Source organism: Stylophora pistillata, chromosome 2 (assembly GCF_964205215.1).
Source record: "Stylophora pistillata chromosome 2, jaStyPist1.2, whole genome shotgun sequence".
NCBI lineage: Eukaryota > Metazoa > Cnidaria > Anthozoa > Scleractinia > Pocilloporidae > Stylophora > Stylophora pistillata.
The window spans coordinates 30,108,054-30,180,142 of NC_142520.1; the positions used below are offsets into that span (position 1 = coordinate 30,108,054).

At 41.5% G+C, this 72,089-nt stretch overlaps 3 protein-coding genes and 2 pseudogenes across 3 annotated transcripts in view; 3 read left to right on the forward strand and 2 right to left on the reverse strand.

The window, feature by feature from the left end:
- Positions 1 to 17,621: 17,621 nt before the first annotated feature.
- LOC148738279 (uncharacterized) lies at positions 17,622 to 21,298 on the forward strand (annotated as a pseudogene).
- A 13,094-nt stretch (positions 21,299 to 34,392) lies between these two features.
- Positions 34,393 to 35,858, forward strand: LOC148738280 (uncharacterized; annotated as a pseudogene).
- Positions 35,859 to 61,602: 25,744 nt separating this feature from the next.
- LOC148738281 (uncharacterized) lies at positions 61,603 to 62,552 on the reverse strand. Its single transcript, XM_088749405.1, has 2 exons — positions 62,276 to 62,552; positions 61,603 to 62,177 (listed from the first exon to the last, which is right to left on the reverse strand). The coding sequence occupies exons 1-2, from the start codon at positions 62,550 to 62,552 to the stop codon at positions 61,603 to 61,605; spliced, it is 852 nt and encodes a 283-aa protein (XP_088605531.1).
- Positions 62,553 to 62,559: 7 nt separating this feature from the next.
- Positions 62,560 to 64,827, reverse strand: LOC111325153 (uncharacterized). Its single transcript, XM_022928896.2, has 2 exons — positions 64,465 to 64,827; positions 62,560 to 64,104 (listed from the first exon to the last, which is right to left on the reverse strand). The coding sequence occupies exons 1-2, from the start codon at positions 64,825 to 64,827 to the stop codon at positions 62,560 to 62,562; spliced, it is 1,908 nt and encodes a 635-aa protein (XP_022784631.2).
- A 6,228-nt stretch (positions 64,828 to 71,055) lies between these two features.
- LOC111325134 (uncharacterized) overlaps positions 71,056 to 72,089 on the forward strand; it is a 4,151-nt gene continuing 3,117 nt past the window's right edge. The window contains exons 1-2 of the mRNA XM_088751320.1: positions 71,056 to 71,540; positions 71,769 to 72,089. The exon at positions 71,769 to 72,089 is cut by the window's right edge and continues 3,117 nt beyond it. The gene's annotated coding sequence lies outside the window, so the exon portion shown is untranslated. The remainder of the gene's footprint in view (positions 71,541 to 71,768) is intronic.

A 72,089-nucleotide genomic window follows, 5' to 3' on the forward strand; every position in this document is an offset into this window, starting at 1 on the left:
AAGAGGTTTGCAAGTATTGGAGCAAGTGGGGACCCCATGGCAACCATATCTATTTGATCATAAAACACACCCTTAAACAAGAAACCAGTCTCAGCTGTTGCGAAGGTAAAAAGAGTTTTTAGGTCAGCGGCGTTTATCTTAAGACCAGGGTTACCTTAATAAATGTATCTGATCGCCAGATCAGTGCATTCATCAAGAGAAAAATAAATAAATAAAATAATAATAATAATAAATTAAAAGACCAAGGAACAACATAATTAAAATGAAAGAGACAATTCTAGATGTTTCAATTGCTGATTAAGGAAGCTGTTTTTCCCACTTAATATGCAATGCCTCTTTGATCTTAATTTGGTATTTTGAAGCGGCAGAATCTAAGATCGTGAAACATTCAGTATTATTAGTATTATTATTATTTATTACAGATTTTGGAGTTCGTGGCAGTCATGTTAGCATCCTGCGTTCAGTTTTCAAGGAAAAAAAATGTTACTGTTTAGTGCTCGCCCTCCAATCAAATGGACTATTAATTTGCAACGTAAGTTTTTTGGCTGTTTAAAGGTACATTTTCTTTTTTATCACTACGCTCACAGTAACCGTATCCACTCTGTGGTCAAATTAACTGTTACAGGTGTTAAAATTTGTGTTCGCTTACGGTTCTCCAACTCATATATTTATAGGGCTCATAGACCTACGAGTGTGTAAAGCCCATATCTCTCCATGCACATCATTCACCTCAAAAGCGAAACTATTTTCTTTACTTCTCAAGAATAACTTTTTTTCCTAAAATATCTCCGTGATTCAAAGAGGCCTTTTAATAATAACTTGAAACAAGCGTGTTTACATGCTGCTTGTGTATTTAATTTGATATGATTCGGTGAGAGATGAACATCCTTTAAGCATAACATCGTTCTCGTTCTGCTGGGTATAAGGACACTTCGCATCTGTTCGGCCGAACCAGTCTGAAGAATACGTTTTACGAATATTCGTGAAGTTGAACTGACTTGATTACAGTGGCGGGAACAGAACAACTGACATGTGAAAGTCGAAGTTACTGTACTCCGAGTAAGATAAGAAAGCATCACGACAGCCGTAGCATACCGTTGCTGGTTGTAGCAAACGAACTGCATTGATGCTGAAGGAAAAGACCCAAATATTGGGACGAAAACTCCCAAGCTGAGCACTGATATACTGGGGGTACTATTCCCGCTATTCCAGTTTTCCCATCTATCCACATGAGCTCAGGTTTGGCAGGAAGACTAAAACCGACGTCTGTCGTGAATGGAACACGCACGTTTCGATAATTCCAGAAATTCCATCCAACAGGGCACACTCACAACGTATCCCTAAATTTTCGAAAACTTATCCCGAAACTTTTCCCGTTCCATTCGAATTCAGACCATAAATCTCGAAAATTTTGGTCAAATGGAAAGCACCCGTCATGGCTACACCGTCATGGCTTAAAGTGCTACTGAGACAGAAATTGATGTTCTTCAAAACAAATTTCTTTATGCCGACAATCTAAAGTGCACCTAAACCCAAAAATTTTGGCCAATCCTCCGATCCTTTTCCCGTTCCATTCGAATTCAGACCGTAAATCTCGAAAATTTTGGTCAAATGGAAAGCACCCGTCATGGCTACACTGTCATGGCTTAAAGTGCTACTGAGACGGAAATTGATGTTCGACAATCTAAAGTGCACCTAAACCCAAAAATTTTTTTCGCTTAACGAAATAAGCGTATTTTATGGAGTATTTCTGTGCAAAAATTTTTTTATTTGCACAAATCTTCAATTTTCTGTGCCCGGTCAAAATACGGAAAATCGGCCGCCATCTTGCCCCCACGACCGAGTTTAAAGAGGAATGGCTCTAGCGAGTACGTGACGTCAAATCGAGAACACGAAAGTCTGCATTTCACACATTTTCACTTGTTTGGGAAGGTTGTAGTCGATATTGTCCGAAAATATGCCGACTAAGTGTGTTGTAGGAGGATGTAACAACGTGCGAAATTTGCAATAGGGTATCGCGCTTCATACATTCGTCATACAACACACCTAGTCGGCATATTTCGGACAATATCGGCGACAACCTTCCCAAACAAGTGAAAATGTGTGAAATGCAGACTTTCGTGTTCTCGATTTGATGTCACATTACCCGCTACAGCCATTCCTCTTTAAACTCGGCCGTGGGGCAAGATGGCGGCCGATTTTCCGTATTTTGACTGGGCACAGAAAATTAAAGATTTGAGCAAATTAAAAAATTTTTGCACAGAAATACTCCAAAAAATAAGCTTATTTCGTTAAGCGAAAAAAATTTTTGGGTTTAGGTGCTCTTTAAGTTCAGATTCTAAACGAAACGAAAAAATACAATTCAGACCTTTCGCGGCAAGAAAAGTCCAAAAAAATTTTGATTAAAACTAGCTAAACCTCGTCCGCCATTGCTCAAACTACAACTACTGAGCAAACGATAATTTTCAGCGTCTTTCCCCATTGTGACGTCATATTATTCCTTTCATCGAAGCTCTGTCGAAGTAAAGAGTAATTTCAGTGCTCGAAAATCGACGGTGTTCTTCATTTTCAACGATAGAAATGGTTCTGTTTCTTCTACATTTAAACGTGGCTTGTGAAGAAGTGAGTGAGCTAGAGCTTCAAAAGCGGCTTACTGGTAAAGCAGAAGTTCATAATACAAAGTTTAGCACAATGTTCTAAGTTAAGCTTTTGTAGCAGGATGAAAATATCTCTTGAAAGGCAAAATTTATTATGTTTTAAGGTGTCTTTCTTCCATCCAGTTTACCCTTGTTCTTATTTCGCTGGAAGTTCAAATATTTTTCCTTTGTCATGCAGTGCCTTTAGGCCGTTGTGCAACGCTTTTCCTTGCGAAACTTTGGTGGTAACCCCACAATGCAGTATATAAACAAGTGTTCAAATAAATAAACAAATCAAATAACTGAGGAGAATGTGCTACCTTTCTATAATATGAAGAAATGAATAGACATTCTAGTCTTCTCGGATAAGGACGAATAAACCGTAGGTCCCGTCTCCTGCATCTATTAATTAGATAATTTGATTAGGCAGGGGACGTTAAATGAGAACCCACATCACGAGATTACTGTGATGTGGTCTGGCCTGTTTACTAGGAATTGCGGGGAGGGCACAAATTTCGCCTTTGTTGATTGTAAACTGCCACTGGCAGTCTGATAAAGTCCCCCGCACAGTGTTGTAAAGCGCCTTGAACCTAGGATAAGAGCGCTAGAGAAATAAAAGTTATTGTTATTGTTGTTGTTGTTAAGGTTTATTTCCTCTGATCTAATTTTTGGGAAGCACATTCAAATACAAATAATTTGTAGAAAGTAGACCACCTGGCCAATCTGGGGGTAGAGAAGGTGGTGAACTACAGATTTGCGGCAGGCTATGCAACCATGCAAACTATATTACCATTCGCTCTGACGAAGGGCTAACGCTCGGAAAATCAGCTTTTTTATTCGTTACGGTGGCCAATTTACAGTTTCAACTTAGTTGATATAAGCAAATTACCTTGTTACCCCCACCGACGCAGCACCACAGTTTCTTTAGAAACTCTCAGCCTATATTTTACCATGCACAGTGCTTAATTACTTATTGCTGTGAAACTCAAGAAAACCACAAACTTTGATTTGATTCTTACAGGACAGTTGTGTACTGTTCAACACAAAATTCAGGAGTGAGCAAACTCCCTACTGCTACTTTTTGGTTGTCTTAAATTGTACGGACACTACATAAGTACATGTATTTCTGGAGTTCACAGCTTCTGTGTGTCACAGTAACAGTTAACAGTGTGGACAAAACACTTTTGTTCCCCGAGAATAACAAAAAGTAGTACTTTGTAAATGTTTATCAGCATTCTGATTTTTTTACGAAGATGAAAAGCTGCTCAAACACAAGTCCAAAGTAATGTGTAATAAGTGAAACACAATTTATAGAAATAAACAGGCTATTGATCCTCTTCGAAACTATGGTATAGTAGTGGATGAATGTAGTAAGAAAAACTTCAGGAGGAATACTGTCAAGGACACCACTATAAGACACCATTATAAACAAATCATTTCAAAATTTCAACCAATCTGTAACCCCACCATAGACTCCACAGCCTCCTCCCCCAAAGGAAGAGTTGTAGATACGCGCTAAGGCGCAAAAGTGATTTCACTCTCCCCATATGCAAAACCGAGCGCTTGAAGAACAGTTTTATTTTTAGCCATATTTATAAGATGTAGATAATTTTCCTTCTTTCTCAACGACGAAGTTGTAATATTTTTTATACGTCCTTTTTATCATCTGTATTTGTACATATTCCATAATTCAGCCTATGGCTGCAAGGTGTTTATAATAAAGTATCTATCTATCTATCCAAATCACAGTTTTCCTTTGCTTCTCGTTTCACAACAGAGCCCTTTGAATCCAGGCTGACAAGCACAAACATAACTGTTCGCTCGGTCAGTACAAGTACCACCGTTTACACAGGGATTGTTGGAACACTCATTGATATGATTATTGTTTTTGTATGGCTTGCTCTTCAAGCATCAAGTGTAAAGCACCTGGCATTCCATTTTTTAGCTCATTGGCCACGTTTTTAAATATCCTCTCTTGATATGGTTACGAATCACAGAGTGCATCAAGATGATGAATTGAGGAAACAAAAAAAGGAGTGTGATCACACATGTTGCACGTTTGTTTTTGCAGGGATGCATTTATATAAGTTGGTATGCCTCTGCTTTATCTATGCACTATGCAAAACTTCATCATAATTTAATGCTACCCTGGCCTGTCATGGCATTTCCTTTACATCCTTGTACTTTGGGTAGGTTACCCAAAGACATGGCTGGCCTTGATTTTCCACCTTTGTTTCTGTTCAAAGGTTATAGTCATAATGAAGTGCTGTCAGTGGTAGGATTGATAGCCCATATTTAGCACAACAATTGAAGATAAGTAATTGATACACATGATGCACGATCCTCGCAGTAGATAGCGCTATTTAAGCAATAGCAAAAATCAGACCTGAAAAAAATCAGGCCTGTACGGGATTCGAACCACTGACCTCTGCGATACTAGTGCAGCGCTCTACCAATTGAGCTAACAAGCCAACTGGGAGCAGGCCGTTAAGTTGATTCGTAGTAAACCAGTGAAAGTGATAAATGAGATACAGTGAAATATATGAAGTTCATATATTTTGTACTGTGGTATTAGATACATATGATGCACGATCCTCGCAGTAGATAGCGCTATTTAAGCATACAGGCCTGATTTTCGCTATTGCTTAAATACAATTTGCTGTAACTGAAACTTTGCCAATCTCGTGAAGTTATTTCGTCGCACGGGCCACGCAGGTATGTCGAGCAACTGGCGCTCATGCTTACGTAGCTTTCTTTGCGCGACAAAATCTAACCTTAGCTTTGTCAGCTGTAAAGTCTTTCACAATATGGCCAAGGTTGCAGAGAACGTTAAGTTCGTGGACGACCTCTAGCAAGCGCTTAGAGAAAGCTTAGCTGTGTTTTCGGTTAGCTAATTAAAATCTGAACAAAAATAATAATCGAGAACATCGTGGGAAGGAGAGATGTTTTCGAACAGTTACCGAAGGGGTTTGGAAAGAGTTTAATCTTTCAACTGCTGCCTAGAGTGTTCAAATTCTTGAGCTCGAAAGGCCACGGATTCTCTTCTAGTCCCTTGGTCATTGTCATTTCACCTCTTGTCGATTGTTGAAGACCAAGTTAAATACCTTTGATCATTGGGAATAGATGCTGCCTCCCGGTTAGCTCAATTGGTTAGAGCGCCGGATTGTGTTGTGCGGGAGGTCGAGGGTTCGAGCCCCGGCCGGACCGATACTCATGGTCTTAAAATAAGTGAGGAGAATTTGCTACCTTTCTATAATAAAGAAATGGATAGATATTCTAGTCTTCTCGGATAAGGACGAATAAACCGTAGGCCCCGTCTCCTGCAGGGTTAGGGGTAGGAGACGTTAATTTCCCACGCACGAGAATACTGTGTTGTGGATGTCCTCCCTTGGGGTGGGATGGGTTGGAATTGGCCCTGAAAGGCCCCCATGGGGAGTGGTCAACTAACGTATGTAATGTAATATGTAATGTAATGCTGCTTTCATTGGGGAAAACAAAACCAAAGACAAGGAAATATGGGATGGAAAGGGCGGGTTTGCTTTATTGTAAATGTCAGCTTAGTATAGGGTTATCTACCGACATCTAATAAACAAAAGTTTCCACCCTTAGCTTTTCTTTTATGTCAGGCGAGGATTAGATTAGATTTTGGCGCGTACAGAAAGCTGCATAAGCGCCAGTTGCTCAACATACCTGCGTGGCCCGTGCGACAAAATAGCTTCACGGGATTGGAAAAGTTTCAGTTACAGTAAATTAGACAAAAAATCTAGAGACATTTAAGCTTACATCTTATATAACGTTTAAACCGACATATCAATGCCTGCAACCATTATGTTTTATACGAACCTCGCAACTTTTAAACATGTTCTCTTGTGATACCTGCGAAAGTATTCTGTATAATTACCGGTAAGATTTTGGCGGACAATCTGATCGATTTCTCTTGCATTGTGTGCTGAGACTGAAACTTTTCACCTCGGACAAAGCTTCGTCGCACGGCCCAAACAAACATATAGCGAGCAACAGAGCTTCTTGTTATATGTCCATATTAAAACACACGAAAGGACTCCAAAGCACACTTCACTCTGATTGGGCAGAAAAACACAAAGATTTCTGGCACCAATCAGATGCCAGAACGACTGCGACCGTTTGGAACTAGTCTTGTAAGACAATGTCCCCAGGGGCTCTTCTGCCCTTAACTTGAAATCGACTCACAGCCCCTGGGTCTCCGAGGATGGGTAAACCGTTACTATACGTAAATAAATGTACGTTTCAACTTTTCTTCTTTGAAATTATCAGACTGTGAGTGTAGCCATTCTAGGCATATCATAGAGGAACTAATTTGACCTGCCCACCAAAATAAATATAAATACTTCTGATAATTTTTCAGTCAAGTCAAGTCATCTTTATTTAGGCAGGGTAGCCTCATCAGCCATAAGCTGGTATCAAAAGGGGCCCTGCATAAAATTAAGACTACATGATAAAAATTTAATAATTACCTTCAAATTATGTACAAGGAGTTTAAAAAAAATTGAATAAAAATGAAGTACAATTTTTCTAGATCAATACAATAAAAAAGAGCAATTAAAGTATGTTCAAGTATTATATTAATAGAAAACCAACGACTAAAATGAAAATTAAGAGAGTTCTTAAAATTGGAAAGGGATGTGGCTTCTTTTACTGGTGTGGGTAAAGTATTCTGTTTTTAACAAAATAGTACCTGGTACTTTGCTGTTCTTATACAGTGAAATTAACTACCAGTACTATGCTTTATATGAAATTTCATAATCCTGCAGAGTATATATATATATATGGGCTGGTCTACATCTTTGGGGCAAATTGATTAACCACAGAATGGTGGCCCGCTAGAAAGTTTATCTTCTCAACTGTAGAGGCCTTTTCCATGGCTTTTGCCTGGCCTGGTTAAGTAAGGAATGTAGATAACTTTTCATACTCCCACAGTAATATATAGGCATTGATATTCATGAATTGAAGTTAATATGGCTACATTAATGCAATTTTTAAAAGGAGAGGTAAGACTTTATTCTAGCAAAACAAATTTGTTTGTGTATAAATCTTACATGGCGGATTATGAGTCTTAGAGAATAAATAAATAGATAACAAAGAAAATAAAATCAAATTTAACTCATGGAAAGTTCAATCGTTGCATGTTGTTGAGGTCTAGAAAACGTGAGATGAGAACGAACAGAACGATCACGATGTAGGAACACTTGCCCTTCTTGGAGACATGGCCAGCTGAAAAGTGTTTTCCATGTTTGGGAATGGTACCCAGGGTAATCCTTTTTCATGCTTAGTCTACGTGGATACTCATTAGGCCGAGAAATCAAATATGAAATGGCATTGGAACATGCGCAGTGTGAAAGATTTGCGGACTTAAAAAATGTTGCCCTACAAAGCTTTATGTGAGAAATGTCGCGATATGTTTGAAGAAAAAGGGTTTTCGGTCAAGTCACCCAAAAGTCGTCTTGTCCAAAATCAGGGTCATGTCGCCAGAAATTTATAGTCATGTCGCCCGATATTTTGAGTCATGTCACCCGAAATTTCATATTGCTCAAAAAGATTCTAAAAGTGCAAATGCGTTAAAAAGCTAGTCAGAGTGAAATGCGAAACTGTGAAACTCAGGTTGTTTGTTTCGCTGTCGTTTGATATCACGAAGATAGTAATCCTAAAATAAAACACAAAAATTAAAAAAAATAGTAACAGTATGGTTCTCACTGTTGTTGTTTTATATGTGGAAGCATTCTGTTTGGAAAGAAGGTCCACATCACTACAATTGGAACATTGGAAAACGCCGCCATCTTCAATACAACGCGTGCTCAAGAATCATCACTGTAAAGTCAGACATGCCCCTTCACAGCAGCGAGAATCTTGGTGGCAGCAACGGCACCAGTAGTGGGGGGAGGGGGTGGTGGTTGTGGGACTGTTTTCCCGTCACAATTCGTCCATTCTTTTCTTTCACAGTAGCCCTGCAGTAATTCCCTTTCAGGCGCTCCATACATTGCCAAAAGGTGGTCTCTTTCCCGCGCTCCTTAACATTATAGGTGAAGCCCCTTGCGTCAATCAACTTCTTTTTTCGATGGATGGTCCCATCATCTATTATTCAGTAGGTTAACTGCTCTGGGACCGCTTTGTTCGCTTGGTTAACAATAAACAACAAAAACCGCTGTAAAAGTTTCAGGTTGTTTTTTATACAATAAATCAAACTAAGACAACTTGATGTATTCTCCTGATATGTGTGAAAAATTCTGATAACTGAAAGTGTTCCGCTTTTAATTACTAGAATCTGTACTGTAGAATGAGCAGTTTAGTTCATAGCCACGAACAGCACTGAAATGAACAGCGATATTTGAGTCTTTGTTTAACTCCATATTTGCATAGGTTAGCGGACGAAACCATTTTACTAGTCAACATTTTACGAGTTTATTCCTTGCGATTTACTTTTCTTCAAGTTTAAACACTCGATAAAATTTTAGTCGACACGACTTAGGATTTCGGGCGATATGACTACGAATTTCGGGCAACAGGACTCTGGTTCCGGGCGACAAGACTTCGGGCGAGATGACTTTCGGGCGACTTGACCGGTTACCAGATAAAGTGGATAGTCAAAATGTCCACGTCTAAATCATTAAAAATCAACGTAAGCAACACTCACAAGAATTCCTACGATCCCCCGATGTACCTAAGTTCGGCCCCGGACGGTAATTTTTTTTTACCTCTAATGGCCTCTCTGTTGTTTAAATCCGCCTGTGTTTACCGTTATCCATGTCTCACCAGGCCGATGTAGTAAGGTAGTGTTTCCAAATTGTCCACGTCAGAACGTTGTCTACGATGATCGATTGTCCATTTGAGACATATTTCAAGGCATAGAGAGCCGTTTATGTTCGGCCGAAATAGCCGACAAAATCACATATTTAATTTTTCTCCTGGTATTGACCTCTTTTGCGAAACGAGCGCTTCTGTAAGCAAAAAAATAAGTCAAATTTGGTGAAATCTTGAAACTCACAAGAAGCGGCTAAATTCAGGAATGGCTCCGACCACAGGTGACCCAGGACCGCTGTGGTTAAATCGTTTAATAGAGAGAACATATGGGCCGAAGTTTAGGTCTGGAAATTTGCTTGAAAATGGAAATAAAAATCAATGAAACTTACCCATGTGGCGATTTTTTGTTGTCCTTAAGAGCAAATGTGCCCAAAAATCGAACATTTTGAAAATATGGTGGCAACAGCCAAAAAATCGATTCGGCTCATATTTCCTCAAGTTAGGTTGGCCTAAGAGTAAAACAAACCGCTGTGGCTTTTGAAGCTCAAAATTTCAGACGCATCTCGGAGCGTCGCGTCACAACATGAAAAATCCTGGATTGATAAAAAGTACCAAACCTTGAAAAACAACATCAAAACATGTTGATTGCAATTTGAGCAATTCTTGACCATTAATTTACACAATCTAATTAAATTTGTCTGACCTACTTCCAACTAGGTTAAAAATAGGTCTAAAGTAGCCCGTGATTTAACTATGTGCTATACGAAATAACAAACCGGAAATCTGGGTTTCGGAAGGCGGAAGGTAGTTCTTTTGGATCTCCAAAGGATTTTTTGGGGAAATGATTCTGGGCGATTTAATCAAATTATAAAGTTGGATAAAATCGCCGATTCGACGGTGTGGTCAATTAGTCGAAAATGTATACATACTCATGCAAACTCAATTTTTCGCATTTTACGTCCAATCTACTGCTTATTTAACATAATATGCTCTTTCCTTCCATGCTTCTGAGGATTGCAGTCCTGAAATTTTTTGCATCTCCCTCACAATAGCGATATTACTTGGAAGCATGTCTCCGGGTTTTTGATTTGAGGTTTCTCTATTCCCAATTCGTTGAAAAAGAGACTGTAATTACTTCACGTAAGAGATCTTCGCTTAAATGTTAGTCTTGAACCGAACCATGAACCAAATGTAAGCGGAATTTTGCTGGTTCAGGAACGTGTTTCCCGTGGGCGGAACAACGCTAATTAATTAAAAATGAGATCTACTGAAATCGACAACTTCGCAAAAACAGAACATTGTACTGTGAAACACATGGCTTCAGGAAATTAGGTCTTATAATCAACGGGGCGGTGCCTCTATTAGAAAAGTAAATAAGATGTTAAGAAGAGGTCCTTCTGTCACCGATAAGATGACATATGTAGCTAGTATGCTTTTATCGGGCCCCCGCCCTCGGGTTTGGAAAATTAGGAACGTTATTTGATAAACAAGCGTTTAAAGGAATTGTGGATAATGTGAGGCATTATAAGAAACGTGGTCTGCGCTACGCGCATTATTGCCTGAGGAATTACCTCTGCAGTAAAATCGAAGACGTGGTGTTTGCAAAAGAAGATAAAACTCTCTTCCAGTGGGTACCTCCAGAGTGCGAAGTAGATTTGTACAAATTAATCATGAAGCCAGCTGTCTATGCATTGCCCGATCGTATATTTTTTCTCATGCTTTTTATGAGATGGTACAGGAGAAAATATACATATATATCTTATCATCAATTGTATACACAGTACCTTTCCAAGTATTAGATCACATACTACTGTGTGCGACTCTGGTGTTCTTCAATCGTTCTTAAATCGCGCCAAAAGATAACATGTCAAAGAAGAGACTCACAGACTACCGTCGTAATATGGGAAGTTTAGGTGGAGTCAACCCGTATCCCAAAGCCAACAAAATTCCGATATCTCAAGCCAAATCAGTGTTAGAGAAAAATTTAGCCTCCACCTTGCATAAACCTCGCCGCCGCCGAGGAGAATTTGCACCCGTATTGGTCTTTGACATAGACGAACAATGGGTAGCCGATCTGATCGAAGTGCAAACCATTGCTAAAGAGAATAAAGGAAATCGATACATTTTGGTGGTGGTGGATGCCTTTTCAAAATACGCGTGGGCTGAACCCATTAAAAAGAAAACGGGAAAAGAGGTTACCGAAGCGTTTGCTAAAGTCTTAAAGCAGGGGAGAATTCCACAGAAATTACAGACAGATGCGGGAAAAGAATTATACAATTAAACATTTCAATAGTGTTAAAATCATATGGAATTCATGATTTTTCAACGCACGGGGATGAGGGTCCCCAATAGGGTTCTTTAATCCCGCTATCCCGACCGGAATTTTCCCTCAATCCCGAGATCCCGACGGTTTCTACCGGCTAATCCCGATCCCGGTCATATTTTCTTAATTCCTTACCTCAGCAAAAATGATCCTTGAGGTTCCGTTTCAGATTCGCTCACAGCAAACGCAAGCACTGACTACTACGTTGAATTAGCTGTATCTCTCTGTACTAAAACGATGATCTAGTTAATTTGTTTTTTTGGGTTTTTTTTTTCTTTTTTTCTGTTTTGCCTCTTTTGTTCGATAACACCTGCCCCCCGGATCACTTCGATCCCTGAAAAAAGTGTCTCTCGGAGATGATAGCGATCAATGAAGAGCATAAAGGGTACATGTGATCACGACATACCACGGCAAATTCACTGTTCACTAAACACATGGCAAGTCACCGTCAATCGCAACTCAGAAGACAGTTTGCTAATTCACAATTTTCAGCCATGGCAACGATCATCTGGAGATTCCATAAAATCGAGTACAATTGCGCTCAACAGATACTGAAACATATATTCTTTTCGACCCCAGTTTAACCAGTGCTACATGTTTCGGCTCAAAATGCCGTAATCACCGGTAACCAAAGCGTTCTATAAGAGGTTGAAATAAGAGCCTGTATGGATTACAATTTCGAACGAAAACTATTTCTGTTTTCCTTTGATAAGCTACGATAAAGTTCGAACCTCTCTAAGTGGTGTCCTTTTTATGTCGCCGAAATGCTTCTGTAAGCCATTTGAGCGATTTTGACGCGTATAAAGAGTACGCGTCACTGTATTGTAGCTTTCAAAGGAAAAACAGAGCTTGTTTAAATTTTAAATCCATACAAACTCTTATAGTACGCTTTGGTCACCTGCGGCTAAATTGATGCGAAATGTTTACTTGATGATTGCTATCATCTAGGAGCTTCTTTAGCAATTCGCTGCAATTAAACTATAATTCTGCTATTGAAGCGAACAGTTCTTCCGAAACTAGAAACCGTTCCAAGCAAAAAAGTGGCCTCGCGATCCAGCGACAGAATTCCACCAACATCATCGTCGGCCTCTTCGTTACTAGTAGACTCGTCATCCAAATCTTACTGCTCGAATCGTACTCCAGTATGCCGTCTTCCTCGTCTGCTTCTTCGGCTTCGTTTCTCCGTTGTTCCCCGAAGCGTTCAAGGGAGACTGACTCACCCGGTCGCACCTCTCTCTGGTAGGGGTAGGAAGGCAGGGTTTCGGCGCGTTCGGACACAGGATACCAAGACTTTGGATTTGTAAAATAGATCGCCGCCCAATGGGTCGTTCTCTTGATACCTTCTGTGGCTGCATTTCCAAAGTTTCTTGCATAATCCAACACTATTTCTAGCCTGCAAAAAGGGCCGCCTCTCGTCGGTTTCGGCTACTGGGGACGTTAACAAATCAAAACGTATAACTTAGAACCTTTCAATAGCGAATGCCGGAAGGATTATAAGAAGCGGCTGTATTTAGAAGAAAACAACAATCAACCAAGGAAAAACCCTCAAAATTAAACAGAAGCAAACAAGCATGGTCTGCTGTGAAGTATCTGGTTACTGAGGTCATTGGTTTGTCTGGAAACGTGATGGAAACATGATGCTACGCGAAATTGCCCTTTACTCATTACTGATATTAATAGACCGTAAAAAAGCGTCAATTTTCACTGTCAAAGTTCTCGCAATTCATTGTCTTCATTCGCAATGTAATAGTTCCAAAAGTCTAAATTAGTAAAAGCAAGAAACAGTACTTGCCTAACTGTTTCCCTGACGGACTTTAATGTCTTCTCCTTCCGTGGAAGTTGTGCCCGAAATTTCTCCTTACGAAGAAACGAATTTCCGCTCTTCCCCTTCTCATAAAACAAAGCCACGCAGCTCATAACATCGACAACATCATTGTCGATGTTAACCGACATCGCTAGGGCGCGTTAAACTACGCAAACGATAACTAGCTAGTCTCCCTCGCGCCGAATATCCCACGCGCACCGATCAGGATCTGTATAAACTTGACACTAGAAATATCACGGTCAACAAATAACAAAGGTCACAAAGACATTGTCAAATTGGATTCTCCTTTCGGCCAAGGTGTCCAAGGTTCACGAAAATAGACCACAGATCACCATAGGGATCACAGAGAAGGGTGATAGGGTCGTGGAAAACGTGGATGCCAACTAGGTCATTGTTCGGCTATTTCCGACCATTTCCAACGTTAATAAGATGTGCTAGCTAAGATGACTGCATGATTTTCTTTGCATATTTCAGACTCTGAAATTCCCGAATCTCGGTTTCTTTAAAGCGACATTTCCCGATTCCCGCCTGTTAAAAGCGCCAAATCTCGTGTCCGGGTCATAAATACAATCCCGAATCTCGTCCTATTTTTCCTTCAAAATCTCGAATCCCGGCCTTCAAATAAGCCAAATCCCGGATCCCGAGAAACCTATTGGGGACCCTCGGGGATGCCAGAGCGAGTATCGCAGAACGTTTCATTCGTACGTTAAAAACGAAATTATATCGTTATTAGACTGCAGCCAACACCCTGAAATATGTGGATGCGCTCCCAAAGTTGGTAAATCAATACATTTCATCGCACATTTCATCGCAGCATAAAAACAACACCTTCCAAAGTAAGCGAAACCAATAAAAGTCAAGTGCGGGAATCGCTATACGGAATCACGAAAAACGAAAAAAACCCGTGTTTGTGTCAGGAATCTTCCGATTGCTTCTAACACAGAGATTTTGCCGATAATATTCACGTTAAAATGACCCACAGAGTCGACTCACTTAACTATTTTTAGTGTCCCAAAACCAAAACTCGCTCAATCACACGTCGCCTCGCATGCGCACATGGTTATTTTTCCTTAAATCCTAATCTTACATCACGTGATTACAGCTAATCACGAGAACAAAAGGAACAAAGCTCACTTCCTCAGTTTGACAGTCACGCAGTCCATTTCTCAACATATTTAAAGTAGGAGATAAAGTGCGGCTTAATAAAAAGTTTTGTGCGTTTAAAAAAGCTGTTTACCAGGGTGGACAGAAGAAGTCTTTGAAATTCGTAAAGTAGTGCCTGGACAAGTGACAACCTATAAAGTGAGAGAATTATACGAGACACCTTTAAAAGGAAGCTGTTATGCGTGGGATTTACAAAAAGTACAGGTAGACGCGTCGAGGTATTTTCGAGTGGAAAGGGTATTAAAGAAAACAAAAGATAAATTGTTTGTCAAGTGGAAAGGATATCCCAGCAAATACAACTGCTGGATTCTAAAAAAAGATTTAAAAGTAATCGTGTCACCATGAGAGGCGGAGCGTTACGAAGATTTAAAGTCTATGTGCCCGAACAACAAAAAGGGGGTTCGTTAATGCGATGGAATCCTTTGGCCCCGCCTCCACCCTTTTTGAGAAGTTGGGGAAAGAATGAAGCGGGAGCAGGTGAAAAATATGATCAAAGATATGGCCAGAGAAACAAAGAGAAGGGTTAAAAGGATGCGAAAAACGATGCGAAAAACGATGCGAAAAGAAGATTGAATAGAACACTAGACGATATTTTTGGCGAATAAACAAAATGATACGCGTGAGTGAAGTTAGACAGGGGAGTTCTCACATAGGTATTGAATCCGCACCTCCCACAGATGCCGTGTCCACGATCTTAAAAAGATATAAAAGAAAAAGGAGAGGGGGCCAACGAGGGGACTTTTTACCTAGGCGTATAAAGCAAATAAAACGTCGGCAGCGTCCTCAGAGACGCAGAAGATGTTGAATCATCAACATGTCCATCAAAGACGCAGAGAATAATCCAAGTTTAAGAATATCTCGCGTACCTCCCGTAGATCTTTCTACGGGAAAGTATAGCTACATGAAAGTATCATTTCAGATATCCAGCATCACGCCGATGGAAATCTACGTTCCTAAACAGGCCGAGTTTATAGACGTGGGAAGAAGTTTTGTCGAAATAGATTTGTTATTTAAAACCACCGGTAATGCAAATCTCACAACTAGGACGACTAATGCAGCAAATCTCACATGCCTGGGCAACAATATCGCACATACTCTGTTCAAACAAATCAATTGTAAGCTGAATGGAACACTCATCATTGAACGAGTAGACATGTATCACCTCAAAGCCTACATTCAGACACTCTTGAATTATGACCGAGCGGACGGAGAGCAGTTGCTAGCCACAGCGGGATGGAGAAACTCCATTGATTCCCCCGAGACCTACACAGAAAATAACGTGACCGGTAATCACTGTTAAGGACATTAGCCAGAAGGCTCATATTTTGATTGATTATTGATTAGTTCACTAATTTCAGAATGATCTTAGATAGCCACATAGTTACAATGCTTATCTGTTTTTCTGTATTTCTATTGGTTTTGTAATCGGACCTTTCAGCGTCACCACGCGCATGTAAAAGGCAAATTTAGCGTCCCTTTAATCAGTTCTTCGTAAGTTTTGAATAGCCTTGGTAAACTTTCGCCCTTTCGTTTTCTCAACCTCTGGCACAAGCGGGACCGATATGTGAGTACCTTTGTAACTTTGTTTTTTCCTTTCCATGCTTTTCAGTGTTGGGCGACAATATACAAACAAATATTGCAATGATCTGTATAGATTTAAGATTTAAAGGCCAAAATTCGTGCCAATTTGCGAGTCAGTGAACGCCCATCATTTAGATAGAACAATGGGCTGTTTATCAGTCATCAAAACTCTTTTAATTTGTTTCCAAACTTTTGTTCCGTTTTACTTATATTGTTAATCTCGTTATAGACTTTAGAGCCCAGTATTTGACACGCGATTCTTTGATCATGTATTCCGCGGCTTTTCGTTAGATCGATAGAACTTCTTTGTATTGTTGTTTCAGTTTATGATCGATCCTTCGATAGATTGATTGACTGTCAGAATAATCGTTATTTTCGTCATTGATTGTGGTTCGTGGTCGATTGCCTTTCAAGAATAAAGATTCGCGCAAACAGTCAACTTTGGGTTGTCATTTCGGTCAGTAAAATAGTCCCAAACACCTCCTTAACCGCGTTTTGGAGCGACACGCCCTTGAACTTGAGAATTTAGATTTTAGTCGCCGTAAACGCTACAGTAGAATATCGTCGCATCATTCCGCCATTGGTTATGAATTCTAGCTGAACTTCGCTTTTATCGTTGAAAACTCGTCTTTCCTGGCAAAACAATGAGCATAGGTAGCGCATCTACATTCCACGGTTCACCAGATACGGATATTGATGTGCCGCCACAAGCCAGGAGACCACCCAAAAGCGTGACAGGCGTACAGCCATCCGATTTCGAAACCTCGAAAGGAACTGGTCGTATAAGAAAAATGACGGAAAGGGGATTGGCTTTTCTTTTGAAAATTAAGCTCCCGAATCGACATAATGCTTATAAGAAACTTAAGGAACAGATGCAAAAGATCCTTGCGTTACGCGACTCACCAGAGACCGAAATGGAACAATTAGAGGGAGAGAGATTTTATCTCGATCATTTGAAGGACAAATTCAATGACGCTCACAAGGAGTACGATGACTTGTTAACATCAAAGGAGGAAAGGGAAGCTTCGTATCAGTGGTTCGATATCCGAGATCAAGAATTTTTTGAGTGTCGGAGTAGACTTTGCGAACGCAAAGTGTCTGTCGGTAGCGGTAGTGGGTGATGCGTCTCGGATGTCGCGTACAACAGTCGTTGGGGTTGCCATGATCATAGTTCTCTCAAGTCTTACCCGTTGAACGTGGTTGTCACTGATAAGAAGAACAACCTTATGTTTCCACTGCCGCAGTTTATCAAGCTTAGTTCGAGTTTGTGGTACAAAGTCTTGTGAAGCAAGATGGCGACTTACACGTGTTGGTATGCGCTGCTTCTTTTCGCTCTTTTCACTCTTGGAGGATTCGGTTCTGGTCTCGCATACTTATCTCCCACCAAATATATATGTGCTGGACCTAAGGACATGGGTAATGTCTCTACCCAGCTTCAGTTCTTTGGTTCTTTGAGCTCATGTCTGCATCGTCAAAATTACATGCGAAGAAGCAAGAAGGCATACCTCGGACGGCGTGCTTTGTACTATTGAACAGTACTGCTACGACTCAGCTATTACTGTTGAAGTTATCTGGAAACGTGGAGTCTAATCCCGGCCCTCAGGGGCCTCAAGGAAGTTTTAATAATTCTTCTAAAACACTTTGTAGTAATTGTGCTAAAACCATGAGAAGGAACCAAAATGGCTTCCGCTGCTCGTCTTGCCCGGCAGTATTCCACATCAAATGTACGAAAATGAGCAAGAACGAGCTGTCCTGCTATCGGAGAGAAGGGATCTGGTATTGCTTTTCTTGTACGATGCCTCAATTTTCTGACAGCTTCTTTGATGATCTCTCACCTTCGGCGGCATGCGATTCAAGCTCCACTGGCGAGGTTTTTGAGATTGCGGAGGAACATTCAGGAGACTCTGTTGACTGGTTTTTCAGGAACGTCAATGGTTATTACAAATCCAATCTGAAAATAGGTCATTTGAACATCAACTCTTTACAAAATAAGCTTGACGAGGTCAAGAATATTCTTAACAAGTGCCTATTTGACATTTTCTTTATTTCGGAGACAAAACTCGATGGTACAACCTCAGATAGTTTTCTCCAACAACGGGATATCGCACTATTCGACGTGATCGCAAGAAAGGAGCTGGTGGCTTGATAGCTTTTGTACGGGAAGATATTCCTGTCTGTCGACGACGTAATCTGGAGCCCGAATCAGTCGAATCATTATGTCTTGATGTCATGGATTCTAAATAGGCTCGCTTTATAGTGTGTGCGTGCTACAGATCACCTAAATTCTGTAAAATTACTGATTTCTTGTCGTCGCTTACATCAGCTATTGAACTTGTGTATACAAGCCGTCAGGAAATATTATTGATTGGTGATTTTAATATCGACTTGCTTGTTGGGGAGCATGGTGTTGATGCTGAGGATAACTCACTCATGGATCTTTGTGATAGGTTCTGTTCGCAAAACCAAATTAGTGAACCGAGAAGGGTGACTGAAAAAACAAAGTCTTTACTCGATGTCATTCTCGCTAGCCATCCGGAACGATATGCAATTTGTGGTAATTTGCATATGGGTCTCAGTGATCACGATCTTATCTATGCAGTGCGAAAGAATAAATTACCAAGGGCTAAGGCACGTGAAATTGAATACAGAAGTATGCGACAATTTGATTTAGAAAAATTTTTAAATGACCTAAAAGCTGTTCCCTGGAGTTCTGCTTACATTTATGACGACGTTGATGATCTATGGCACCATTGGGCTCAATTGTACACTGAAGTGTTGGACAAACACGCACCAATAAAGAAAAAACGGGTCAGAGGTGATCAGTTGCCATGGATAACTCCATTAATTCAACGCGAAATCTCGCGTCGTAATCGACTGTTTAAGAAACATGCAAAGAGCCCAACAACAACCTCTTGGGAGGAATTCAAGAAACAGAGAAACAAGGTCACATCCCTGAAACGAAAAGGGTTGAAGGCGTTCTGCATGGAGGCATCGTCAAACACTAAACATCATGGTGAGTTTTGGAATAAGTTGAGACCTTTGTTGCCAAGCAAAGAAAAGAAGCAATCAAAGATAATTCTGATTGAGAATGAGCGTGTAATTACCGATTCATTAATGGTGGCTGAAATGTTCAACAACTACTTTTGCGAGGTGTCCAGGAGTGATGGTGACAGTAAGGAAATGGTTGAGTTTGTTGATCATCCTAGTGTTAAAGTCATTGCTGAGAAAACTTGTGATGATGTTTTTGACCTCGTCCCAGTTGATGTTGGCTACATAAGGAAAATTTTGGATACTCTTGACCCTCGCAAGGCTGTTGGCTGCGATAAGATATCTCAGAGGCTACTTCGTTTATCCTCACCCGTTATTGCCGAGCCGGTTACCCGTTTAATCAATTATTTTATTACCAATCGTCAATGGCCAATAGTTTGGAAAAGCGGTGACGTTGTTCCTGTTTTCAAGAAGGAAAGTATGACGGATAAGACCTGCTATCGTCCAGTTTCTGTTCTGACTTCCTTATCGAAATTATATGAGAAGGTATTGTTCGATCAAATCTATGAAGCCTTTTATTGGCGACTCTCACCGAACCTGTCTGGCTTTCTCAAGGGTCACTCGTGTTGCACGGCCTTATTGAAATTGACTGAAGATTGGAGAGCCTCTCTTGACAGAAGAGAAGCTGTTGCAGCGGTGGCTATCGACTTAAGTAAAGCTTTTGACTCTGTTTGTCACCCGCTTCTCCTAGCTAAATTAAAGGGATATGGTTTTACGCATGATGCGCTGGAAACTATGACCGCTTACCTTACTGGACGGAGACAGAGAGTCAAACTTGATGGTGTATATTCTTCGTGGAGAACCGTTAAAACTGGTGTACCACAGGGGTCCCTGTTGGGTCCACTCTTATTTAATTTGTATGTTAATGATCTTAATTATTTTATTACTAATACGTCCTTGAGGCTATACGTTGACGACACTACTCATTACGCCTCTGATGTCTCACCAACAGAATTGCAGTATATAATTAACTCTGATCTGAGCGTTCTATCGAGATGGTTCTCAATGAATTTTTTACAGATTAATGCCGCCAAAACGCAAGCTATCGCTATTGGCCCGTCTTCATATCAGTATGATTTCCATCTTAATGATTCTAATGTCCATACAAAGGACACACTCAAAATGCTTGGGGTGGTCCTAGATAGCAAATTAACATTTAAAGCGCACATAAAGCAACAGCTGAATAAGGGATGCGCAAAGGCTTCGGCTTTGCGGAGAATACGTAAGTTTATTTAAAAGGACGTGTTAGTTCGTTTATATTTCGTTTATATTTCTCCCTCATCTCGAGTACTGCAGTCCCCTTTTACTGGGAGTAGGTAACGCGGAGACTACAAAAATAGAGACAACTAATTACTTTATATTAAGAACTATATTAGGCTTCTCGAAGTCTGTGTCATACGACTTCCTCCTCAAGTTGGCCGACATTAAGTCTTTGGAGAATCGTAGGCAATTCCAATCGTTAGTTATGTTATATCATGAGTGCTTGTATGATAAGGGGGCTCCTTATATAAGTGATTTTTTTCATTTTAGAAATGTACCGTATAGTTTGCGCGGGCTCAGTACACGGCTAGATTTACCTCCTTTTAATCTTGAGTTTTTACATCGGTATTTTTCATTTTTAGCTAGTAAACTTCGGAATGCGCTACCCCCTAGACTCAGAGAATCTCAAGATATTGTTTCATTCAAGCGTTCTCTTAAAGCCCACATGGCTTAGTGGTAGTGATTGTAAATATCGTTATTGTTAATATTGTTAATATTGTAACTTTTTATTGATAGCTCTTGTCTACGATCTTCGATCCTGTTTTTAGTTATTTAATAGATCTACTTATTATTTGTATTCTTACAGAAATTATGTTTTATTTCTAATTGTACATACACGTACACGTTTTAACGAGAACTTCTGTACTCCTAGGTGTCACGTGTTTAAATAAAGGACTGATTGATTGATCCATGCGTATGAAAGAAATTCGGCCAGTTGGGCCCCATCTGTTAAATCGGGTCACAGCAGGAAGTCAAAGGCGTCTGGCGAGTCGACAGTAAGTTCCTCGTCCACAAAGCTTCTCTCTCGCGCGCTAGTCGATGCGGCAGCTAAGGCCGCGAAATTGCAGGCTGAAATGGAATTTCTAGAAATGGAAAAGGAACTAAGACGGTTGCAAATAGAAAAGGAACTAGCCATTGCAAGCGCTGAAGAAAGTGCAATCAAACGAGTTCTCGAACAGGAAAGATTATCGGGCGATAAAGACTTGACAAGTGGTGAAGGCGTCAAGCAGGAGTTGAAGCCGGAGGTAGGGGTCCAAAATATTAAGCAAGAGAGGAGCTGTGTCAACCCGCTCGCCCCTCCGTTCATCCCTAGAAGCGAACCTACACCAGCCTCCAAGCCCTTGATACCGAAGCCCGCAATTACTTCGCATCTCCAGGATAGTGGTGTCGACACAACTCTTCAGCAGATAGTCAGCTTACAAGCGAAGCAAACAGAGTTAAGTTCGTTACTTATCAATCAGCAACAAATAAACAACCTTCCGGTAAAGGAGCCGCCAGTTTTCACCGGAGACTACCTCGAATATCCAGCCTTCGTGACTGCCTTCGATGCTATAATCTCCAAGAGTGTGCCTTCGAACAGAGATCGACTCTTTTTCTTGAATAAGTACACTAAAGGCAAGGCGAACGACGTTGTAAAGGGTTACCTGGCCATGAACTCTGACACCGCTTACGAAAAGGCTCGAAATATGTTTGACCACCGTTTTGGAAAGAGGGTCTTAATGGGGTTAACCGATAGGCGTAAAATGGCCAAAAATTTAGTCGATAGCCGTAAAAATTGAAAAATTTTAACCGTTAGCCGTAAATGTGGTCAAAAGAGGTAACCGTAAAAAAAATTGTTCCCTAAATTTCTTAATTTTAAGGAAGGTGCTAAACTTACTTATGACCTGTTTCATTTCTTATTTTGCTGACTTTGACTCGGTACATGTTGTACATGTGGTTCATACGTTTATAGGCCAAGCTCGTTTCAAGGACCCCCGGTAGTCTCCCTTGACCTCACTTGGCCTGTGTTTTGTTGGACAAGTTGACAGCTTTTTGTTTTAAGATCTCCAATTTCTTCACCCAGTGTGCATGTGAGTTGAACGATGTCGGTATTGAAAGCTGTTGTTAGTTTTTATCGAACGGGTGAGGAAAGGCCAAGCGAAAGATACAAGGCAAGACTCAAAGTCCAAGAAGAGCATCGGACACTTTCAGCGTTCAAGAAAAACGTTATTGACTTTCAAACAACAACAAACATATGAAACATATGAAACATATGAAACATATGAAACATATGAAAAGTTCTTGGTCTTAACGAGCAAGCCAGGAAGTTCGGTCTTGGGAAATTTGACCTTAAACTTTACCGCCTCGCCAAAATCAGCGGCAAGATAGAAAATTACTCTTTATCGACCCAGCAGCAGCTAGATCTGGAACTACCCCTGTTGCTTGACTCAGATAGTGAAAGCGAGTTGAACTCTTAAAGTTATGAATTTTGTACGTGACTAGTAGGATGCCGCGTGGCAAGAAATTTTTGCGGGTCTTTTATCTTGCAGATTGCAGAAACTAAATTAGCTCCCCACATGTTTGGGGAGCTAATTGTTTCGATAGCGAAAGACTGGTTTTCTTACTGAGGATTAATATTTGTTATTTTCAGGAGATCGCGAGCTTGAAATACCTGAGTAAAGCAACTAGCAGAGATTTCACTCTTTGCAAAACGCTTACTGTTGATCACTAAGGCATGGGTCGCACTTGGCAAAGTTTGGTGTGAATGTGGTCACTTTGGTGTAAAAATCTGTCATCGGAGCACATTGCCTAATGCGACCCTAACTTTTCCAGTTCGCAAAAACTTTGAAAACCGGCCAAAACATCAAAGACGCCGTAGTGCTTGGGTGGGGCAGGTAGATTTCGGAAAACTCCGGCTAAACAATAGCTATCACAGCGGTAACTATCATCGCTTGTCAGTAAACAGCAAACGACTCGACTGGTCGCGGAACTGACCAGGCATATGGCGCTCGAAGTAATCTTCGCCGAGGTCGATTTCTCGGTCTCATCATAGTGGCAGTCAAAACAGTTACACAGGCGTTAACCCATCTTTCATAGATCATACGAAAGACAAAAAAGGGCTCGTGATTTAACTGAATAAGAAGAATAAGTATCACCGTGATCGTAATTAACAATGCTTCAACGGGACGCATTTTTTTAACGTTTGTTTTCCTTTTTCAGCTCACTGCTCTCTCCCCATAGCACGTCGATAAATGTGTGTATGATTTATCAAAGTGTCATCACTGACATTTTTTTCACCTCGCGCGACCCTGATAGTTGAAACCAAAAGTTTGCTTTCCGGTTGCGGTTTCAAATTTTCTGTGGTTTTTTTGCCGGCAAAGTTGAAAACTTTGCCCAAGTGCGACCCATACCTTAAGTATTGAAAAGCCCCTTGGGGAATACTAATAAAGTAAAGTTGCCGGTAAACATTGTCAATTTGTAAGCTGCTGCAGACAGTCGTTCTCAGCAGTCCTTCGCTATCGTAAAAAACACTGGACCCTGAAATTTGTTTTTTTTAATAACTGAATGCCTATTTGCAGATCCATTATTGATTCATGTTAACAACAGATACCCGAAGCTGCAAAAAACGCCTCTGACATTCACAGGAAGTTGATTTATTTTCATAATGAACTGCTATGAGGAATGATCATTTTCATCCCTCACAAAAGAAATGTTAGTTCCCTGGCAATAGCTTAAACTTTTTTTTTTCGGTTTAAAACAAAGAGCACATGTCATTTTAAGAGAATGAGATCGAAAAATCTCATATTCAAAGATCTTCAAGGCCGTGCTTCTTAGCTTGGCTCCGACACTTTGAAATGTGAGTCTAAGAGTCACGGAAATGTGACAAACAGGTCACCACTCCTACAAGTAAATGTAAGAATGCATGACGTAAGTTAAGTTGTGTATGACCTTGTATTGAATCCTTTTTCGTAGTTCACAATTCTATGCGTAAAATAATATTAGAAGTGGTATGACTTATCAAATATTAAATTTTTTCAAAAGAATAACTCATTTAAGCCTGAGATGACCATAACACCTTTATTTTGCTTTAAAGATTAAAAGAACACAGGTTTATTAATATTTAACCTTTTGGAACCAAAGAAATTAATTTTTAACTTTTTCGTTAACCGTAACTGTAAAAAATTAACCGATAGCCGTAAAAGAGCCAAAATTTTAGCCGATAACCGTAAAAGCCAGCACCCCGTTGAGACCCTCTTAGACTTACCTAATCATTTTAAGCAACATATGGCAATCTGCGGTCTTTCCTTACACTTAGGTAGCACGGAAAGCCCTAAAACTCTTGAACAAAAGCTCATCTTTCAAACTGGCAGTCTAAATCCCACAGGGATCAACGAACGCTTTTCATTCCACTAATTTATTCGTGTTTTTCTCGTTGCCATGTTCCCACCAATAACGTAGCTCCATTTTCTGCCTTTAAAAGCACACACAACCCCCAATTTCTCTATTCGCTCCGACGAAGGGCTAACGCTCGAAACGTCGGCTTTTGTAATCGTTACGGTGGCCAATTTACCATTTCAACTTTGTTGATATATCCAAATTACAAGTCGAATAAATCAAGACACGGACCGTCCAAAGAGGACAGAAAATTTCTTGAGATAGCCGAACGAGGGATTCACCGGTGTGATAACGGCCATTACGAACTTCCGCTACCTCTGAAAGACGAAAAAATCGAGCTCCTTAACAACAGATCCACTGCGCTCAGTGAGAATCAGCGAACAGCCACATCGAGAACTAGAGCATCATATCGATCAGGAGTACTTCTGGACGGACAACAAGGTGGTACTTGGATACATAAGGAATGAGAGTAGGCGATTTCAAGTGTTTGTTTCCAACAGAGTCCAAGACATTCAAGACAACATCTCTGTCGATCAGTGGAGGTACATTGAATCAAAACAGAATCCAGCAGACGAAGCATCGCGAGGCATGAAAGCACAAGAGATACTAGATTCCCGATGGATCACTGGACCACCATTTCTTTGGGAGAAAGAAACACAGTGGCCTACCAGCAACGAAGATCACAACCTTCAGGATAGCGATCCAGAAGTAAAGTCTGTCGCCATGGCAACCGCCCAGGAAGCCACAGAAAAGTTAACAGAGAAGTTAACCCTTGAAGAGAGAATAGAATATTTTTCTGACTGGTATCGAGCGAAACGCGCAGTTGCCATTTGTCGACGCTACGTCGGATTCCTGAAAGAGCGCGTACCCAAGAAACGTGGTAACAACGAAGAACTTCAAGAAGTTAAGGTCGAAGACTTGGAAAGCGCAGAGCGCGCAACAATTCGTGCAGTACAGTTAAAGGCCTTTAAAGAAGAAATAGCAACTTTGAGGAACATGAAGCAAGAAAACACAGACAAAGAAAGTAGAGTCCTCACACGGCAAAGAAAAACTAGCATGAAAACAGGTAGTTCGCTTTACAAGCTTGATCCATTTCTAGATGTTAACGGAATTTTGCGAGTTGGTGGACGTCTCAGACGGGCAACCCTAGTTGATGACATCAAGTTCCCCATCATACTTCCGCGAGACAGTCATGTTACCCACCTGGTCGCTAAACATTATCACCAACGCATACATCACCAAGGCAAGGGAATGACCTTAAATGAAATACGCTCGAATGGTTTTTGGATACTCGGAGGTTCATCGATAGTCACCAACTTGATTTCGTCTTGCGTCAAGTGCCAGAGACTCCGCGGTTCAGTTCAAGAGCAAAGAATGTCAGATCTACCTGAAGACCGCCTTGAATCCACACCACCTTTCACTTATTGCGCCGTGGATTACTTTGGGCCCTTCATTGTTAAAAATGGTCGTACAGAGCTGAAACGCTATGGTGTCCTCTTTACCTGCTTGGCGTCGAGAGCTAAACACCTCGAGATCGCTTACTCGCTCGAGACTGACTCCTTCATCAATGCCTTGAGGAGATTCACTAGTCGCCGTGGTCCCATCCGCCAGCTAAGGAGTGACCAGGGTACAAACTTCGTTGGAGCTCGTAAAGAACTTACCCAAGCGCTAGCTGAGATGGACCAAGAGAAGTTAAAAACGACTCTACTAGAAGAACAGTGCAATTGGTTTTCCTTCAAGATGAACGTCCCGGCAGCGAGCCACATGGGAGGAGCTTGGGAGCGCCAAATTAGATCCGTGCGTAACGTTCTCTCATCACTATTGCAGGATAACGGCAAACGGCTGGACGATGAGTCTCTTAGAACCTTGATGTGTGAAGCCGAAGCAATAGTCAATAGTCGCCCTTTGACAGTGAACCAACTTGCTGATCCAGATTCGCCAAGTCCTTTAACCCCTAACCATGAAGTCAAAGGTTGTTTTTGCTCCGCCAGGCGCGTTCCAGCCATCAGACGCTTATTTCAGGAAGCGCTGGAGGCGAGTCCAACACCTGGCGAGCGAGTTCTGGACTCGCTGGAAAAAGGAATTTCTTCTCAGTCTCCAGGATCGGCAGAAGTGGACGCGCAATCGGAGAAATTTACAAGTTGATGACGTCGTCATGATCAAAGACGAGAATCTCTCTAGGAGCACATGGCAACTTGCTCGTGTTTCAACTGTTTACCCTAGCTCTGATGGCCAAGTCCGTAAAGTCCAAATAGCTCTTGCGGATAGCTGTTTGGATAAACGAGGGAAGAGGATTGGCTCAGTGCGGTGAGACCAATCCAGAAGCTAGTGTTGTTGATGCCAGCGCCAAGGGACGAGAACCGGAGTAATTCCTGGCCGAGGAGCCTTGACAAGAAATGAACTGAACTTTGTGAGGAAAATTTATTTAGTCAACGCTTGAGCTTTGATAGATTAATAATTACGATAGGTGAAATATGAATATTTCAGGGAAGCCATGTTAAGGACATTAGCCAGAAGGCTCATTTTTTGATTGATTATTGATTAGTTCACTAATTTCAGAATGATCTTAGATAGCCACATAGTTAAAATGCTTATCTGTTTTTCTGTATTTCTATTGGTTTTGTAATCGGACCTTTCAGCGTAACCACGTGCATATAAAAGGCAAATTTAGCGTCTCTTTAATCAGTTCTTCGTAAGTTTTGAATAGCCTTGGTAAACTTTCGCCCTTTCGTTTTCTCAACCTCTGGCACAAGCGGGACCGACATGTGAGTACCTTTGTAACTTTGTTTTTTCCTTTCCAGGCTTTTCAGTGTTGGGCGACAATATACAAACAAATATTGCAATGATCTGTATAGATTTAAGATTTAAAGGCCAAATTCGTGCCAATGTGCGAGTCAGTTAACGCCCATCATTTAGATAGAACAATGGGCTGTTTATCAGTCATCAAAACTCTTTTAATTTGTTTCCAAACTTTTGTTCCGTTTTACTTATATTGTTAATCTCGTTATAGACTTTAGAGCCCAGTATTTGACACGCGATTCTTTGATCATGTATTCCGCGGCTTTTCGTCAGATTGATAGAACTTCGTTGTATTCTTGTTTCAGTTTATGATCGATCGTTCGATAGATTGATTGACTGTCAGAATAATCGTTATTTTCGTCATTGATTGTGGTTCGTGGTCGATTGCCTTTCAAGAATAAAGATTCGTTCAAACATTCAACTTTGGGTTGTCATTTCGATCAGTAAAATAGTCCCAAACACCTTGTTAACCGCGTTTTGGAGCGACACGCCCTTGACCTTGAATTATGACCGAGCGGACGGAGAACAGTTGCTAGCCACAGCGGAATGGAGAAACTCCATTGATTCCCCCGAGACCTACAGAGCAAATAACGTGACCGGTAATCATGGAGACCACACAGCCCTCTCCACAAATCAGGCATTCCCTTCGTTGTGTAAGAAATCATTTCATGTTTGACACATCGGTGTTTTACGCTCGCATTGATATTTCACTGTTCCGCTTGGAGACACGGTTAAACAATACTCACAAACAAGGAGTTAAGATATAACTTGTTAACTTTGACTATTTTTATCATCCAATTACAGGTCGGAGCCATTCCTGTATTTAGTCGCTAGTCACAAAATAGTCGCTATCTTTGAAAGGCCTTGTAACGGGTGTTACGACCTGTTTCGGTTACAATTTGACTTTAAATTTCGACGTATTCGATTTTAGGGGGTCGTTGTTTTCGTAATCTCGAAAACTAAGACGGGTCTTACGTCTTTCGTCTTCGTTTTCGAGGGTCTTAGTTTTCGTGACACCCCTTTGTAACCTAGTTTTTTAGCGGATTTCCGCTGTACTGAAGCTGTTAATCTCATGGAGTATTGTGCTAATTTCGTAGAGGTTTGGCTAAAAAACTTTAGGAAGGGTGATGGGGGTTCTAAACGATCGCCATAAATCCCACTTCAAGTCTTTGCGGGGTTAGTTTGTTTAAGAGAGAGACACCCCCGGTATCACGACACAAAGTATTGCAAGGTTGTATTATTACAGTTATCATTTCTGAGTGAGGGCACTGGAAAAAGGCTTGGAGGGATCATCTCCTAGAAAATTAGTTACCTAAGGGTATGAGCTAATAAAAATCCTAGGTGACTATAAGGGTGATTTCTGTAAGTCGCAACCAGCTGGCCAGACCTGTTCTTTTCTTTTTCTTTAGGAAATTACGTCACTATTCAGAACTGAATACGTTCTTGTAAATATGAGTGAATATCCGAAAAGACCATAAATTTAGAGGCGTGTTTATCAATAAATTGACCGGTTTGGCCAGTCGTTTCCGACAAACGGTAAGAATTCTAAGACATATCACGATTTAGCTACTGCAACACTGATACTTATAGCTTGTTATTTTGACTTAACTTAAGTCATTTCTAGGAACCCATCGACTCTCTCATGACCGATACTCCTATCTCGGGCTAACAACTTTTCGGATCTACCTCCGGTTGGTTTGGAGCAAAGTTTAGTAATTCTACTCTCTCCAGATGGCATTCGGGAAAATTTAAATAGAAAGTTTCATATGTTGTCCATGTAACAATTATTATCGGTGTATTAAGCTGAAGAAGAAGAGAGCGAAGTGAATTGAGCAACTTCAAGATGGCGGTTCAACAACAACACGTTTGAATCATATTCAAAGCGAGGCTTACTGGCGTCATGGTTTACAACATTGTCACATCCTCCTCCTTTTTTCTGTTTTTTTGTTTTTTTTTTTTGTTTATTGATGTAGCTAGACAACCAGCATGGTAGTAGCAAAAAAAAAAACAAGCTTCTTAAACGGAAATAACGCTGAAAGTGTCTCAGTCGTTCAGAAAGAATGATATTAAAAAAATAGTTGAGTCTTAACATAGTCCTCGAATCTAACTGGTTCTTTGCTGACACGGCCGGAGCGAGTACATACAGGTGACGAGTGCTTGGTGGTCTTTGCTCGCCTTTCTGGCTGTTCGCAGCTCGCGTGTTGAGCAATTGGGTATCTGGACTCTGTTGAGATCCAGGCAGTGGATCTGGTAAAGGCAGTGCATCCGCTACTGGTACAGAAGGACTCTTCACCAGGTGCTGCCTATTGCGTCTAAAGGTGGACCCGTGTGACTGGACTTCATAGGATCTCTCGTCTAATCGCTTTGGCGGTCACCCTTGTCCCAACTGTGTTTGCCAAGCACAAAGGGCCTCAGTCTAACAGTGTCGCCAACGTTCAAGGCTGGAAGGTCACGGGATGACTGATTGTAGTAGTGCTGCTGCCTCTTTTGGTTCAGCTGGAGCTGTTCCCTTTCATAGAGGTCGGGTGGGTTTCTGGGTTCCAGGAGCGATCTTGTGGACGGTAAAAGGCTCCTTGTCCTTCTTCCCAAAAGACGCTGTGCCGGGCTACTGGCAACACCTTGGGTTGGTCTGTTCCGGAAATTGAGGAGAGCTAGGTACTGGTCTTCTTCTGACTTTGATGTCTTGCGTAACATTCTTTTCGCAGTCTTCAAAGCCGATTCAACCTTTCCGTTTGCTTTGCTAGGTGCGGTGATGTGGTAGTGTGCTCAATCCCTCAGTTCTTTGTGAAGGACTTGAATTCGTGTGATGTAAATTGGGGGCCATTATCTGTAACCAGTTGACAGGGAATACCATATCGTGCCAGGTGTGACTTCAACCTTGTGATCACAGTTGATAAATCTTGTAAGGAAGTTTTTTAGGTAAAATGGTTAAAATCTCGATGATATCCATCTCTTTCGAAAGGGGATAATGCAGTGGCCACCATTAAAATGTACCGATAGGTGGTCTGAAAAGTCAATATAGACATGAAAGCAGCAGCAGAATTAAGAGTAGAATTAAGGTACACTTGAAAGAACTAGAAGTAACCATTGGAGGCTTACTAATCTTGTATGAAAATAGGATTCCAATTCAAAAACGGTCGGTAGATAGTCTACAAGACTTCTAGTGAGAGACTTTAAGACGTAGATGTTTGCTCTTAGGTCCAGGAGCGCGTTCGTCTTTATCTCGATGATATGCAATGAGGTTTCCGCTGTTAGCAGTACTCTCAAGTCTCACGCATTGAGCGTAAGACTCACGCAAACAAATTAAATCTCACGCTCACGCTGAAACTATTATTTCTCACGCATTTTAGATTACTTGCTCCTTTAGTGAAGTTCCTTCATAATAAACTATATTTTATGATATAATTTAAGTCCTTGTTTGGTTTGTACTCGCTTCGAACACTTTATTCTTGTGCAGAGCCAGTGTTTCTCCGGCCAGTGGGTTTAATGTAAGTAAGTAAGTAAAACTTTATTTACGCAGGGTAGCCCATTCAGCTCAAAGCTGGTATCCATAACGGCCCTGTTTCTTAAAAATAAATTACATCAAAATTCTCAATTAGTCATATATATGACCAGGATTTTAAAACTACATTAGTAGCTTAAGACTACAAAGCCAAAACACAATTAAGACCTAAAATAGTAGATAAAATATCAAGTGAAGATATAAAGAAATGTCTTGCTCTTGGGCAGAACGTTGGAATGTTTTCACTCTTCACAATGTTTAAAGGGAGTTCATTAAAAATTTCTGCGCCAGTAAAAAGAAAGGTCCTTTTCCCAAAATTTTATTTTACTTTTGGTAGGGATAGCCTCATACTTTGCCTTGTGGAATAGTCGTGAATATTTGAAAATCTGGTAAAATATGATGAAAAGTAACTAGGAACTAATGAGTGAAGACAGAGAAAAACGAGTTTAGCCTTGTGGTAATAGCGTCTACTGGAAAGATTCGGCCATTACAGCTGCTCTTTTGCTTCAGATGAGCGAGAGCAACGTGTAATAATCCGTGCAGATCTATTGTGTAAGCGCTGTAGTCGATCTATATCTTGCTGTAGAAAGTTACTCCAAGCAATGTCATAGTAATCAAATAAGGGAATAATTAAAACATTATGAACAAGTGTTGCTGCCTCCTTTGTGACGAAACTTCTAATACGGCACAGAATACTAACTCTTGACGCCGCGTTTTTACACACAGAGTCCACGTGAGCCTTCCAAGTCATAAAATTGTCAAACACCACGCCTAGGTATTTAAAAGTAGTTTCACAAGATATGGAATTTCCGAAAAGATTAAGATTTGAAATACAATCGCGCTCTTTATGCCTTCGAGATGTAAATAGTACACACTTAGTTTTTGAAAAATTGAGAACAATACTGATGTCTTCTAACCATTCAGATAGACACTGAAGATCTTGGCTAATGTAAAAGGTTAAATTTTGTACTGTTTGGCCAGCAAGATAAAAAACTGTCGTCAGCGTACATATTTAAAGAACAGTGTTTGACTATTGCACATGTTCACATGCTGACCCAGTAACGTGGACCGTATAATGGCGGATTCCAGTTCAGAGTCGGACTCAGACTCTCTTGTCGTGAAGAAGGCCAAATATGCGGGAGCGACAAAAGCAAGTTAGAAGAAGATTGGATAGTGAAGTATCCTTTTGTTTCTTCTGTCACTTCAGGCAAATCTTTATTCCACTGGAATGTTTGCAATCGTACTTTGTCATGTGCCCATCAAGGAGAAGCAGATCTTAAGCGCCATATTGCTAGCGATAGGCACGCTGCACTCGCCAAGGAACAGGCAAAACAACCGGCGATGGCGGGTTGCAAATGTTATGTTAGCGCTGATGCAATATTTTTTGAGTCGCTTGTCGCGGTATGCAAAAGGTATACCTCTAGCTGGAAAAGCCACCACTAACAGTTTTCAAAATCCATGCCGGGTTTTGATCAGCGATCGTACTGCATTATGGAATTTCTGGCGTTTGAGTGCCAACGAATAAGCCGGAAGTTAGATATTTCTGCGGCACGAGAGCAACAGGGCAAGGGCCTGGACCATTGAGTATAGATGCATTATCGGTATAGTGATATGAGTATTAAAGCTTGTGATTGCACGTGGGCAATCAGTCTAAGCCGACACCATCTCAGTTATTGCTAAGTTTATTCGCGATGGAACAATCTCAGGTTGAGCAAATCGTCAATGCCGCTATAACTAAGAACAACGAGACTCTTCTCGGCTCAATGAAGTCAATCCTCGACAGTTGCCTTTGTGACATTAAGAGGGCTAACTCTGACACTACGGACTTGCATCTTCGTGAAATAAAGAAATTGAAGTTCGAAGAACCCCGCCGGTTCAAGAAGAAGACAAGTGAAGATCAGTACAGATTCAAATCGAAACTGACGGACGTTCTAGATGAAGCGAAATCTTCATGTTCTACGCAAAACCTGGAAAAGGTCAACTGAAAAAGTCGCTAGAGAAAGGTGAGAACTTGTTAGCCGAAAGGCAGAAACATATCCTTTTAGCGGACAAATCAGATTATGGCTGGATGGTAATACAAGAATATAAAAAGAACAATCTTGCCGACGATTCCGACGATGAGAAGAAGATTGTTAGAGCAGAAGCGAGAGCGAGAACCAAGCAGATTTCACAGAAAGCCAAGTCAAGAATGACTGCTTCAAGACGGAAGTTTCCTAAGAGCCAACCGGTCGCCGCTGTTTCTAACACTGATGTCAGTTCTGCTTTGAGGCCAATTCCAACCATTGATGCCCAATTCAAAAATCAAACAAGGCCGGGATCTTGTTTCGCTTGTAATAAGCCAGGCCACTGGAGGGCGCAATGCCCGCTGCTAGCTGCCAAGTCCCGTCCAGGTCAATGACTAGCCGACCTCGAGGATGGACAAGATCAAGGTGTAGTTGTTTCTAATTTTTGCAATGGTTTTCCTAGTTCCGTTTAGACGGTGTAGGCAATAGTCTTGAGGACGATCTTATTGATTCAGATTATTCATCGTTGTTTGTTACTGTTAAGTCTTTGACACCGAGTGAATTTGATTCATACCAGTCTAAAGTTTGCTCGGTTCGCGGGAATTTAGCTAAATGTTATCAAGAATGGGAGAAAATTGGTGCTTCAGGCTTTATTTTGAGTGTTATACGTGACGGGTACAAAATTCCTTTCATTGATTTTCTACCCCCCCGAAGTTCAGCCCAAACAATGGTTCAGCCCTGAAGGAAAAAGAGTTTGTTTCCGAGGCTATTTCTGATCTTCTTGGGAACAGATGTGTGGAGATTCTCGATTACCCACCTGCTATAATTAATCCACTTTTAGTTTCTATTCAGTCTTCAGGCAAGAAAAGGTTAATTTTAGATTTGAGACATGTTAATTTGTTTATTTTCAAACAGAAATTTAAGTGTGAAGATCTTGAACAGGCTCTCAAGGTTTTGTCTGAAGGATTTTATTTGTTCAAGTAGATCATAGAAGGTTTTTGGCGTTTGCTTTGGATTTTGGCGACGGAGTATTTAAATATTTTCAATTTGCAGTATTACCTTTTGGTTTGTCATCCACTCCCTATTTGTTTACCAAATTGTTACGTCCTGTTATTACCTCATGGAGGTGTAAGGGCATACCTATGGTAATTTTTCTTGGTGACGGTTTGGGAGGTGGCGCTGGCAAAATGATTTTATTTTAGTTTGTAAATTTGTCACCTCTTTGGTGTATTAGCTTTTGTGATAGGACTGCACGCATAATTTAAGACATTCACGTGCCCTTTTATCAGAAGTAACTGTAATGTCGAGCTCTTTATTCATTTCTGTATTTCAAAGAAAAATAAGGGGTGGAGTTTATTCGATACTTTATTTTACTGTCACTGAAGTTTCCTACGTTAGGTTGCTTTTTGCTTACCATCATTCCCACCCGGATTCCCTGCAAAGGATAAATGTTAAATCCCTGCAAAGGATAAATGTTGCTGGTTTTAGGTTTTCTCCCTGTGGATGTAACTCAAAGTCTTGGATCAGTTACCAGAGCAGATGATATCCCAGGTGGTTACATCAAATGTCAACCAAACTGCTGCTCAATGTGATGCTGGCCAAGCTGCCATATCAGATAACAATAATGGTTTGATCTCTGGTGATGTCAGTGAACATGCCTCGATTAGTGGATGCCCTGTATCTGGTGGTGAAACTTTCAGTGATGTAAATGTACTTGGTGATTTTGACAATGGTATGTGCTAATAGAATATTCATTGACACAAACAAGAATGCTTGGTAACTGGTATTTGTACACTGTGTGGCTACATTCTCTTGTTTAATAACCATGGTTATTTAGATTAGTTACTGGTAACCAACCGATTTGTTTAAATTGAATGTTGGGTTTGTTTTTGTTAGGTACTGCACCTTTATTAGTCAAGGATGTGCTTGTACACAGATCCCAAGTTCCCAAGGGCTTGATAGAAGAATTCAAAGCCCTGGACATCCCTACTCACATGTACCGCCTAAATCTAGTTATAATTAATGAGCGTGGGGAGATCGAGGAAGGGAGAGGTCTTTCCGGTGTAGTGCGAGAAGTAATCACAATGTTTTGGCACCAATTCTTTATGTCCTTGTCAACCGGTGCAACAGAAAAAGTGCCATCAGTGAGACATGATTAGCAGCACCAAGAATGGGAAGCCATCAATAAAATATTGGTGCATGGGTATCGTGAAATAATGTATTTCCCAGTAACTCTTTCAGGTTTTTTTTTATGGGGAGTTGTTTGTTCGAGGAAAGGAATATTTCTGACAGTTTTCTCCTTGAAGCATTTTCCTTGTACATAAGCAAAGTTGAAGCAGAAACATTAAAACAGTGTAAGGAGGGCATATTAGAACCTAATGATGATGATGTACTTGAAGTACTAAGTAGCTACAAATGCTATAAAAAACCAACAAAAGAGAACATAGAACTGATCATCACACAACTAGCTCATCATGAGCTAGTACAGAAGCCCAGGTATATTTCAAATTTTTGGAAACCAGTTATCTCTTCTCTTAAGAGTTTTTCGCAGTTCAGATCATTAGACTCTATGGCAGAGATGTATGAGGAAAAGAACCCTACAGGGAAAAAGGTTATCAAGTTATTAGCGGCTAACCCACAAAATGAGTCGGATAGGAACAGTTTTGATCACTTGAAGCGTTACATAAAATCTCTTAATGAGGGTGCTTTGAAAGCATTTCTTCAGTTTATGTTTATTCCCATAACCTTTTCCATTGATCAAGTATCAAATATTCTGGGAGATATTTGATATTGGCCACTCCTGGGACTTAAAGGTTTACCAATTGAAAGTGTTCTTGTCTTGTCTTAGTTTGTAAAACTGGATGTTTTTCATACACTGTACTTGTTTTAACTCGTACTAAAAGTGGTATGAGAACAACTGGTCATCCCTCACCACTAGCCTTATGGATTATGTCACTGTTAGAAGCATCTGTTACAAGCACCGGAATCGCGAAAACTGAACGGCGTTGTTGCTAGTCTGAACTGTTGAACTTGTTGATGGTGTACCCGTTGTGTTTACGTTCCTTGTACCGCCTCTATTGAAGATCCTTGATACTTCATTATTAATGGCTTGATTACGAGGAATAATTCTTTCAGAAAGATCTTGGACAGTCTATAATAACGACTGTACATCAGCAACATTATGATCCGCCATGTTGACAATGATTGTTAATGTGCATGACAAAATATCAATACCACTGACCATGTTTCGAAACTAATCGATAACCAATCGATATTCTCGTCCAGTAAAGTTTTTCTCGTCCATCAGAATTTTCTGGTATAGCAATCTTTTTTCTGAAAGTACAAAAACTGTATCTCATCCAGTAAAACTGTAACTCATCCGGTGAAACTTTAAACTCGTACTACGATATTTGTAACTCGTCGTGTAAACTTCTTTTCACTATACCTTTGTCCTGCCCGGCTTGCCATACGCATGCTTCTAGAGCTGCCGGATCGACGTGGGAGTGGTAGACCTGATGATCATTCGCATAAGCGTTCAACTTGGCCTTCTTGACATGGAAGAAAAGATCGTTAGTAAAAATGTTAAATAGACTTAATAGTATAGGACCTAGCACACTCCCTTGCGGAACCCCGCGCTTTACGCTTTCCCAGGTCGAAAAGGTGTCTCTAACTTTAACTCTCTGAGTTCCTTCAGAGAGATAGTTTCTAATTAGGGCACAATTTTTGTCGTCCAGACAATAGGCCCTTAGTTTCGAAAGGAGTGGATACGGAATGACACCAAACGCTTTGGAGAAATCCATAGAAACTACCGCAACGAGCTCCCCCCTGTCACGCATAATCCTCCAGTCCTCCTTCAATCAGTTGGGTTTCTCGAGCGGGAGCAAGAGACCTACAACAACTGGACACCGCGGAAATACGTTTTTAAGGGCACGATACAGTATTTTACTGGTCAGCGGACACCTCAACGAAACCATAAAATGTCGATAACTTTTACAATGTTTTTCGCCGTGAGTCAAATCGACAGGGTAAAGAGGCAAAACTTAGAAAGAATACTGTAAACTTAGCCTTGAAACTCGGCTCACCCTTTGGATAGTTCTTAGGCTCAATTATATAATTTGCCAAAGCCGAACTGAAGTTGCTTACGATATGAAATTGCTGTTTTTCGCTGGCGGCTCCGTGGCAACTAAGTTTTGTTTATAAGAAAGCTTATGCACTAAGGCTAAAAATGAGACGGTTTTTGAATGGCTGAAGCGGTGATCTGAGGACGCTGCACTATCAGGTTTGTAAAGCAGTGGCTTGAACCGTATAAATCGGCATGTCAACGGCATTTCGGTCAGATTCGCCTAGAAGAAGATAAAACATGCCCGTCTAGCACGGCCACCTTATCCCCACCCGTTATTGTATGTATTATAGTTGGCCAAAAGCCCAACGACTGTAACATGTATACGACTGAAACCCTCAAAAGTACAAAAACTGGCTCAACTAGAGGAAGAATAAACCCAAGTTTGTTTAAGTACAAAATGTCCATTTTAATGATTATAAATTAAGTTTTCACTTTCCACATTAGTTTGTAACTTTATTTTCTGAGCTGTAATTTTTTTCTCAGCATTAATTTTTTTTCTCAGGATTAATTTTACTTTCTCAACAAGTGTTGTTTCCCATCACAGTTCTGAATAATTTGTAGTATGCCTTTTTTTAATGCTACTCTTCCCTCACTAATCATTTTATTTTATTTATTTATTTTTGCTTTTTTTTTTTCTTTCTTTACTAACTTACTGCCATCTGTAAAATAAAATGTACAGAGCTAATTGAATACTTCTGGTTTATTTAGCTCCCTGATTCACAAAGTAACTTTACCATCTTGGTACTACTAGAAAACAAATTTTTAAAAAACAAAGTACTGTAAGGTAAAATAATTATAATTTATAATATAATTTAATCGATTTATGTGAATAATTAAAGCACTGTATTGTCTTTTCTCGTATTGCAACAGCCTTGAATGAATCAACTATTTTCCAAACTTGATTTCTTATATTCAGAAGCTGCCTGCTGAGTTATAAAAGAAGAACTCTTGTTGGGCGTTCATGGAGGTGTAAAGAACATAATGATTATGTTGATTAATTTTCCAAATTAGAAATGTCAGTGGGAAAGTATCAGAAGTACTTCTGAAGTCAAAGTTGTTTGTTAAAAATGTTCAGGAGAAAATTGATTAGATTAAGTCAGCTGTCAATTCCCAGTTAACACCAAGTCATGAGGAGAAACCAAAAGCTTGTAATTAGCCTGTGTACTGCTGTGCCTATCTAGTCAAATAAAAATCAGGGATGACATATTTCCAAACATGAACAATGATAACACCATACAGATGTCTTTTTCCCAACTTATTACTGGGGAGGGGAGCACTGGTATGGCTACACTAGTAAACCATGTAAAGCAAAGCAAAGCTAATCTAAAAAAATGAATGGAAGAAGAAGAGTAGTTCATTCTTTCCATAAATCAATGCAATGCACATGCAAGATAATAATAATAAATAATAATAATAATATAGATCGATTTCTATAGTGCATTTCCATGTAAATGCTCTAATGCGCTTTACAACACTGTGCGGGGGACTTCATGAATGGAATATACTTCAGGTAAACATACATGTGCCTGTAAAATTTTCAAATGACTGAGTCATAAAAAATAATACTAATAATAATACTAACAAATCAATGCAATGCACATGCAAGATGATAATAATAAATAATAATAATATAGATCGATTTCTATAGCGCATTTCCATGTAAATGCTCTAATGCGCTTTACAACACTGTGCGGGGGACTTCACGAATGGAATATACTTCAGGTAAACATACATGTGCCTGTAAAATTTTCAAATGACTGAGTCATAAAAAATAATAATACTAATAATAAAAAAGTGGGTTTCATTGAAAATGCTTTCGTATAAAACAAATAGAGCTGTTTGGGAAATTAAAGTAGCAGTTGTAGCAACAGGTACATGCAAACGTACTAAAGACATGTAATAAAGATCTACAGTCAATTGCTATCAATAAAGACTTAATTTAAGATAAATTGTAAATGAACCGATCATGTTGGACGGTCTCAAGTATTACATATTTTCAGCGCCCTCAATCAATCGCCGATATAATCTTTGTCGAGCCCTGGCGCAGCAAACAATTAACGATTTCTTCGATTTCCGCTCCCTTTGTAAACATCACCATTATATTAACTAAACAAGCGTTATTCTGTTCACGAGAGATAGCTTGTTGTTAAAACTGCAAGTATATGAAATGAACAAATGTTTTCATATTTTGATTACGAACACCCGTTCTTAAAGGCACAGAAAATCCGAAAGGTGAAATGGCAAAAACTCAGTCTATAAAGGTAAAATTCTCATCCAAGCGAATGATTTCCAAAACACCACACGTCGGCGCAAAGTGAGTGCGAATATTTTCACAACACGATAATTACCCGTATCGCTTTATGCTAATTAAACACTTAAAAATCCAGCCAGTCTTCAGACTCGCTGGAAAAGTATCTTACATAACTAATCTCCTGCTTTCTCTGGATAACTATCGCTGTTTTTGACAATTTTGAAGGCGAGGGCGACTGAAGAACCACGATCGCGCTTCGTAATGACGGCCACATAAAGTCAACCCACAGCACACAACTCCAAACAAAATGACTCCCCTGTACCGCTATTTGTTAAGACGTGGTTTTAGTAGTAAAAACCCATTCAAAGGATCAAATATATGAACAAGAAGAAGTATCATGGATATTTTCCAATTTAAAACCACGCAAAAGGCCGATGTTTTCATCGAACTCAGTCTGCAAACACATGAAAGTGCTTGTCAGCCTAAAGTTGATGACCACTGACCACTGTGACGTCACCAAAACGTATTTCCGCGGTGTCCAAGAACTTCGTATTTGAGTGGAAGACAATTGGAGACTTTATTACCCAGACCATGATGCATAGCGCACCGTAACATCTCCCTTTCTCCTTTTTTTTTTAACCGAACAGGATAATTACAACTCTAGCAGTAGCAATGAGACGTGTGAAAAGTAAACAGTGGTTCTGTAGCAGGTTCGGGTTGTAAGACTAGCAAATGTGACAAGTGCTGGGTTTCACAGCATACTAGTACAGCAGCCACTTAAAAGGAAATGAATAATAATTCAATAAAGTCTAAGAGAAAAAAATAAAATAAAAAAAGGTTGAAGAAAATTGTGATATGTCCATGTCATCACTGCACGTTCTGTTCGACATGACTGATAGGGGGAAACAGGTAGTTCACAAGTCAAGGCGTATAATAGGTTTAGACACCCGTCCTGATCTGGTCTTGGTCAAGGTTCCTTCCTTCGGACTTGATTGGGTGTGTGAACAGTGTGAAGAGTGAAGAGTGTGTTGCAGTTCCTGTGGAGTTGAACTCCATTGGGGATGGCGGGGTGGCTTTAAAGGGTAGAACTTTCTGAGGTGATGCTGCTAGTGGTGCAAGGACTGTTTTATAAGGAGTTGCCCGAGTTGAGTTGGTAGTGATGGTTGGCTTGGTCCTTTGGACGAAGATGGTGGCAGCACAGGCTTGGGTTGTTTTGAAGGGTAATCAACCATAATTGTGAGTGGCGTTTTGGCAGATAATTGTTTCATCCAGGAGCGTGGGATTAGGGCCTCTGGGGGTGTGCAGCTGGACGCAGGTGACACCGGTTTCTTCTTGTTAGCCCTGTGGAAGTCTCAATAATGTAAGACCAGGGAGCTGGTATTGCACTGACAAGCCCATAAAGCCAGGAGCCTGACTTGTGGTTTGGCGCTGGTTTGGTAGACAAAGTCGTCGATTCCAAATGGGGGTTGATTGGTGTTCGCCGTCGTATCATAGTGTTGTTTGGCCTTTGCACGTTTTGCTGCAATAGTGTCCTGGACAGATGCTGCGGTGTTGTCATTTGGCAGTAATAGGGCTTGGGAGACTGGGAGTAGTCCACGGATGCGTCGCCCCATGCTTCTTTGGGCTGGGCTCATGATGTGTCCTGCCTGTGGGGTATTGCGATAGGTACGGAGGGCTTCTTGTAGATGGCGGGGTCCTGACTTCTTTAGAATCCGCTTCACTATCTTGACGGCGGCTTCTGCTTTGCCGTTTCCTTTTGGCTAATAGGGGAGGCTGATAATGTGTTGAATTTGGTATTGTCCACAAAGTGCTTCGAACTCGGTTGTAATGAATTGAGGTCCGTTGTCAGTTAAGAGTGTTTCAGGGACTCCATGACGAGCGAAGTGGGCCTCTGTTTTGGTCACAATGGTGCTGCCCAGAGTGTTTTCGACCTCGTCGACTTCGATAGAGTCGGAGTAGTGGTCCGCAGTAATAAGGTAAGTGTGCGACTCAAACATGCAGAGGTCTTGGCTTACAAATTGCCAGGGATACTATGGGATGGGGTGGCTCTTCATGGGTTTTTTCGAATTCTGTGTTTGAAGTTGGGTGCATATCTCACACTATTGGCAAGCATTCCGTATATTGCACCGCATGCCAGGCCAGAATATGATATCTCGACAGTGTCGTATGATTGAGTCTGGACCAAAGTGGGCAACATGTGCCTTCTGAAGCATATAGTTCCTTTTAGCCAACGGAATGACTACTTGCTTTTCCTTATAGATGATCCCATCATGGGTGGTGAGTTCATCGCGATAGGACCAAAATGGGTGGAGGCTTTGGAGAAGGTTAGACTTCTGTGTTGGCCAGCCTAGGATTATGGTATTGTTTAGGGCGGACATAGTAGTATCATTTGCTGAGGAGGTTTTGATATCGTCAAGTGTTTGGGAGGTGATCCGTGGGTCTTCCACGTGGTTGTCAATGTCAGCCCTAAAGACCTCGAAATTGGTTTGCTTGGAGTCATTGGTGGTGGTAACTGCAGCTCTGGAATGAGTGTATCAGCTATGAGGAGTGACGTGCCTTTCTTGTATGTTACTTTAATGTTGTACCGTTGGGGGCGCATCATCACTTTCTGCATTCGGCGAGGAGCTGCATGAAGTGGTTTTTGTTTCAAGAGGCTGGTGATCTGTGTGGACATTGACTTGTCGACCGTATATCCAAAGGTCCCATTTGTCACATACGGACACTATGGCGAGGCATTCTTTCTCAATTTGCGCCCATAGTTCTTCGTTTGGGCGCATTTTGCAGGACGTGTAGGCCACTGGTTGAAGATTACCAGAGTCATCTGGTTGTAGGAGGGCAGCTCCTAGGCCACCTTGGGGTGCATCTACTTGAAGGGTGATGGATTTTGTGTGGGCACTCGTAATAAGTTGTTTTGCCGCGAGGAAAGCTGACTGATGAGTTTCAAAGCAGATGAATTCCCTTTCTTTCCTTGTAAGATCAAGGAGAGGTTTAATTGTCGTTGAGAGGTGTGGACAGAATGTGTTTAGGTAGTTAGCCATGCCGCAGAATCTCATCACTCCCAACTTGTCGACTGGGGCAGGCATGTCATTTATGCCCTTCAACTTGTTGGGATCTGGTTCCACTCCATTCTCAGAGATCCCATGGCCCATGAAGGTTATCTTGGGTAGCTTGAATTGGATCTTCTGTGGGTTAAATTTGAGGTTTCTTTCTCGGGCACGTTTCATTAGCGCAAAGACATTCAAGTCATGTTGTTTGTTTGCTTCTTCTCTTGTCTCGCCTTGGCCTACAACAATAATATCGTCTGCTATGCAGTAGACATCTTGGAGACCCTCGAGAGCCTCATGCATTAGGATCTGGAATTCCTCTGGGGCGCTGCTGATCACGTAGGGGAGGCGCAACCAGCAGTATCTGCTCCAGGGTGTGTGCATGGTGGCGAGTGGGCAGGATTCCTCGGTGAGTGCTATTTGAGTGAAATCATCCAGTGCGTCAAAGATTCAAAGGTCTTGTATTTCTGGCCTGATAGTCGGGGAAGTATTTCCTGAATGGTGGGAATCTGGTAGCTCGGATTAACAATGGCCTTGTTCAGTGTTTGGCTGGGATCCAGACAGAGTCGCACTTTGGTGTTACCGTCAAGAAGAACATAACGAGCCTCACGCCGTTAGCAACCAAAAAAAGTCTAGGTATCCAGCAGAGAATCCGTACTTTTAGTCCGCATTCTCTGCTGGATACCAGTGGCTTGCTTGGGTAAAATTTTTGATCGTATTTCGCTCCTAATCTGATAGAGGCGTCAACTTTTACACAATCATGTCATCATCCTATGGCGTGAAAAGGTAATTAAAGAAGCCGTATCCGAAAAAAGTGTACATGGCCGGCGCTTAAAAATAGTGACAAGACAAAGCGCTCGCCCGGAGTGTGTTGCGGCAGTTACAGTCACGTCGAAGAAACATTTCTTAGTCAATGCTTGCGGATTTAGTTAACTTCATTAATACTGACATAGGCTGCGACGCTTATTTACTACGACATTTAACTGGCGGCTTGAGTGTTTTGTTTTCTAATCAATTTTACCAGATTTTTGTTTTCGGATCGGAAACAAAGTAAATTCCAGAACCGACGACTTTTTTTCCGCTATGTTCGGAATCTTTGACAGCTGACGCTTGGTGCTGTAATTTTTGAGCATCCGGTTACCAGTTATTGGGAATAAACTCGGCGTATTACAACCTATAATTTCTTTTCCTGTTTAACGCAGAGTCCACAATACATGGCGGCTTTTTCTCACTGATATTTCATGTCGCATTTATAGTTTACACACTGTTCCAGTTTTTTTAAACGATATTCATGCAGTACACATAAGATTCTTTGTCACTGGCCTTCATATGACCTATATTGGTGCCGGAATCCTCTCGATAGTTGCGAGAGATTACAGACATTATAGGTACGATGTGATTAACGCACTGGTGTTGAAAATCTCTTTGCGCTACCTCCTCCGCAACGATGATTAAAATCGTGAATAAACAGAGACCGGGGGTAATAATAATTGTTTTCAAATCAAGATAGATGTTGAACAAGCTGACAAAGCTTTTAAACAGACAAAGACCAACTTTCGTTTAATGACACGTTACGAACAAGTTTAAACTCCCTTGAACTTTAACAGGGTTCGTACTGTCTTGCAAGTCTGTTAATTTCAGGGCAAGTCCCCCAATGAATTTAACCAATCCTTAGAAAGTCCTTGAATTTTTATATTCTAAAAGCTTCTTGAGAGGGGTGGGACGTTGACTTTTTCCGAAAAACCAACTTTAAATACTGAGTCAAGAGCTGTGCGCTAGAGTGGTTTGGAAATTAACATAGAGCGCGGTAGATCCAGTAATGCGTTATTGACCAAACAGGAAAACTCAAACCTGAGCCAAGCGATAAGAGCCAAGCGAGAGCTTGCCTGCAGGTTACACAAAGACAAAATGGCTGCAACGCTGGCCACCGCAGAAAACGAAAAATAAGCAAGGGTTAATAGCCAATCAGCTCACAGAATTCGCTGCATCTTGCACCGCTTACGAAGCCAGCCATATAAAAAGGAAAGATAATACATCGGCGTAATATAACTCTTAAAGCAAGAGTCTCTCCCAACATATTGATCTAAGGTAGTAAAAGTTTAAAATGTTATGAAAGCTGAAAAAGAAAGGGTTCCGGTGTCGCGCTTATTCAGAGTTACAAGTTTGAATGGCCAAGGGGTGGGCACTTATTCAAGGAAATACGGTATATCGATCACTTGAGGCTGTGCGCGTTACTTCGTGTTGTTTCATACTTTATATTATCTCATATTACCCAGTTTGTCAGGAAATCAATCGTCGCCCTACAAAAACGTCGCATCAGAGAGTTCACGATCTAGCTTCGCAAAGAAATGTACCAGCAGTGTTTTGCCTTGTGTTATTTATTGAGTTTTTTTGGCAGCTTTTTTTGTTTTGATGTTCTCTTCCCGTCGCGATTTGCAGGGCGACTTTTAACAGTAAATGAAGCTGTTTTTCAAATTTTTGTCTCAAACGACTATTTATTCCTGTCGCTCTGCTGTAGATATAGGTGAAGAGCTCAAACAACAGAAAAGTTTGCGTCACAAGAATTTCTTCACATTATATATGCCAGAAAACCTCAGGCATTACTCTGAATGCCAGAACTTCAGCCTGAGTGAACCAGAAAGGATAGACAATACTTCCCTATATTAACCATCAATGAAAAGCTAAGTAAGTCAAATATCTCAGAGGCGCTCAGGCATTAAACTGAATGCCAGGACTTCAGCCTGGGTGAACCAGTAAGGCCAATAGACAACACTTCCCTAGATTAACCTGTGAATGTCAAAGAAAAAAAGAATGTTAGGTATCCCAGAAGCACTAAGGGATTACTGTGAATAGCAGAACTTCCGTTCAGCCTGGGTGAACCAGAATAGATAAACAACACTTCCCCGTATTGACCATGAATGAAAAACTTAAAGTATGTTGTATATCCCAGAAGCGCTCAGGCATTACACTGAATGCCAGGACTTCAGCCTGGGTGAACCAGAAAGGATAGACAATACTTCCCTATATTAACCATCAATGAAAAGCTAAGTAAGTCAAATATCTCAGAGGCGCTCAGGCATTAAACTGAATGCCAGGACTTCAGCCTGGGTGAACCAGTAAGGCCGATAGACAACACTTCCCTTGATTAACCTGTGAATGTCAAAGAAAATAAGAATGTTAGGTCTCCCAGAAGCACTAAGGGATTACTGTGAATAGCAGAACTTCCATTAAGCCTGGGTGAACCAGAAAAGATAAACAACACTTTCCCGTATTGACCATGAATGAAAAAACTTAAAGTATGTTGTATATCCCAGAAGCGCTCAGGCATTACACTGAATGCCAGGACTTCAGCCTGGGTGAACCAGAAAGGATACACAAAACTTCCCTATATTGACCATGAATGAAAAGCTAAGTATGTTGTATATCCCAGAAGCGCTCAGGCATTACACTGAATGCCAGGACTTCAATATGGGTGGACCAGAAAGGATAGACAACACTTCCCTATATTGACAATGAATGAAAAGCTAAGTATGTTATATATCCCAGAAGCGCTCAGGCATTACTCTGAATGCCAGGACTTCAGCCTGGGTGAACCAGAAAGGATAGACAACACTTCCCTATATTGACCATGAATAAAAAGCTCAGTATGTTGTATATCCCAGAAGTGCTCAGGCATTACACTGAATGCCAGGACTTCAGCCTGGGTGAACCAGAAAGGATAGACAACACTTCCCTATATTGACCATGAATGAAAAGCTATGTGAAACTTTGTTATATATCCCAGAAGTGCTCAGGCATTACAGTCAAGGCCAGGACTTCAGCCTGGGTGAACCAGAAAGGATAGACAACACTTCCCTATATTGACCATGAATGAAAAGCTATGTAAGTTATATATCCCAGAAGCGCTCAGGCATTACACTGAATAACAGGACTTCAGCCTGGGTGAACCAGAAAGGACACACAACACTTCCCTATATTGACCATGAATGAAAAGCTATGTATGTTGTATATCCCAGAAGCACTCAGGCATTACACTGAATGCCAGGACTTCAGCCTGGGTGGACCAGAAAGGATAGACAACACTTCCCTATATTGACAATGAATGAAAAGCTAAGTATGTTATATATCCCAGAAGCGCTCAGGCATTACTCTGAATGCCAGGACTTCAGCCTGGGTGAACCAGAAAGGATAGACAACACTTCCCTATATTGACCATGAATGAAAAGTGTGATATTCGGATATACAGCGATGAAAACCCTCGATGTCCTTTGATTTTGAATGCTTTAATCAACACACTATCCAAGATGGCAGCCAACGAGTATCACAACAACAACTTTCCCTAGGCATCACGGGATGCCTACAAACACAACCTTTCGCACTTCCGGTACAATACACTACATCCCTCCCTGTTTTTCCTTAATTTAGAGCGAAAACCCAAACATAAATAACACAACTCTTACAATGTCTTGCATATAAATGCAGGCCCGGGCCTACTGTTCATAAACAAAGTCCAGTCGGATTCCTAACATAATATCAATGAGCCTACAACAAATAACATTCAATTATCCCTTAGAAAGTTCGTAGTCGTCAAATCGTTTAGGCGGTCTGACATTCCGAGCTGGCCTAGGACAAACTATCTGGTTAAGTGGACTTCGGATAGTGGCAGTGGCCTGCTGAACAGACATCGATGATCCAGTTGGCCCTGGCCTTGGGAGTTCATCCTCCCCTTTTGCTACCTCTGTTGGGTTTGTTCCTTCTTGCTCTCGATGGACGGGAGTAATATCGACTTTCGCCTCCAAGGGTTTCTCTTGATACTTTTTCACAAATGAGACATTTCTTTTAAATTCGGCACCGGCTGTACTTCTAATTGTTACCTCTCCTCCTTTCCTGTCTATTACTTCGCAAGGATTTGGGTCATAGTTTGGAGACAATTTGTTAGTCTTCGAGTTCTTCAGGAGTACTTTATCTCCAACCTCCACTTCACTTGCAACAGCAATTCTCTTTGCATCAACATACTCTTTCTGTGATAACTTCCTTGACCAGTCTCGATCGCGGACTTCCTCATTAGTGATAGGTGCCTCCCTTCGCAAGTCTGGCAACTTTGACCGCATTTCCCTTCCAAACATCAGGTAGAAGGGTGTTGCCCCAGTTGTCATCTGAGGAGTTGACCTATATGCGGTTAGGAACGTCTGTAACTCTTGACGCCAATCTTTCCCCTCAATGTGAGCTATCTGGACTGACTTCATCAATGTGCGATTCTGACGCTCTACTTCCCCATTGGCCTGCGGCCACAGGGGAGTTGTTGTGCGGTGTTCTATCCCATTTTCTGCAAGGAAGGCTTCGAATTCTTCAGATACCAGTTGAGGCCCATTGTCAGTCTTGAGTGTATGCGGCACTCCAAACCGGGCAAATATTGGTTTTAGAGCTTCAATGAGTCTTGTGCTAGAAGTTGACCTCAAAATAACCACTTCAAAATATCTACTAAAATAGTCTACCACCACCAGTAAACTTTCCCCTGAAGGTAAAGGACCAAGAATGTCAGCTGCACAATCTTCCCAAGGGCCACTGGGAGGAAGAGCTCGAGCCATAGGTTCTGGGGGAGCATATTCACTGACCACTTGACAACCATGGCAACTCCTGCACAGCTTCTCTGCATCAGCATCCATCTTGGGCCACCATACTTTACTGCGCAGTCTACATTTTGTTTTAACAATACCCTGATGTCCCTCGTGGGCCAACTCCAAAACACGCGGTCCCAATTCTCGGGGAATCACTAGCCTGGAACCCCGTAAAAGCAGCCCACCATATGTACACAATTCATTCTTCACATGCAGGTATGCAGGTACATTGCACTGACTCCAATCTCCTGTTTGGACACATTCTTTGATGAGGTTCAGCTCCATATCCTCAGCTGAGGCTTTTTCTAGTTCAGCAGGTGTCAAAGCACAAGGAACACTTTTCTCAACCACAGCATGCACAAAGTCATAATCTTCTCCGTCGTTACCTTGGAACCCACAATTTAGCCTAGACAAGGCATCTGCGATATTGGTCTTGCCTGGTCTGTAAACAACCTTAAAGTGATAGGCCTGTAGGCGAAGGACCCACCTTTCCACACGGGCAGAAGTCTTCGATTTCTGAGAATAGATGTACTCCAGCGGCTTATGATCCGTCTCAAGCTCAAACTCCCTGCCGAAAACATACATGTTAAAGCGTTCGCAAGCCCATACCAGGGCTAAGGCCTCTTTCTCTGTTTGGCTGTATCGCCGCTCCACATCAGACAGGCGTCGCGAAGCATACCCAATCACACGCCACTCACTTCCATGTAGCTGGGTTAAAACCGCTCCAAGCCCCACCGGTGACGCATCTGCCACAATTCTTGTTCTGCTGTTTACATCGAAGTAAGCTAGGACATTTGCGTGCGTGATCAGCTCTTTTAACTTCTCGAATGCCAACTGTTGTTCTTTGCCCCATTTGAACTCAGTATTCTTGTGGGTTAACCTCTGAATGGGTTCTGCAATGGATGACAAATCTGGGACAAACTTAGACACAAACTGGGCAAGACCGAGGAAAGATCTGGCTTCACTAACATTCTGTGGAGGACCTGTCTGTCTGATTGCTGCGACTTTCTCTTCACTGGGTTCTATACCGGTCTGTGTTACTTCGTGACCAAAAAATGTCAATCTGGGTAATCTGAATTCACATTTGTCTTTGTTCAGTGTCAGACCTGCTTCCCTCAATCGATCGAGCACAGCCAAGAGCCTCCTATCATGCTGCTCCTCCCCTTGTCCGTGAATTATTAGGTCATCTGCTATATTAGCCACGCCCTCACAGCCTCGCAATACGTCCCGGATGATTTGTTGGTACTTTTCAGGTGCTGAGGTGACACCAAACATGAGTCGCGTATATCTATAGAGACCACGGTGAGTCACAAACGTTGTCACATGTCTACTCTCCTCAGCAAGAAGTATCTGATGAAATCCCCACTTCAGATCTACACGACTGAATACTGTGCTACCATTAAGATCTAGAAGCACCTCCTCTATTGTAGGGATAGGCTGACGTTCCCTCACTATTGCCTGATTGGCACACCTCATGTCTACACAAATCCTGATATCTCCATCTGCCTTGGGTATAACCACAAGCGGTGAGACCCACCCTGTTGGTCCATCAGGAACCTCCTCTATAATTCCACTCTCCAACAATTCATCTAGCTTTCTCTCGACTTTCTCTCGTACACCGAATGGAATCCTGCAGACTGGCTGCGCCACCGGCTTCACCGAATCATCGATATTTAACTTCAACTCGTAATCCCTAAGAAGCCCAACACCGCTGAAAAGTTCTTTGTACTTTTCTTTGATATCAGCTTCTGTATTGACGGCATTAACGGCATGGCTAGGCCCAAGTCGTAGCAAACCAAGTTTCACTGCTGTTTCTCTGCAGAGGAGACTTCTGCCATCTCCATTTATAACTACAAAATCAGCTTTGCAGGTCACACCAGTGTCAATGGACATTATATCTGCTGTAAGTGTTCCAAGTGTTGGCAATGGCTTTGTACTTCCATAAGGAAATAAGGCTTTGGCCTCCTTTCGGGTCTGACACTGGATTTTCTGTGACTTAAGCCACTCCCAAGTTCCTTGGCCTAAAAGGTTGCATGTTGCTCCTGAGTCAACAAGGACATTTGGCAAATGAGTACCTCCAACTACAACAGTTACTATTCCACTCTTTTGGTCAGGCTTATCCTCCACTGAAAACACATAGTTAGGTGTTGAGTCTTGTCCTGATTTAGTGCTACTATCAACATAATTTGTGTTTGTCTTTCTGCCTCTTTCATTCATACTAGATGTATTTCTCCAATCACGCCGACCGTCACCTTGTCTTTGCCCCATATGGGAATCCTTAGCGAGCTTCTTACAACACTTTGACCTTGAAATGTCCAATTTCTCCACACTGAAGACACTTTCTACCTCGAGCAGGACATCTCCAATCTCTGGCTAAGTGATCCTCCCGACCACAATTGAAACAGCCCCTCTTCTCGCTACTAGTGCTCCCTTTTAAATTTACCACACTGTTAACCTGCTCTGAACTTATGTCGCCTCCCCTTGCCCCATCGTCAACAACAGTGTTCACTTGTCCTGAACCACTGTTAGCCCCCATTGCTTCCATCTGCAAATTAACTGCTTCCTGTGCCCGAGCTGTAACTAGTAGATCATTCAAAGTAACACTGCCTTCCTTTTCTAAAAATTTCCGACGCAATTTTGCCGAGTAACATTTGTCAATCAATTGATCCCTGATGTACTCATCTTCCCGCTCTCCAAACTCACACGAAGCGGCTCGTAGTCTGAGCCGACAAACAAATTGATCGACAGTTTCTTCATTACTCTGACTAATTTGCCGAAACAAATGTCTCTCAAACGGTACGTTAGCTTTAGGAATAAAATAGTCATCCAGTACCTTGAAAGTTTCGGCGTAGTTCTTCTCTGCACCATCAGGCACCAGTGTGAAATAAACTTCCTGTACATCGAGTCCAGCTGTGTGAAGTAACAGGCCACATTTCTGCGAGTCATTCGTGATCCCTTTACCAAGCGCGTATAACTGAAACGCTCTTTTCCATTTTCTCCATCGTTGCGAAACCGAATGCGGATCTCCTTTAACTTGAAAAGGCTGCAAACTGCCTACTTCCACAGCCACTGGGGTCGACACCCCACTACTTGTGCTCGCCGAACCGCCATCTCCCTCACTCGATTCTCCGCCAGGCATTGCAAAAAAGTATGTCCCCTCCAAACACAAAATGGTAAAAAGAAACTAGCACAAGGACATTCCTCTCCATCCCATCCTCGTCGCCAGATGTGATATTCGGATATACAGCGATGAAAACCCTCGATGTCCTTTGATTTTGAATGCTTTAATCAACACACTATCCAAGATGGCAGCCAACGAGTATCACAACAACAACTTTCCCTAGGCATCACGGGATGCCTACAAACACAGCCTTTCGCACTTCCGGTACAATACACTACAAAAAGCTATGTAAGTTATATATCCCAGAAGCGCTCAGGCATTACACTGAATGCCAGGACTTCAGCCTGGGTGAACCAGAAAGGACACACAACACTTCCCTATATTGACCATGAATGAAAAGCTATGTATGTTGTATATCCCAGAAGCACTCAGGCATTACACTGAATGCCAGGACTTCAGCCTGGGTGGACCAGAAAGGATAGACAACACTTCCCTATATTGACAATGAATGAAAAGCTAAGTATGTTATATATCCCAGAAGCGCTCAGGCATTACTCTGAATGCCAGGACTTCAGCCTGGGTGAACCAGAAAGGATAGACAACACTTCCCTAGATTGACCATGAATAAAAAGCTCAGTATGTTGTATATCCCAGAAGTGCTCAGGCATTACACTGAATGCCAGGACTTCAGCCTGGGTGAACCAGAAAGGATAGACAACACTTCCCTATATTGACCATGAATGAAAAACTATGTGAAACTTTGTTATATATCCCAGAAGTGCTCAGGCATTACAGTCAATGCCAGGACTTCAGCCTGGGTGAACCAGAAAGGATAGACAACACTTCCCTATATTGACCATGAATGAAAAGCTATGTAAGTTATATATCCAAGAAGCGCTCAGGCATTACACTGAATGCCAGGACTTCAGCCTGGGTGGACCAGAAAGGATACACAACACTTCCCTATATTGACCATGAATGAAAAGCTATGTATGTTGTATATCCCAGAAGCACTCAGGCATTACACTGAATGCCAGGACTTCAGCCTGGGTGGACCAGAAAGGATACACAACACTTCCCTATATTGACCATGAATGAAAAGCTATGTAAGTTATATATCCCAGAAGCACTCAGGCATTACACTGAATGCCAGGACTTCAGCCTGGGTGGACCAGAAAGGATACACAACACTTCCCTATATTGACCATGAATGAAAAGCTATGTATGTTATATATCCCAGAAGTGCTCAGGCATTACACTGAATGCAAGGACTTCAGCCTGGGTGAACCAGAAAGGATAGACAACACTTCCCAATATTGACCATGAATGAAAAGCTAAGTATGTTATAAATCCCAGAAGTGCTCTGGTATTACTCTGAATGCCTGGACTTCAGCCTGTGTGAACCAGAAAGGATAGACAACACTTCCCTATATTGACCATTAATGAAAAGCTAGGTATGATATATATCCCAGAATTGCTCAGGCATTACTCAGGCATTACTTCAGCCTGGGTGAACCAGAAAGGAAAGACATAACTTCCCTCTATTAACAGTGAATGAAAAACTAAGTTTGTTATATCCCAGAAGCTCTCAGGCATTACGCTGAATGCCATATAAATCTTAGAAATATGACAAATAAATATATATCTCAGAAGTGACCAGGCAACACTAAACAAAATAATATTGTTACAGGATAAGACTTCAAGAAAATAGATTTTTTTAAATGATACAATGTTGACTATGCCTTACTTCAATGGGTGCACAGAATTTAAAAATTAAAATGTCATACACTGCAGGCAGAACACATAAATTAACATCACATGGCTCCTCTTCAAGGAGAAAGAGCAAGTCATCTCTTAACCCCTTCCATCTGAAACAGACAGAAAAAAAAACAGTGAATAAAGTTTCCACCTTTATAATCCAAGCTTACCATATTTTTGCTGGTAACTGGGTAAAAGTGAAGACCAGCTCCCCTAAAAGTCTGTCGGCCAACTGTCGGCCAACTGTCGATCGGCAGTATGCCAACTGTTCATCAAACTAAGTATCCCAAGTGAGATTTAAAGACATGTATTCCAATAGAAAGTGAAATACCATACTGCAAGCTGGAACTTTTTATGCATGTCAATGCAGAAATGCAGAGTTGTACCTACCCCCCAATATTTGCTTTGCTCTTTAGGAAACACTCAGCAAAGGCTTCCCCAAAAGGAACATCAGGAGAGGCACATTCCTACAAATAAATTGCATGTACCACTCAATAATGAATTAACTGAGCTAAAGTCATATAATGTTCACTACTAATGGTAGATATATAATCACTGTTCACCACAGATAAAATATGTTCACTTTTATGGACACCTTTCATCTGCCTCTCTGTAAAGTCAAGAAAGCCAAGAAAGCTCTCACTAATTGATTATAAATAAATTGCAGAACAAATACCAGTAGGCTGAATATGTTTTGTGTTATTGTATAATTCCACTATGATGCATGTCATTTAGCATTGCAGGTATAACCTACCTTAATAACTTTGCAGAATACACAGCATTCTGTGTCCAATCGTTGCTTGCAAAGTTCATTGATATATTTTTTGGCATCACCAGCTCTTTGCTTGAGCAGCATTATCAGTGTTTTGTAATCAAGAGTAACTGTCATGAAAAAAGACAAGAAGATAACAAGAGGTTAAAGTTAAAATAGCTACACCAAATATCTCAAATATTATACTTTCCCAGATATTTTCTAACACTGCCAAGCATAAAATGGATTCAATAATTACTATCACGTAGCTAGACATGTAACATAAAAACATTGCAAAAATAAAAAATAATAAGATAAAAAAATATAAAGAGTCAAGATTGGCACACACAAATAACCTGGAAATTTAACTTTAAAGCATCTTCCATTAACTACTATTCCAGTTTTCTCAATGGCATCCCTCTGGCGATTTAAATCTTTTGTCGTAGAAAAATAGAAATGAAATAAATTATAATACTGTCAAGACCCTATCAAGGAAACAAACCCGAAATTTCTCCTAAAGTAGCCATAAAAAGTGATCATAGCTAGAAGACTTAGAGGCTCAGCGTAAAATCAAACTCAGCCAATTATGTGATTTTCCTGCCAAGCAGAGATGAGTTCTGATACACCGTGAAACCAGCATTCACAACAAAACATAAGACAGCAAACTCACTTTTTCCAATCTTAATAAAAATATAAACGTTATGACTTACCCCGGTTCGTCTTAGCTTGAAAATGCTAAGTAACGTTTGCCAAGCTTTTCTTGATCCAGGATCAAGAATTTATTTTATCGATCAACCAAAGATATCTCACCACTTCTCCTTCTTCGAATTTCTGCCGGAAGATGGTAGAAACAACTCCAAATAGAGAGGCGATGGCCACTTTGTTGTTCTGAACATATCGGTCATCCAAGCTTCCGCCATTTTTTAAAGCTGGACCGTACAAAACGCTTGGAAAATGTGCCACCAACAGGCTACTTCAAAAAACTTGCTGACTCTTATGCCACATTTCTTGAAATTTAAGATAAACCATTCCCTTGACTCATCTGGTGGAGAATGAAGCAATTCAACCCTTCGAAGTTTCAAGGGATCCATAACTGCACTCGACCGCGGGAAACTAAACATTCCCGCTTTTGCTTACGCATATTAATATGAAATCCAATCTCCAAATGTCAATAGGCCGATCCAGCCCCTAATAAAAAAAAGGCTTCATTGTACCCAGCAGGAACAGAGATTGTACAAATTCAAGCAACTACTCAGATTACTGCGAGCAATTATCGAAAAAGGCTGTCAAGGCGATGATGGAAACTTATCCGGTTTATGACGTCACTCCATAGCAACCAGCCTTTTCGAATATTTGAACTTCCGTTTACCTGTGGCTCGTGATGTTTCTCGCGGATTGTCATGTTGCTACACCAGTTGGTGGGTTCATCGGCCTTCTTCAGTTTTCCGCAGTTCACCATGTCATCCAGTTTTGCTTTTACTTTCTCAAGTTTAGAAACTGGTATTCTGTGGACCCCTGCATGACATGGGGTGACAGAGGGGTCCAGGGTCAAGTGGACTGGTTGGCCCACAGTTCCCAGATCTTCGAAGTTATCTTTGTTTGCTGATATCAGGTCTTCTTTTCTGAGGAAGCCTGGTTGCAAGTCTGCAAGGGCAAATGGCTGTTGAGGTCTCAGCTGAGCTGAAGTGGCCATATGGACATGGTTTTAGTTAGGTTTGGTGGGAGTTGTTGTGGAGGAGAATACCTTGTTGCGGTGAAATTTTATGAGACCAAGACGTTCACTGTCTCTGCCGCTGATCAATGCTGATTTTCCAGGGATGTCCTTAGAGTCCATTATTTGAAATTCCAAAGTTTCAAAGTGGGAAACTCCTTCACAGGCCCAGCTGACCTTACCAAGTGGGTAAATGGCTTTTCCAGAATAAGGAAATATCTTCGCATCAGAGGGTTGCAGTGGGGCATTTTCAGACATTTTCCTGTAGATGGATGACGGAACTGTATTGCATGTAGCTGCTGAATCCACTTGCATTAACACTTTTATGGTCTTGGTGGGACTGATGGAGACAGGGAGCCAGGTAAAGTATTTATCGTCCGTTGTGGAGTCGGTGGCATGGTGAGCAAACAAAGAGAAAGAGTGCATGACGTAGTCGTCGTCATCATCAGACGAGTAGGATGCGGTGTGTCCGTTGTGAGCTGGTGGACATAGTTTCCATGCTTTGTGGGTGGACGCCTGTTGGGTTTTGTGTGCTTCTTCTCGAAATCTGTTTTAAACTTGTCTTTGGAAGATCTGCAGACTTTTGCAAGGTGGTTTTCAGTCATGTAGCAATTGGTGCAGTAGGTGCCTGGTTTGGAAGCTGGGCAATCTTTGCGGGGGTGTCTGGGACCTCCACACCATCCACATTCTCGACCGACACGCCACCGATAGGTAAATGCTCTAGTATCGGTCGATACATCGGTCGATACATCGGTCGATAGTATGTAGTTTATAATTAATTAGAAGCAACACTGGCGGAAACCAATTGAATTCCTGGTGGAAAAGCATTTAGGACAGTCTCAGAAAGCGAAAGCTTCTGAGACTGTCTTCATGGGCTTCAATGCGTCTTTTCTCGGAAACGAGTACGATGACACTTCTCGTTTTTCTTTCTCGCCAAAGTTGAACTGATCTTTACCTTACTGCATGACAAGTTTTAAAACAATCTGAACGTGGGAACATTTTGGTCGCGAACGTCCTTAATTAAAACTAGAAAATAAAAATGCATTTTGAGCAACACTGCCCTAGCTCAATTCGAAACTTTTTTTTATTATATACGCCCCTCCCCCATCCCATTTATAAGCCTCCATCAAAAACCTTTTAAGCTTATAAGCAATTTCTACATACACTAAGCAACATATGACAATCTGCGGTCTTTCCTTACACTTAGGTAGCACGGAAAGCCGTAACACTCTAGAACAAAAGCTCATCTTTCAAACCGGCAGTCTAAATCCCACAAGGATCAACGAACGCTTTTAATTCCACTAATTTATTCGTGTTTTTCTCGTTGCCATGTTCCCACCAATAACGTAGATCCATTTTCTGCCTTTAAAAGCACACACAACCCACAATTCCTCTATTCGCTCCGACGAAAGGGCTAACGCTCGAAACGTCAGCTTTTGTAATCGTTACGGTGGCCAATTTACCATTTCAACTTTGTTGATATATCCAAATTATTTCGTTACTCCCACCGACGCAGCCCCAAACAGTTTCTTTCGAAACTATCAGCCTTTATTCATTTGCCTTAAAGAAAAATAAGGATAGGGTGGCTCGACGTGATAGCGAGAATGAAGACCGCCAGAGTGATGATAGTGTCGAAGAGATCAAGGAACTTGCCCGAAAAAAGTCTAGAGGTATGTAAAAGAATCTGTTCTTGTGCCCAACTTTTGCATAATTGCTACATGTGAGTTCGTTGTATTTCCGAAGACATTGTTAAAAAAAGAGATTGCGTAACGGTACCCGCGGGTGACAGTTTAAAATCGTTAAAGTGTACGTACGGAAAGATAAACAACACGCAAAAGAGTGTTAATTTTTCCGCTTTACATCGCGCGCAAAATGGCTTGGCTTCACGTACGAGTAGTGCGCTCAAATAAAGGGCATGCATATTGCTCCCGTCAGCGGTTTCAAAAACCTATTTAATTTATAGGGGAGAAACACATCCACGGCCAAATATTATTAAAAGAATGTAAGACGGCGGGTAGTTTTGAAAAAGAAATACGTTCTCCTACAAATATTTAATCGGAACAAAAATTGGATCATACTGCAGATTTTGAGTTGAAAGCTGTTGAAACTGTTAGGACTGTTAGGGCCCAGTCCCCTTGGACACTCAGCAGTTTAGTTTGGCTATTTATTAACGTCTGTGTTGCCGCAAATGTCGCATATCCGTGGGGTTTTGGCAGTAGAATATCGTATTTGAATATCGTATTACTAAAGAGTTTAAAAGTCGGGCCCTTCTTAGGTCCGCAACCCCTCAAGACTGTAGCAAGCCACCACCACTAATTTAATGTCATTCTGTTGCTAAGGACCAATTACAGGCCTCAGCCTTAGTGGCGTCCACGAAAGGTATGAGGGGGTCCTGGACTTCTTGCCAAAAAAAATTTCTCCCTTGCCAAGGCAATGAGGGAATATGGTGTGCCTAGGAACACTTTAAGAGACTACCTAGGAATATGTGAGTTAAAGATAATTGACCCTGACAAGTACAAAACAGTTGTACAGCAGGAATCGGAAAAAAGCGGGAAAGCGTCGGTTAAGTGCATTGAAAAGAGTTGTCGGTTAGCCTCGGAAAGAATATCGGGCTCAGGCTAATAAGATGAAAGGAGAAGGCAAACTACTGCCTATCTACCCCGAAGAGGATTTTTAGAATACAAAAGATTAGTTAAGATGAGCTGAAAACCGGTAGTTTCTTGCGTTGTTTACCACATAGCAGTTTAGATCAAATAAGCTGTAACATTTGCTTTTGGTTTCGTTAATGTTAGACTGGTTGAGTTGGATGTTTACGTCAAACGAAAAAAGGCTGCTTAGCTGCTTCGCGTACATATGTCCACTATATTGTGATAATCTGGTTTACAATGTTAATTTAAAAAGCACTTTTCGCTGACATTTTTTCCCAATATTTTCCGTAATTAGTTAACACGAAGCAAGTGTTAAATGTTGAAAAGAAAATAATATGATAGCACATGACTGATGCATCACAACAAAATATCCCAGTCACGTTTTCCATCATGAAACCTAATCCTCTTTACGTTAAAGACAACGAAGAACAAACTTGTCACGTGTTAATTAAGTTTGCTGAAGAGTAAAAAATAAAACAAAGTCAGATTTTGTTTTTTCTATTTTATCTTGTTAATTGTTCTTTGTTAATGAAGTTTGCTGAAGAGCAAAAAATAAACGAAAATGAGAGATTGTTTTTTCTATTTTATTTTGTTAATTTTCCGCCAAAAAAAAATTAAAAGCCGGATCCATCCACAACAGCGTTAATCAATTGCTGTGGGCCATTGGGGTTTCTCGCGTTTTCTTTCCCCAGAAACGACCGATAATCGCTGAGGTATCCCTGATGTGCACTATTATATCGGCATGTTGGCAGATTTAGAGATATACTGTCAACCTTGTATGGTGTTGCTGTGTATTCGCCGAATTGTATGAACATATCCACCGAAACATCTGTCTGCCTACCGAAATATCGGTCGATATATTGTTTGATGTATCGACCGATATATCGACCGATACTAGATACTATCTACCGATATATTGACCGATACTATCGACCGATATATCGACCCATACTAGATACTGTCGACCGTTAGTAAATACTATCGACCGATGTATCGACCAAACTATCGCTCCGACGAAGGGCTAACGCTCGAAACGTCAGCTTTTATAATCGTAACGGTGGAAATTTATACCATTTCAACTTTGTTCTTATATTCAAATCATATCGGTAGATATATCGACCGATACTAGAGCATTTACCTATCGGTCGCGTGTCGACCGATGTAAAGTGCCGGTGAAGCATCAGTGAAATATCGGTGAAGTATCGGTGAAGTTTCGGTCAAGTATCGGTCAAGTGTCGGTCAAGTATCGGTCAAGTATCGATGAATCGCCAAGTATATTGACCGATAGGTGTATTGGTGGATACATCGGTCGATACTCCACCGATATATCGACCTGTACTCGATCGAGTATCGACCGATACTCGGCCGAGCATCGACCGATGTATCGACCGATATATCGGTTGATACATCGACCGATATATCGGTCGAGGCCCCCCCCATAAGATACGTGATCCAAATATTTAACACGTCGTCTGGAAGAGCGAGGTAAAATGCAGCAATTTCGCATTGTGCTTTGTTTTCAACCCAGTGGTCTGGGGACGTTGGACTTTTGCTTGTGTCTCGCCGGGATCGTTGAAGCAAGCACCAAGCGTTGAATTTTCTACGCCAGATTCGTACGCTTGCGGCGTTGTTATCAGTGAGAGTTAATTTCGGAGGCTTGCTGTCGGTCATGTGCTTCGTGTTCGATGAGTGCGAGTATGCCTTTGAGTAACTAAATGGAGTTGCGGTTCGCCAGATTTCCCAGGTTGCGTTGGCAGTCTTTTTGGCAGGAGGTTTGTTTGTTTGTTTTTATGATTCCACTCCTGACACCAAGTTGGGTTTCTTGAGCGGGAACCCATTCGCTCCGACGAAGGGCTAACGTTCGAAGCGTCAGCCATTATAATCGAAACTATCAGCCTTTATTCATTTGTAACTGGAGACTTTATTACCCAGACCATGATGCATAGCGCACTGTAAAAAATCATAACAAAGAAGTCTCACAACTATGAAACTTTCTACAGGCGCTTATGAAGTCTGATAAGAGTCCATCGTAGCATTCGTACATCTGCTCCGATAGAAGCCTTTCCAAATATATTGTCAAGAGCACGGAGCACAGCTACGGGCCTATAGTTGATCTCACAAAACTCGTCGTCTTTTCTATACAAAGGATTCACCATGCCCATCTTCCTGCTTTATTCCTTGTACCTTAAGCCCTGAAAACTTGTAGCAGAGGAGTCTGTAACCTGACTTCTTTCGTGTACGACTGTGTGATGACCTGCATAAAGTTTTAATGTAAATAGCAACATTATCGTTACCAATATTACAGCATGTAATGTTATTTGAATGGCATTAAATACTCAGGCTCAAGCTCTCAATAGTGCATGTTGCTCTTAAAAATGCTGATATCCAGACTAAACATTGATATACATGTAAGGAATTGGTCACTAAATGTGTGAGTTTTAAAGGTTGGGAATGTGGAGAAGCAAGGATCCATCCTCAATAAGAACTGAATTTAATGGGCACCCTCCTCTTTTAAATCATGTCTTTACTGCCTTCTCCCTTCAATGTTTAGGGGCAGACGTAAAAAAATTTTTGAGTTTAAATATCTATTAAAAAGATTTGCCAGCTTGTTACATTATAAGTGGAAAAATGGAAGACATAGCTGTGCATTTAATGTATAACCTGAGTTGTTGCGAGAGTTATCCAATTTCAACAAATATCAGTAGTTTAGGGCGCTTATATGGCCATTCTGTAGAGGCCTGGGCCCGAGTCACTCGGTCGAGGTTAATGAATTTATACCACGTAGGTGTACGGGGTTTAGGGTCTCATTAATATTCATACTACGTAGGTGTACAGGGGTTAGGGTTGGGGTCAGGGTTGGGGTTAGGATGAAGAGAGGGGAGGGTTTTGGGGTTAGCGTTAGGAAATTAGTATTCATAACGCGTATGTTCATGTGTTGGGTTTTTGTATCTATTTAAAAAAATAATGGTTTTCAAGGTGACGTCGCAAACAAAGGGAACAAAAGAATCCAAGATGGCGGAGGGATTAAGATTTTGCGTACGTAATATTTGTAGCCGCTGAATCGATCGGTTAATTTTAGTCTTTTAATCCAGGTTCATCAAATAAACTGCATAAAAATATATTTCTGAAAGTAGAATTACACAATCGAAACTCGAAAACGCGAAGCAAAATAAAGCAAAATGAAGCTCAAATAAATCGAAATGTCGAACGCTTACAAAAAATCTGAGGGTTCCTTCTCAAAGTAACTGAAAAATGTTCGTCGAAGTCGATAGGATGAAAACGATTCCCATTCGCAATCTTCAGAACAAAATTCATCATGCACATGGCCGAACAAGATCACTCCCTCGGCCTGGTAACAACTAGAGATGCGTCATGTTAAAATCATGAAATGTCCGTTTGGAACCTACATTCCGGCCCCAGTAAATACACGCAGTTGCCGGTAGCGTTGTGTTTACTAACTAAACCTAAATGGTTCCAACCGCAGTCCTAAACTAATCTTGATTCAAGTTACTGAGTTTTCTCCTGGTCGGCTTCTAGCAGCACACACTTGTCGATGGGTCGCATCAGGATTCCACCCTTGGTTTTCACCTTGACCCTTCTGACACATCCGTCACTGTTAGGGAAGGTTTCAGTGATCCGGGCTAAAGGCCATGCAGTTCGTGAACAAGTGTCGTTTACTATGAGGACTATGTCCCCAATGCTCAAGTTTCTCCGCTCCAGATGCCACTTCGATGTTGTTTGGAGAAGTGGAAGGTATTCTTTCGACCAACGTTTCCAAGATTGGTCAGCTAAATATTGGAATTGAAGCCATCTTCTTTTTGAAAATAGATCTTCTTTCCGGAAAACTCCAGGTGTGAGGGGGACGTCTGATCTAAGCAGTAGTAGGTGGTTGGGAGTCAAGGCTTCCAGATCCTTTGGGTCCTCTGAAACCTGTGTGATAGGTCGACTATTAATGATTGACTCAACTTCAATGAGAAGAGTGGAGAGACCTTCGTCATCAAGGATCTGCTGATTGAGAATTGCGTTGAGGACCTTCCGTACAGTTCTAATACACCTTTCCCATGTTTCTCCGTGATGAGATCCTGTGGGGGGTTAAATACCCACTGAACCTCATGCTGAAGAAGATAGGTATCAATCTTCTGACGGTTCCACTCCGAGATTGCGTTGCTGATCTCCTTACTGCCCTTCACAAAGTTTCCACCATTGTCGCTTGTGATCTGTTCAGGTTTCCCTCTTTGGCTTATGAAACGGCGTAAGGCCTGTACAAATGAGTCGGTGTCAAGCGAGTGAGTCACTTCGATGTGTGCCGCCCTTATGGTCATACAATTGAAGATACAACCATATCTCTTTACCTCAGACCGTCCTCTTTTCACAATGAATGGTCCAAAGAAATCAACACTAACGAAAGTCAATGGCGGCTTGTTTTCGGTGACACGGTCTTCGGGTAAATGAGCCATCTTCTGTTCAGCAACGGGAGCTTGTCTGCGGCGACAGCCGAAACATCTTCCGTCTTCGGACGGCTGAATTGGCTCTGATAACCCAGAATCTTTCTCGCAACAAGGATAAAACGTGCTCTCTACCTGAGTGTCCTGAGGCCAAAGGACAGCACTGAATAATTAGGTCGGATACGTGATTTTCCTTGGGCAAAATGACTTGATGCTTGGCACTTTCTAGGATCGAAGCAGGTCTGAGTCGACCACCGACTAACAAGAGCCCATCAATTAGTCTAGGATCCAACTTGTAGATAGCACTGGACTTCTTGATCAACTTCGTCCGTGACTGAGGCTGGATGCAGATCATCTCGTTGTTTGTCTCCTTGCTCTTCAAGATCTCCATTTCTTCTGGGAAACTCTTTCTTTGGACATACTTGAGGATTTCCCTTTCGGCAACTTCCATTTCTTTAACCGAAATTGGTGTTGCAATTTTTGTCTTCGTTTGGTCTTTAGGATTCTTAAGACAATCACCAGAATTTCGGAGGTTTTCTTTGTACGGCAAGACCCAAAGAATAAACTTCTTTAATTTGTGCCATGAGGAGAATCGCTTCATCATTTCGTCTACCAGTTCTGGGTCTTCCTTTCGTGATGCTCCACCTGCTTTTGCTTCCTTCTTGACTTCTGGGTCCTCGTCTGAAATCCTTTCCAGAGTTTCTATGCATTTTGGCCAATGGTCTTCTGTTTTCATCAAGAACTCCGGCCCCAGTAGCCACCTCGAACTTCCAAGGAGTGTATCTGCTGTCAATCCTCTCGACACGTCATCAGTGGGATTATGTTTGGACTGGATATATCTCCACTGACATGGGCTCGAACCGTCGCGAATTAGAGCTACCCTGTTGGCCACGAATGTATGGAATCTTCTGTCTTCACTCATTATATACTTGAGTACAGAGGAGCTGTCAATCCAAAACATCGAGTCGTCGATGGGGAGCTCCAGTTCCTTTCTCATCATCTTGTCCAATCTAATGGCTATTGAGGCGGATGATAATTCTAGTCTAGGGATGGTGATTTGTTTGAGTGGCACGACTCGGGACTTGCTTGTCATCAGGGTGCAGCTGATGTTACCATAAGAATCGGTCAAGTGCAGGTAGGTCACAGCTCCGTAGCCACTGGTTGAACCATCTGAAAAATGGTGCAATTGGCTGGTCATGATATCATTGAAATTCTTCGGCTTGATGCATCGGTTAACAGAGAAACCTGACAGTTTAGGTAAATCGGCAAGCCAGACATGCCAGCGGTCTTCGTCATCTCCAGGTATGGTGTCATCCCATCCTAGCTTTCTTCGGCATAGGTCTTGCAGAAGGATCTTAGCAGTCAGCACAAATGGTGCAGCCAAACCCAATGGGTCATATATAGAACTAAAAACAGCCAATATCCCGGGTCTAGTCGGGTCCCTCGGTTTCACGTTGATGTTGAACTCAAATCTGTCTTTCTGGATGTTTTCACTGGATCCCCAGTGCAGGCTCGCTTGGTAAGTGATCAAAGTTGAGCAGCTTGACTGATTTGGCTCTCTCACCTTGTGGAATGGACTCTATAACCTTTTTTGAACTTGACACCACTTCGTCAGTCGGAATCCACCATTCTGCAGAAGTTTACTAAGCTGGTCGGCTAATGTGATAGCAGTGTCCTCGGTCTCGACTGACTTTAAACAGTCATCCTTGTAAAAATTACGTTTGACGGTTTCAATAACATCACAGCTAAACTTCTCTTCATTATCTTCGGCTACCTTTCGTAATCCAAAATTTGCGCAGCTGGGTGAGGATGTTGCACCGAACAGATGAACTTGCATTCGATAATCCTTCGGGGCCCGATTAAGGTCGCCTTCTGGCCACCAGAGAAATCTTAAGGCGTCACAATGCTCAGGGGTTACTCACACCTGGTGGAACATAGATTCAATATCTGCCATCATTGCAATGTGCTCCTGTCGAAGTCGAGTTAATACTCCCAGCAATGAATTCGTCAAGTCGGGTCCCTGCAATAACTTGTCATTTAGTGATGTGCCACGGTATTTGGCTGAAAAGTCGAACACGACTCTTGTTTGGTCAGGTTTTAGTGGGTGGTGCACTGGATGGTGGGGTAAGTACCACAAAAACCCCTCTTGACGATTACGTTCTTCTTCCGGGACTTTCTGGGCATACCCTTTAATAAGCATGTCGTTGATAACAGTTGAATATCTTCCATGCAGCTCTGAATTTCTCTGTAATCTCCTTTTCAGGAGTCCCAGTCTGCGAGATGCCATAGGTCTGCTGTTCGGTAAACATGGTTGATCATCTCTCCATGGCAACGATATTTCATAATGATTGTCCTTCAACTTGACGGATTTCTTCTTAATAGAAATTGTTCTTTGATCATCTTGGGATGGCCCTAGTTCACTATCTGTAATACATTCACTGAACTCTCGATTGCAAAGTTCTTGAACTGCTCGTTCAGCTCATGGTCTGTTAAGATAAGATTTGCTGTGCATTTACTTTCCTTATGGTTGGAGCCAAGTGGACCATTAATGGCCCGTCCAAAGCGGATTTTCGTTGCATACGGTCCACCGCCCTCGCTCCTTTGGTTCTAATGCTTTCATGTTGTCATTTCCCACTAGCAGACCGACTGCAACATCTAATTCAGACACTCGAATTCCATGTAGGTGGGGCCACCTGTCAACATCACCTTGCTTTGGGACATCTTCAGCTGACACTGGTAAGGATTTAACTGAGAACACTGTGGGCAGTTCAATAAGGTTTTCTTCTTCAAGGTCAAACAACTCAAGGCTTACTAAACTGCTCTTTATAATACTGTTTTCCATTTCAATGGTCGTTAGAGAGAATTCTGTTTTCTTGCCATCAAGGCCCAGTTGTTTTAGGAGTACTTCGGTACAGAACGTCGAATTAGATCCTCCATCATGAAAGGCATGAGTTACTACAACATTGTGACTACCTTCGGCTTTCACTTTCACTGTCACAGCAGCTAATCCAATCCTTGATCTGTTGACCCCAAAGGAACTACACTGTGTCTTCTCAACCTCAACAAACCCATTGTTTATACCAGTCGTCTCACTTTGATTAGTATCTTCTGAATGTCTTTCGCTGTTAGGGGGAGGAGGAGGGTGTAAAATCATGGCATGTTTCCCTCCACAGTCGGTGCATGCAGCAGGTTTTCTACAATCTCGTGCTCGATGATGAGGAATGAGACAATTGAAGGAAAGTCCCTTTTTCATTGCAAAATCTTCTCGCTCGCTGTAAGACTTTCGTTGGAACATCTTGCATTCTTGTAACACGTGGCTGCTGTGGCAAAAGATACACTTGACTGGTCTAGAATATCCTGATTCTTTCTTCTCTTTTTGATTATCCTTCTTAGCATTGGTTTTGTCGGTTTGAGTACCGAAGCTAGAACCTTTAGGCCTAACAGGAGGTTTCCTCTTGTGGGATTCTTTATCTCTCAGGTTGCCTGATATGTCTCCAAACACTGGATGTGTTGCTGCACGAGCTTCTCGTTCGACAAAGCTGGCAATATCATCAAGTGTTACTTGTCTGTTTTCCTTTCCACTGATGTTGTCAGCCGTGAAGCGCCATCTATTCCGGGCATCGTATGGCAGACGATTTACAATTCCTTTCAAGCTATCTGGGTTATCTATCTTGCTTTGATATTCAGTTCCTTTAAGTGTGTTCCTGCAGCTGGTCAAAAGCACTGAAAACTTCTGTAAGGCTTCCCCATCTTGGGATTTAATTTGTGGTCCATTTACAACCTCATCAACATATGCAGAAGCGATCCTGTAGGGTTGGCCATACCTGCTCTTGAGGAGCCTCCTTGCTTCCTGGTAACCTCTATCTGAATCCATCAGTGAACAGCTCTGCATCAACTCTTGAACAGCTCCCGAAGTGTACTGGACTAAATAATACAACCGTGCTTCTATCGATGTCTCAAATGCTTTCGCAAACTTGTTGTACTCAATAGGATCTCCACTGAACACGGGTACTTCAGGTTTGGGCAGTGTTAAAGTCAAGGCACTCCTTTGTTGCTGTGCTACCAGTTCTTCGATACACTTAATTTGTCTTTCTTGAATAGTCATCATCTTAGCAAAGTCATCTTCCTTTGTAGAAGACTCGTCCTTTTCAGTCTCCCTTTTCAACGTAGTCAACACAGAGCGCGTAACTAGTGGTCGCGCCTCATTTGGCCATTCAGGTGCCAGTGGATCAAGAGGAGATTCTTTAATCTTAATCTTCGACTTAGTATTACGATAGACTTCTTCAAGCTGTTCTTCAATTTCATCAAAGTGAGACAGTTTACCACGCTCGTTTGCCTCTGCTTTAGCATAAACGTCCTCCCTTACAGCTGACTGGGCTAGTTCCGTCTTCATTTTCAACATCTCCTCTGTATTGTAAATGTATTGTTGTTAATACTAAATAAACGTTTAAACAAGTACATGTGCGTAGTCATTTGTGTCTCGATGGAGTGTCGTAAAGAGCTTCCCGATTCGTAGCCCCGAGAAGTGTATTATCAGACCTATCTATGCCCTCACGAAATCTATAAATTCGATACTCATCCCTGTACCAAAACGGGGCGCGCACGAGTCTTGCTGCAAGCCATCTTAGGTTTTGAAGACACCCCTTCCTTAGAAATATGTCATCGCCTCATTTCCCGCGTCTGGGACTATAGAGATTTATGGTTATTTCTTGTACTTGTTCGCGAGATTTTAAAACAAGACTAATCGTATATACTCCAGCGCAGATCTGACGATGAAAGGAGGGAATTTGACGAGTGGTGTGAACTCATGGACGATGCAGCCCCCCAAAAACTCAGGCAGTTTGGTATTCCCCAAGGAGCGCACATGCAGTTGTATTTCTTTACACGTTGGCACGAATTTGCGAGAGTAGGAAAGAAAATTCAGGACAACTGCTTTACTTTTGAGGATGTCATGAAATCTTACGAAGAATGGCAGCATTCGGGGCAGAAAACGACTGTACTCATGGGAGATGTAGAAGCATGGACGGTGGTGAAATATTCAGAACGTTGGAGTGACATTCGTTGTAAAAATAGGTCAACCTCGTTTCCAGGGTCTCTCATCTTCCCGCCCCCTGGAGCAAGTCAGGAGAGACCCTGGCTTAGGCTGGTCACGTGTCTCCCAGATTTTAAGGAGATTTCAAATTAGCGGACTGAGGGAGGGGCAGATAAGTGGGATTTTCTCTCCACTTAGTCCACTGGCGAGCGTAGCTTATTGGCAATAAAAACAAACTACACGTGAAGCGCTTCGAACCGAATGTCAACTGAGAATATTCAGCAGACGCCCAAAAAGATCAGTAAATCTTCCACTACGGTAAATATCAATTGTTGCAGGCTTTGTAAATCAGTTGGAGAAGTATCTTCTCGAAGAACATCTATGCGAAAGGAAATCGCGCATCGCTCGTCGCCGCTGAGGAGATTTATGGCCGACCGTTGAGACAAGAAAATTTTTTTCCACATCCATTATGTAGGCCTTGAAAAGACGCTTGAAAAGTTTTATTTCTTTCAAAACGGTGATCAATGAAAGTCAGAGTTTTATCGAAACGGTGAAGCGATGTGCAGAAATATCACAATCTGTGTCACGCACCCTGGCTATGATGCAAGGGAATCTGAGAGAAGCCGTCGCGGTCTAAATTTCGTACAAGCACCAACACAAATGTAGTCTTTGGCTGGAAGAGAGGTAAACAACTGTATCTTCGATAGTGTTTTGCCAGATTTGTTTTTTGTTACGTCTCGACGGTCCCAGATACTTCTTTGCAGCTTCTGAGTTGCGAGTATTTTTACGAAAGGTGACAAATTTCTTTCAGAATGAGCTACCTTTGATTGACTCAGACGCTGTCAGATATGATTTTTTTTTTCTGCTCGTCTAACGGATCTCTCTTTTTCTAGTACCTATTTCCTTCAGAAGAGGAAAAATATGCGCACGCGCTTGCACGTAACTGTTCGCTTCCTTTGTTTACATAATTAAACGTGCCAGTGTTCAATTTAACAACAACATACATATGAAACATATGTGTGAACTGCGGTTATGAGACGTATATGAGCACGATCCTTCGCAGTAAAGCACTATTTGAGCAATAGTGAAAATCAGACCTGAAAAAAATTTCAGGCCTGTACGGGATTCGAACCACTGACCTCTGCGATACTAGTGCAGCGCTCTACCAATTGAGCTAACAAGCCAACTGGGAGCAGGCCATCAAATTAATTCGACATAAACCCGTAGATGATAAATCAAACAACAACATACATATGAAACATATGTGTGAACTGCGGTTATGAGACGTATATGAGCACGATCCTTCGCAGTAAAGCACTATTTGAGCAATAGTGAAAATCAGACCTGAAAAAAATTTCAGGCCTGTACGGGATTCGAACCACTGACCTCTGCGATACTAGTGCAGCGCTCTACCAATTGAGCTAACAAGCCAACTGGGAGCAGGCTTGAAATCCCGTACAGGCCTGAAATAATCCCGTACAGGCCTGAAATTTTTTTCAGGTCTGATTTTCACTATTGCTCAAATAGTGCTTTACTGCGAAGGATCGTGCTCATATACGTCTCATAACCGCAGTTCACACATATGTTTCATATGTATGTTGTTGTTTGATTTATCATCTACGGGTTTATGTCGAATTAATTTGATGGCCTGCTCCCAGTTGGCTTGTTAGCTCAATTGGTAGAGCGCTGCACTAGTATCGCAGAGGTCAGTGGTTCGAATCCCGTACAGGCCTGAAATTTTTTTCAGGTCTGATTTTCACTATTGCTCAAATAGTGCTTTACTGCGAAGGATCGTGCTCATATACGTAAGTGTTCAATTTAGTCATAGTTAATAGAGGGGACATTTAGTCACAAAAAATCTACGGCTGCCGGTGCTCGTTTTTATTTGATCTTTAATAAAGCTATTCAATGGCGAAAAAACTTAAACAACTGGACGAAATGACAAGGAAGGTATAGGTCGTTGACTGTTTAACTTCTCGAAGAAGAGTGAAGAATTAAGAAGATGAAAAATCAAACATTTACCGTATCCCGTCGGTAAAACGGCCACAACATCTCTTACCTAATCATTCTAAGCAACATATGGCAATCTGCGGTCTTTCCTTGCACCTAGGTGGCACGGAAAGCCGTAAAACTCTTGAGCAAAAGCTCATCTTTCAAACCGGCAGTCTAAATCCCACAAGGATCAACGAACGCTTTTCATTCGACTAATTTATTCATGTTGTTCTCGTTGCCATGTTCCCACCAATAACGTAGCTCCATTTTCTGCCTTTAAAAGCACACACAACCCACAATTCCCCTATTCGCTCCGACGAGGGGCTAACGCTCGAAACGTCAGCTTTTGTAATCGTTACGGTGGCCAATTTACCATTTCAACTTTGTTGATATATCCAAATTATTTCGTTACTCCCACCGACGCAGCCCCAAACAGTTTCTTTCGAAACTATCAGCCTTTATTCACAACATCTCTGGCCGAATACATCGCTTCTAAACACTGGACTTGTTTGGGTTTTAAATTAAGGTTACAATACCAACTCCGAGATATAGCGACTTGAAGGCTGCTATGAAACGTGGCGACCTGAACAACGATAGCGTCGATTTAAAGATGACAAAGGATACGAGGCAAAAATCGAGGAAAGAAACGACTCGTCCCAAAGGAATTTTTTTGCTCTCTAAACACGTGACCAGCCTAAACCAGGGTCTCTCATTGCTCGCTCCAGGGGGCGGGAAGATGAGAGACCCTGGGAACTCAATAAAGACACATTGACATGAACTGGTTGTGTTTATTTATAAGGAATACTATAGAGTAAAATACAAAGACCAGTCCAATAGCTGCAACATAAATGAATGGCCGTGTCTATCATATCTACTCGTGCTGGATGAAGTGCGAAAGTATGACATACGTGCGACATGATATCATAAAGACAATTGCATTCCACAAAAAATTTCAAAATTATTATATACAAGAAAAAGGTCGCGAGAAGGAGGAATGGGACGCAAGAAATACTTTACAAAATAAAAGAGATGTCTGTATTCCCACACCGTAAAATGAAACAGGGTGGGTGCCTAGAAAAAAAATTACAAAGAAAATGAATAAAAGCGAATTTCGTTCCAATGACTACTATAGGCAGTACCTAACCATTCTAAGTTCGGGTGAGTCGGTGGGTAATTAAAAAATATCATGGTCGTACAAAGATCACAGCTGGAAATCACATTATTTAACACTCGCGCGTCTTGAAAATACATGTGTAAACAAAAATAGTCCATGTACCGTACGTGAACTAGAAGTTCGTTAAAAAACCCTAAATAAAAGTGGTAAGATTCTAATCCCGGTGGACGAGTCTACAAAAGATAGAAAAAACAGTAGGTATTATCTAATGGCTTGGTACAAGCGTAATTGCAGGTGACTCGATTGTGTAGAGGGTATTAATAAGAGTAGAGGTGTGTGACGAGGATTAGGTGGCGGAATGATGGAATGATAAAAGCATGCAAAGACACGGGTAATATGTAAATATGAAAAAATATTCCATAAGCCTAGAGAAGTATAATAAGAATGGTTATCGGTGGCTAACTCGCAGGTATGTATGCTCTATTGACCAAAAAATGCTTGACGTGTTTCGAAGAGAAGATGTGTTCGAAATGAACCGTTACGAAGGTTAGCGTCTTGTATATATTTTCACTGAGTCATGAAGGACACTATAGAACACGTTGGAAATAACGAAACCTCATTGGAGCGAGCGCGCAAATAAATATCGTGAACAATAAAGTACATTTCTACCGTTAGAAAGATACGAACGTCATTGGATACACACCAACGCCGCGTCCACGTGGTGACGCGAAAGTTTCCTATATAGCCAGCAGCTTTTTCTAGCATCGTTGCAGAAGTAGAACCGTCGAGCTAGAAGCCAGAAGAAGAAGCAAAAAGAAGCAGTCAGAAGAGGGAAAAGAAAGACATGGCCAACAACAATAACGTAAGTGTGTAAGGATAGAAATGTAGTGTGATGGTGGTAGAATGAACTATTCTTTTGTCGCTTTAGAATTGCGTTGAATGTAAATACATCCTCTGAGAATTAGAAGAGTGTTATTGTCATCGCGCTAAAGTGAATTTAGCTAATCAACTTTCTAATTACCAGATGCATACCGACTCGTGTAAGAAATATATGAGTAAACAATAGAATGTTGTTGTTTGTGATTAAAAGGGTAAAAGGAAATAGGAGGAGTTTGGTGATGATGATATCTCAGACGAACTGATGACTGTGATCGGGAAACTTTATGATGATTTTGATGCGCAAGACAATGTGTTGGACGAAGAGATGATCGAGATGGGAGAGGAATTAGACCGTCAGCAAAGCTCCCTATTCGAATTTGAGTTTCAACCCATCGGGCACCCCAAAAAAGCGCTGAAATCGGTCCATAAGCAACGCGGTGTCGCCCAAAAAAAGCAGTTGCGTCCCGCTACCAAACGAGACGATGTCGGGCGTGAAATTAATCGAGGCGTAGCGAACATGGCGCGCCGGGTG

Excerpts from the sequence above, each read along its gene's own strand:
- LOC148738281 (XM_088749405.1), bottom strand. The coding sequence starts at position 62,552 with ATGGCTCATTTACCCGAAGACCGTGTCACCGAAAACAAGCCGCCATTG. Across the intron at positions 62,178-62,275 it reads TGGAAACTTTGTGAAGGGCA|GATCTCATCACGGAGAAACA; the intron begins GTAAGGAGATCA and ends AACCCCCCACAG.
- LOC111325153 (XM_022928896.2), bottom strand. The coding sequence starts at position 64,827 with ATGGCATCTCGCAGACTGGGACTCCTGAAAAGGAGATTACAGAGAAAT. Across the intron at positions 64,105-64,464 it reads TTGAATCTATGTTCCACCAG|GTGAGAGAGCCAAATCAGTC; the intron begins GTGTGAGTAACC and ends CCATTCCACAAG.